The sequence below is a fragment of the Vigna unguiculata genome, chromosome 5 (assembly GCF_037176805.1).
Source record: "Vigna unguiculata cultivar grain cowpea cultivar isolate G323 ecotype 2 chromosome 5, ASM3717680v1, whole genome shotgun sequence".
Classification (NCBI taxonomy): Eukaryota; Viridiplantae; Streptophyta; class Magnoliopsida; order Fabales; family Fabaceae; genus Vigna; species Vigna unguiculata.
This window is the reverse complement of record NC_140796.1, coordinates 14,233,541-14,305,629: the sequence shown is the minus strand read 5'-3', so window position 1 is coordinate 14,305,629 and position 72,089 is coordinate 14,233,541. Positions and strand designations below refer to the sequence as shown.

Genomic DNA, 72,089 nt, shown 5'->3' with positions numbered 1-72,089 from the left:
CAAAATAATCCATCATCAACATGACACATTTTAGAGCATTAACTTCTGATGTAGATTGCCACCAAACACTTCACCACACATGCAATATCCCCTTCACCATATTCTTTTCACAGTTCCAGCACCACAACTGCAAAAGATGGTGAACAAAATATTAGTCATATTAGTCAAAGTGGTGAAGCTAAAGATGAAGCTTGTGATCTTAGAATGAAAATGAACAAATATGTGTGGAGATGTTGCATACATTCAGAATCTGTTGTGATCCAGTTTCCTTTTCTGGCAGATTTATGGTGGCAAGTGTGTTCATGAGGGATGGATAAAGTGGAAGTTGAAATTTGGTTAAGTCCATTTTTTGATGAGGAAGCTATTGAAATAGCTGAGTAAACAGAGGAAGTGGTGGAGCAACTTTCCACATCCCATCTGAAACTGATCTTGGGTGACTCAGTGCACCCTTGATCATCATCTGGAACTGCTTTCAGGTTTCCACGCCTTCTGAACATTAAAACCTGAAAATATTTTGAAGTTGAGAACATCCAATTTCGTCCGAGTAAATAAATTAAATGGAAAGTCATTTTAGAGATTGAAAAATAGTTCACCTTTCTTCCATTGAATTTCCCTCCTTTCTCTGACTTGGCAGAAGCAGAAGCCCATCTAAGAAGCTCTTTCATTCTTGACATTGGTTTTTTCTTGTTTTGATCTTTAGTTTCTGTGGCATCACCACCACATTGGTCTTTTCTTTCAGACAGTGGTGTCTCACTTATGGGCAAAACCTTGTTTCCAACATGGCTACCTGAATCTGCTTTGTTACCACTTCCAACATCTTTGGAGGCCTCTTCTTTCTTCATCTTCATGAAGTACAGAAACTGTTTACTGTTAAAACTTCCTAACCTCTTCAAGTTGAGGGTGCTGTAAAAGAAAGCTTTCGGAATGTCTTTTCTGTATACAAAAGTGAATATCTTAAAGTTCTTGCAACCAAACGTGCCCCATTTGTCTCTTCTTCCTCCTCTTTTCTGCGATCTCTCACGCTTTAGCAGATTCACCTCTTTCCCTTTACCATTTTTCCCTGAAAATGAAACCATTAGCATCAAGATTCCTCATTCATCACACCAAAAATCAGAAAAACAAGTTCATTTTCATTTGACAAATATTAAGCACTACTAATGATTGTAACTTGTAAGAACAAGAAAGAGTTGATCTTACCACTGGAATCTTCCCTTTTGGGAGGGATACTGAAGTTGTTGCTGCTGCTCCTCTTTCTTTCTGGTTCATGTGCACCTTTAAAGAGCCATTGAAGAATCTGATATATATAATATATCACACACCAAAAAAAAGAAGAGGTGTTAGCTTTGATGTGAATAATGCATGGTGTAGATTCCACTATATATATTATGATCACATAACAATCATACCTGCATGCCTAGAGTGGATAGTTTTTGATAAAAAATAAAAAAAATTTGTCTGTGTTTGTGGGTCTGTGTGTGACTGTACCAGTCAAATGAACAGGTTTGCAGATCTATCTGTGCTGTCTGGATGCCAAAGATTCCTGTCTACTCTATGAGTCCTTTGGTGAGATAAGACAAACAAGATTGCAGTGAATCTAAGGATGATGGTGAGACAACCAGGCTGTGAATGGGGAATAGTTGGCTTGTGATTCTTTCTAACATGGGGTTTAATGCTTTATTATATATATATATACAACATCATCAAGTGGCACATTCCTAAGTAAAACCACTTCAAATTTTGATATTAATTAAGAAACAACATGTTTCAGTGCAGCCTCTGCGGCAATGTTCTTGGCCATACGTTTTTGTGTGTCTGTGAGATGTTTGGACCCCATCTTGGAAGTGCCACCAATTGGAGATTTGTTTAATAGGGTAGTTTCTAATGAAGGTGGTGCAGAGTTAGCATGGATTTCTACCAAAATGCAGAACAATTGTTAATGTTGCTTCAAACAAAAAGCTACTTGCAATAGGGTGAGAATAAAAGAATGAAACAAGCAACAACGTTCAATGTCATCATTTGTTTCAACCAAGATTACTTGATGGTCTCAATTATAATTTGTGTACTTGTCCTTTCAGCTATGCACAGGTATCAATATGCCTTTTAAGACCTTCGAATATATATATAAGTAATATTTTTTTTAATGTTATTCTTAGAATATTTTTGTTCTGAGATGATGATATATAGACACTTTAATATATCATCAAGCTTCTGTTCTTTTTTTTGTTCTGTTATTCAATATTAGATTTCTGCGAACCCATCCTCTTCTTTCTGTTTTGTTGAATGATATTTTTGTAGGTTTACCACTTTGGGAATTGAATCAGTAAATAGAAAATGAGACTGACACATCATCTCTTGGGATCTACATTAATATCAAGTATAAAATATGAAAGTGTGTTAAAAGAGAGAAATTATCTGATAATCAATACTCACATGAAACATAATCACATTACTCTTTTAAGTTAGAAAACTAATAACATGCACTGATAAAAGAAATTAACCGCATATCATATGAAAATAGACCCAAACTGCATTAGCTTAAAAGAATGTCTTGTTTTTCTTGTTCCTTGAATCGATGCTCCAATGCAAAGGCAAAAGCAACATTTTTGTGCAAAGTAAATATGATACGACTTTACTTAAAAGTATTTTTTTAAGTTGAAATTGTATTAATGTATAATGGTTTTTTGAAAAATGTTTTTTGACTACTAAAATGTATTTTCAAATAATTTTTTTACTATTAAATTTTGAAAATTTTCTCTTACACGTTTATGTGACATTTTCTAAATAATTTTTCATTTTTTAATGTTGTCAATCATGGTATTCCAAAACCACTTAAAAAATATCATTTTATGTGGTAAGAGAAAGTTGTCAAAATTTAATAATAAAAAAATTATTGCATTTATTTTTTAGGATATTTTAAATTGAAGTTATGTGACCATCAACTTCTATTATGATTAAACTATCATTATATTATTATATCATTCAAACATAATTTCAATTTAAAATATACCGAACTAAGTTGGAATTTGAAATTTTTTACACTAAAGTTATGTAACTTTAACTTATATCCATAATTATTTTTCAAAACTGCTTGTTAATTTTTCAAAAAAATTGATTGGATGCTGAATCATGGAAAGCAATTATATGGTTGAAGGAAATTATGTAACCAATAGAGAAATATGTGTGCAATGAGAGAAAAAAAAAAGGATAAGATGTATGAGTTTTTAAAGGCAAAGGTCCTTGCAAAAGAGGGAGATAAGATGCATAGAAAGAGTAGTTTATATCGAAAGTGGCCAATATTTGGGGGGGCACATGGAAATAGAAGACAGATTTGGATTAAGAAACAAAATTTGGATGCACATGGTGCATGGTGATCCCTTTGAAAATAAAAATGTTGTAAAATGATGTGTATTTGAGAAAAGTTACATAGGTATATTTTTTGTTGTTGATGTTGCAGTTAAGCATGTGGGGGCTTGCAGAAGATATTTAGCCAGCGGTGAATTCCTGTGGGTACAAATTGGGGAACCATCAGTATCACATGGCTGAGCTATGCAACGCACCACACTCTCTCACAAACACCTAGGAACGCCTTTTCATTAGGAAAATCATCATTTTTACAACTAAATTTTTACATTTTTTTAAATAGTATTTTTTTATATTTTAAAAATATTTAAAAAATATCATCTTAAATTATAAAAAAAAAACTGTTAAAATTTACTTATCAAAATATCCTTTGATTAATATGTTTTAAAAGAATTTAGACGTAATAAAGTTTAAAATATCTTGTAGATTTCATTTTTTTTAATATATTTTCTTTATTCCTTATTCCTTATAATTTTAATATAAAAAAATGACAAAAACTTCAACTATTATTGAGGTATTAAAAAGTAGGTTAGCAACGAAAAAATCAGACTAATTTACGGTTGATTCTTACCCATTTTTCTTTTGCCAGATGAATCTTTCAAGTTTTAAGCTTTTTTTTTTTTAATTTGTAATAATGAATCAAATGATTTATGGATTAAATTAGAAATAAGTCCACTTAAAACGAGATTAATTAAGTCAAATATAAGTAATATAAGCTTTCACTTCTTATTGATGTTTTTTTTATCAGCTCTCACTTCTTATTGATGTTTTTTTTTTTTTTTTTTTATCATTTCACTTCTTATTAATGTGTTTGAAAATTGAAGAATAATTTCTTTCATTGTTATTATATGAACTAGAATATACCTAATAAAAAAAGGTTAAATATTTTTTCATTCCTAAATTGTTAGTAAAAATTATATTTCTTCCGTAAATTAGATTAAGTATTTTGCTCCTGGATTCTAAAGATACTTAAAACATCATTCTCAATAAATTGCATATAAAGGTTATATATATTATAGTTCACGTATAACTCCTTAAATACTTTACTCTTTGTTGAAGAAATATTTTACATGAGTTTCATAAAGCATAATACTAAATACTTTATAATTAAATTTGAGATAAAAGCACAAATTTTTACAATAGTTTAGAGATGAAAAAAATATTTAATCTTAAAAAATAATAATTTTAACATCATTATGAAAAATATGAATAACATAAAATGTTTTCTCATTTCCTTTTCGTTATCAAATTTGTGAAGATATTTATTGTCATTATTATTAAAAAAAAGTAGTTTAATTTTAGTCTTTTAAATTTGTGTTATTTTTTCTCCTCTAAATTCAAAATAGATTTTTAAGGTTTTGAATTTCATAAAATGTTAGTTTTAGACCTTGTCCTTAATGGCATAAATGAATTCATTTATGACATCGAGATGAATGAACCATATCAATGTATGTCACATATAATCATTCAATGAATGAAATGAGATTTCTTTTTTAATTTTAAATATCTTTTAGTTTCTTTAATTAATATATATATATATATATATATATATATATATATATATATATATATATTGTTCTGAAAATTAAAAAAATATTTTTGTCCATTAATTCAAAAGTGATTATTTTAGTTTTCATATCAAACCTTCTCTTACACATTTTTCCTCTAACTCATTCTTTTCAAATTCTTGTTCGTCCTTGCGATCTCTCCCTTTTTGCTAGTCATATTATCATTTATGGCATTTTTCCTTGATTTTGTTAGGAATTAAGATATGATGACTAGTGATTAGATTATGAAAAATGTAATGTTTGCATTTATTAGAAAAGAGAATGATTTTAGATGGTAAGTTGAACTATAGATTCTGATGAAAAAAAGAGATTTATTTAAATGGAGATTCAGTGTCAATTACTTTTCGACCCTTAAGTTAATAATACATTAAACAAATTAATAGTAAATAGAAAAAGAATATGAATTGGATTGGAACTCTCTATGGTGTATGTATTATTATATAGATTTTTAGAAGTTTTTATAAGGACAAAATATATATGAATTATGATATCAAATTTATTCTTAGGAAGATTTGTTCCAATTGACATTATTCCGTAGATAAATTAAAAAATGATTAGTTATTATCTAATAATAAAACTTTTTTTATAAGATATTGAACTTATATTAAGAGTATCTTTTATACGAGTAAGAACAAGTTCCTTGAATAAAAATTTGAGAAATCTTCTGTACTGTACATTTCTTTATTGAATTCAATCGTTATTCTTTATTAAAACTATTCAAATATATTTTCACATACCTATAGATATAAAAGACTCCACCCATTAGAAATTGAAATATGACTTGGATTATAATAAATGAGCTTGGATAAGCGATATTGTTTTATTGGATAAATAGTTCTATTTGAGTATTGGTTTATAATAAAAATATTTGTTTTCTAATATGAAGATAGAGACGACTCAGTCAGTCAATGGTCAATACGTGTTGACTTATGACAATGGTCAAGTCGAGTCGGTTTAGGACGAATATTAAGTTGAGTTGATTCGAATTAAAAGTCGAACTAAGTCAGTTTGAGATAAAAGTCGAATTGAGTCGGCTCGTATTGAAGGTTGAGTTGATTTAGCTCAAGCTAAAGGTCGTACCAAGACAGTCTGAACCGAAGGTTAAGCTAGATCAGTTTGGTCTGAAGGTTAAGCAGGTACAAGTTTAAGAGACGTGTCTAACAAGGTTGAAGGTTTAGTTGAGTTGACCTGAGCTAAAGGACTAACTGAATCAGTCTATTTCAAATGTTAATATAGGTCGAACGAGCCCATGTCGAGTTGAGTTGGCTCATCCCAAATTGAGCCTAGTCAACCTAGGTCTAGGACGAGTTGAGTTAGTTTGGACCCAAATAAACTCAGTCAACTCTAGTTGAAGGTGAGGTGAGGTGGCCTGATTTAGGTCGACACAAGTTAGCCCATGTCCAAATCGATTCAGATCCAAACCCATACCCAAAACCGATCCCAAGTCAAGTCGAGTCGAGTTAAGTCCAATTGGAAATAAATAATGTCCGGACCCAAAGCAAGTTAAATTGACTTGGACTCATGTATAAGAGACCTAATAACTAGTTTTATTAGATCAATCTCACTATATGTAATCTAATTGACAAAAGTGAATTCAATATATATTTAGTATAATTTAAATTGAATTGAAAAAAAATCAAATCTATTTTATCTAATTAAAAATTGAAGTGTAGATCCATTCTATTTTATTGGAACTAGATTAAATTTTAATTCAGAAGTATTGCTAAGGACATTCAGAAATTCAAAATTATCATTTTGTAATGGAGACTAAAAGTTGAATTTTAGTTTGAGAAGAAAATGTTTTAAGTATAAAATAAATATTTCGATGCTTCGATTTTTTTTTTTAATTTTCATTATTGTTAATTAATATAATTTTACTTGAATTGTTAAATAATACTTCTAACATATATTAAGAGCAAAATAATTTGAAGTTAGCTAAATGAATATATTTTATTGATGGATTTAATATAGTTAACTTCTATAATTGATCAAAATATGAAATAAAAAATTATTTATATACCATGGAGAAATGAAATAGTTTTAATCATATGAGTGGGAGAGAAATGTAAAATAATTAAGTGGAGAATAAATAGAAATATAAACCTCCAAATGAGAGTAAAGACCTAGAAAATGATATTTCAGAATTCAAAGTGGTTTAAAAATAGTGAGACTTAACTATTTTAATATTAAAAGATTTTAGTATAAATAGAAATGTTATAAATGAGTTTCATTATTTTAAAATCCATAATCTCTAGAAACCACATTTCTGAGTTTTTTGATTTCTCTATAAGAGTTCTTCATTGTTGCTCATCTGATTGAAGAATCAAGATCGTAGGATTGATCCTTACGACAAGCTCTTCAATTTGGACCGACTAGTTTCACCGTTTGGGCAAGTTCAGTTTCATCCCTTTTTTTCTTGGTTTTTATTCTGTCTTCTATTGTACGCAAGTCTTCTTTCACTTACATGCACCTTTTTAGTCATTAACATAAGTCATTATTGATCAATGATCATAACAGTAGGTCCTGATCGTTTTTGTGATGTTTCTATGTGTAGATAGAACATCCTGTGTGATTGGAGGTAGTTTGGAGTTCTTAGAGTTGTTTGGGTCTGTTAAGCTGTTTTGTCAGGTAAGGGAAGCTAGTTGCTTTTGGTGTGCATGAGTTTCATAAATTTGATGTTTTGCATTTTGATGATTAATTTTATTTTGAGAATGGAATTGGGCCATTATGATAATTTTGATTGGTGTGTATGATTGGTTTAAATTGAATGATTGATTCATGCTTGAGTGATTTTGTTTGATTTTGTATTAATTGGGAGAATTTATAATATGAATCATTGATCAAATTGATACAAGCTCAAATGTTTCTTAAAATTGTTTTTCAAACGTACTCTAAGAGAGGAGTACCAATTTGAGCAGTGGAATAGGTCCAAATTTCCCCAAAACCATAAAAGTTCATCTGTTTATGGTGCAGTGTTGAGCGGCAATAAGGTGCCGCTGAGCATTAGTTGTGTACTATAAGTCTGGGAGCATTTTAACTCCAGGGTGCTAAGCGGTGCCAAGGTGGTGTTGAGCACCACTTATTGCAAGAAGAATGGCGTTGAGCGCCAATTTCCTCTGCTGATCCTATTTTGCTTTTTCTTCTTTGTGATGGTTCTATTTGGATGAGTTGATTTTGTTTATTGTTTCAATAATTGATAATTGATATGAGAATAATGTTATGAGCATGTGAAATAATGGTATTAAGGAGTTTCAAGGAAAATTCTTTGTGATGGTAATTAGTGTATGCCTTAACATAGGAGATGTCAATAAAGAGGTATCCTAAACTCTAATCACACTTAAATAGAGTAGAATGAGTTATGTGTTGAGAGTTGTAGGAGGTCCTAGTCATTGAGTCGATTTGGTTCTAGACGCAAAGAGAATTTACCTTGTTTGTGGTTAGGTGATATCCCATTAAGGCTAGGCTTTGCAAAGTTTAAGTACCAACATATGTGTAAACCTCCAGGAATTCTATGTCAAGTACATATATACGAATAATTGAGTTTAGTATCAATCGCTTTAGGTTTAATTATGCCTTTGGTCTGTATTTTCTTAGCGAAATCTCAATTTCGTCCCTCTATTTTTTTCATCTCAATTTGGTTCCTGTTTTGGAAAATTGGATCTCAATGTAGTCCTTTCCGTTAGTGGTACAATAACAACGTCAAATGGGGTGCCACGTGTCGTTCTTCAATTTTTTTGAATTATTTATTTATTTTTTAATTTTTTTTTTAATTGCCACGTGTCAAGATGTCATCGTGCCACGTGGCAATGACAGAGTGATGTGGTAGTGACAATGACACGTGCCACTTATGTCATTTCCACTTTCTCAATTTGGTCCCTTTATTTTAATTATTGTTTCAATTCAGTCCCAATTTTTGTAAAAATTGAGCAATTTTGTAAATGTACACCAATATTTGTATTAAAATTGATATTTCAAGTAAATATTTTTAACAAAATTAAGTTCATTTAATTAATATTTTACATTGAACTTTATTTAAAATTTTTTTAAAGTTGTTAATAAAAAGTAATGTTAATAGAAAAAAAAATCATAAATTAACCAATTCATGTAAAAAAACATATAAATTTAAAATTTATAAACAATTTTAAGTAAAGTTGAATGTGACACACAAATTTAAATAAACTTAGCTATGTTAAAAATATATAATAAAAATATCAATTTGAATAAAAATATCAAATTTAAGAAAAATATTTGTATAACATTTATATAAAAATTAATTTTTGTTTCAATTTGGAGAGGGACGAAATTGCACTATTTTTACAAAAATGAGAACTAAATTGAGATAAAAATTAGAATATAGGGACCAAATTGAGATAGAGAAAATGACACTTGACATAATATTGACACTTGGCATTATCACTGTCACATCACTCTGTCATTGCTACATGGCACGACGACAGCTCGACATATGGCAAATTTTTTATTTTTTAAAAAAAATTAAAAAAATAAATAAATAAATAAAAAATTCAAAAAATTCAAAAAATTGAGGAACTAACATGTGGCACCCCAGCCCCATTAATGTTGTTACTGTACCACTAACGGAAAGGACTACATTGAGATCAAATTTTCCAAAACAAAGACCAAATTGAGATGAAAAAAAAAATAGAGAGACTAAATTGAGATTTCGCTACGAAAATAAGGACCAAAGACATAATTAAACCATTGCTTTATGCGCATATCTATTTTATCTATGTTGGTGTGCAATTCACAAAATTTACTTATTTTTATACATTAGCTTACCTTTTTCTGCGCTTTTTGTTATCTTGTGTTTGTTCATCTCTTTCTTTTGCGATGATCACCTATTCAGTAGGAGCCGATGAAATTGCAAGTTTAAAGACACATTTGAAAAATGAAGAACCATCAGTTAGAGTAGTGGAAGATCTTGAGAAATTTTCGCTTTAGTTTGTTTTTTAATAAAACTTGATAGTTTAATTTGAGTGTATAAATATTATTTTTAGTCTTATTTTTTTGTAAAACTATATTAATATACTTTATACACAGTATTGAATATTATGATAAAGTGTTCTATTTATTAATTTTAAACTACTAAAATGATCTAGTAACTAGAAAGAGGAGAGAAAGTGAGCAATTTAAGTAATGGAGAGACAATAAGAGATTGGCTAAAACTTAATAAATTGACAATGTAATCGTAGACACTGACCAAATATTTTATATTTATAAATTCTCTTAATACTTTCCAAAATCTTTAATAAAACTAGAATTGATATTTTAGAAATAAGAAACACATTAAAAGGAATCTAAAACATAAACAATATCAATTGAAATTTAGACTTATTCTATCTTTAGTCACGAATTTGAATTCATTATATACTAATCTTGATTAAATAAATCATTCCCACACAGCCTTATATTTTATTTATTTATTATTCCGTAACGTGGCAAGGCAGCGTTTCAAGGAGGAGAGAAGAGGGGTTGGCCGTACAAAGGAGGTTGAGCCATGTTGAACAGTCAACACATAAATCATTTGATTCCATCACCATTCTGAAACCTTTTGAACACACCCTCCGATGTCTTCCAAATCACACACACTTTCTTTTGTCCCTTTCATGCTTTTTCTTCAATGACCTCCCAAAAATAATAACCAGTTTGAACCATTGCTTCAAACGTGTGACAATGTTTCAGGTGAAGTCACTTGTCTTGATTTTTTTCATCATGTCCCAACAAACAAAGAATCAACGAGTCTTAAAAGAATCACACAATATTCCCCAGCTCAAAGCAAACGATTTAGTTCAGATAAGGATTGAACAGCAGCATAGGTTCAAAGTACAAATTATGCATGATAACTATATTAACAGTGGAACAACCTTCCAAAACACCAAATGTTTAGTGTTTCCAAGGCTATATGCATTTTACAATAAACGTGTTTTTGAAAACATCCTTCTGAGATTCTCCTTGTTTCAATGAAACTAATGTTCAAGCAAACGAATATGCTTTATTCTGAACTTGCTGCTTCAGCATATTCTTCTGGGTCCCAAGCTGGAACATAGGTCTGAATGCATGCATTTCCCACATAACTTTGAACAAGTTCAAACAATTCTAATGAATAAACCAAGTGTGTTAAGTGATGAATTATTCAAAACAATTCAAGTAATACAAGTCTCTGCCATAAAACTGAACTATAAACATTACCAAGTAAGTGATGGCAATCATCGTGGTTGATCTTCATTGGATCTTGTCCGGGTCAAACGCCTTCGCCTCCTTGGGACAGGGGATGGATCTTCACCTGCATCACTGAATATCCTAAGATCATCTTCAATGTCGTTTTCATGAAGACCCAATAAATTTTCACCCCAAAGATAGCGCCGGCGTTCAGACGAACGCCGGTGCCTTGTCCATGTACTTGAATGAGCTCTTGGTTCCCTAACTATTTCAATGGTACTATCCATCACTTGAAACAATATAGTGGTGGTTAACCAAGGTCCATTTGCATTGCTGATGTTGCCTTCACGTTCATCTGATAACCTACCAATACCATCTCCATTCTCAAGAACATAGTCTCCAACCAGCACAGCTCCTGGCATGGCAGACTGAATAGCACTCATAATATCGCCATATTCTCTCTGGCGCTCAAAATTTCGCCACGCTCTTTCTCTTGTAGGATCAATGTCAGAGGGTCGAGAAGTAGGATGAACTCTCCTTGCATGCCTTCGCAGTTCCAGATAATCACCAACAAATGAGCATGAGTCCCTTGAGCAACTTCTCTTCTTCACGTTCAGATAGTTTCTAGCCTCTTCATCCACCTCCCAGCTCAATACTGCACCTCGGCACAAAGGGCATTTTAGTTTCAATTTTGAATCAGATGAATTATCTGCATCTAAATCCTCAAGCACAGCCCTGTCCTGCAAGGTCTCAGAATCAGCAGTTTCTAAAATTCCTTCATCATGTTGGTTTAAATGCCTACTTGGATCTTGGGCATCACCCTGTCTTGATCCTTGTGCAAGTCCAACAGACAATAGAGTATTAATTTCATTTGCATGGAGTTCATTAACATCATGCATGTCAGATTGCATAGTAATGTTAATATCAAAACTATTACCAGAATTGTTTGTGTTAACTAAAGAACTGGGTAAATTTTGGTTCTCCTTAGAATTGTCCCTCATTTTTTTAAATCTGTCCAGGCAATTTGAATGTCTATAACTTGTATCACAAATGTATGATCTGCAGCCCTTCTCATGAGAGCTGCAAAGTAGGAGAACAGCATTATGTGGATGGTCCATGCAGATAGGACATGAAACTTCATCCAGTTCTTTGTGAAGAGCATGGATATCTGAATCACTACATAATCTTCTCTTAACACCAGCCATCTTCTTCGCAAGGTGTTAACTACTCAACATATTGAACCAATTAGAAAAGGATGCAAGTAACCGGACCAAATTTTTTTCACTTTTACAAACTTGGATATCATACACACGATTCTTTGGCATTAAATTAAAAATAAAATACATGATCAGCAGTAGAAGAGAAATTCTATTAGTCTAGGAACAAGCAAAGAGTTACAAAAAAAATGTAAGGAACAAAAACTAGATATAATAAGAACTCCACACAAACCACTTAAGCTTAGTCTATTGTGAAATGCTCAAGAAAAGCAATAACTGACAAGCTTTATGTATAATATTGCTCGGACTTGTAGTCACTGGCTTCCCTCTAATTTCTATGTATTCATCTAGTTTTAGTTCTATTTGCCCTTACCCATTAAAACATGAAAAAGGATTAAATAATACAAAATGCATAACGTTTTCCTATTACATCCTTCCTACACAACATGATAAGAGGATAATGTTTAGATTCTATGTGTGATTTTGAGATTTAAATAAACAAGGTATAATTTACATCTGGAGGGCATCGATTTATAATTCAAAATGATATATATCACACCTTTTACACTGCTCAAAAGATCAAACTTTACTGACACAAAACCTGTTATTTTGTTTGACTCTATATAATTATATAAGAAAAGTAAAAAAGGAAAAGAAAAAAAAAACTGATAAGAAGCACAGGCTGTTTTAACACAAAATGAAGCATAACTAAATGATTAGGTAGCCCCATATTTACAACACGTGCAGTAACTTCTTCATACATCTCCAAAGACAACAATATAACAATCTTGGATCCAAAACCAAGCATTTGGCTAGTATTATTAATCATCATTCAAGATTAATGGCACCTTCGTCATCGGATTCTTTAAGCTAAAAGACCTATAGTAGAATGGTGTCCTTGCTTCAGACTAAACTAAAACTAATTTGACAAAGACTGACAATTACTCTTATCTGTTGTAACAGCACCCTGTATCCTTACCCAAATGTTATAACTTCCAATATAACGGCACCTTGCTCTAGTGACTATTAACGAAGACTTTCTTGTCAATAGAAAAATCTAGATTCCTCATAGAAGAAAATTAGGTATACTCATTGTAAAGTCCAGCTTTTTTCATAGAAGAAAACTATGTATAAGAAAAAGAGAGTTTTAACAGATAAAAATGACTAGAAAAGTATTTGTCAATGAAAAATATGAAAAAGGAGATCCATACAAAAAATGAAATGAAATAGTTCAACAAATATGTAGTGAGCACAATGCAAAAGGAATTTTTCAGACATTAATAAAGGACATGAGATTAACAATATGATGTATTGTTAGCTTATAAACTTACCAAGGCGATAAGCTCTAGCTATATTCACTACCAGCTTCTGGCTCAGTTTGTAATTATAAGAACTTTAGATGACTTCACAAAAGAATCAGAGGGCAATCCCTCATGCAATGCTCCAAAGTACGATACTAAAAATGAATCAATGTATACAATAATCTTGGACACATGTATAACTAACGAACACTTCTGTACAACAGAATCACCAACAAGCCCCAAAATCTGCGGGTACACCATAAAAAAAAGAAGAAAAAGACCATGTTCAGCAACACAAGATCTCAATCCAATAAATTTCAATAACAATTAAGTTTAAAATCTACAAATCGTCAATTAGAAACAGAACCATATATACAGAGAAATAAGGACAGTTCAATCAAACTGATTCATTAACCCAACACTATACTTAGAATGAGATGATACTAAGAGTGTTTACTATTCTCACAAGTTTATACCTAGTATGCCAGATCACATTACCAGAAGTCAACATGGATTATGTGATGCAGACTCCCGTTTATTTTTGTTTTGCATCTAAGATCAAACAAGTCAACATGGATTCAACCCAGCAGAGGATATGAATGGAACTGACATAATGAAATGTCATATATGTGGGAATGAGTTTTTCTAGTTATTTGAGTAAAACTCAAATGAGCATGCAGGAAAATAAATGAGAAACAAAAGCACTTCAGTGCATTATTGTTACAGAAGCAACACTCCGGATATATCATGATGGTGAGGACAGAAAAGTTCAGGAAATTACAAAGACATTATCAGGGTGAGTTGTAAAAATGTAAGTAAGGATTACTGCATTGGTAATAGCCAAAAAAAGGTAAGGTTAGCAGTGTAGGCAAGAATTCTTCTTATCCAATAAAACCCAACATTTCAAGTACTCTGGAAAATCAAATCAAATTTTACACATTCAGGATGTCTATCCCACATACTCTTCAAAAGTCCTAAAGCATGGCAGCCATTAGCACTATTAAGTCATATAATCAATCAAATGGACATGGATCATAACATAGAGTATCAAATTCGATTCTTCGCCCGTATATCAAATATTATAAGTAGAAACCAATAATAGAATAAAAATAGACATCAAGAAAAATAACAAAATCCCATACAGAAATATCAAGCCACAAAGTGTTGCAAGTTCACAAGATTCATGAACAACAACAACCCCTTATTTGCCAAATAAGACATCTACCACACAAATTTATATAGATAATCAAGCAAAAAAGTAATGATTTTCACGCACAAACCTCTGTTTCACTAAAAAGAACAGGGCAATTGCAGAACATTCCAATTGCACGCATCCAAACCAAATCAATCACAAAAAAAATTTAAACTAAGTGGAATGAAGAAACAGAAAGGAGTCCCACAGTAGATTGGAGATAACCAAGCACCAAATTCCAAAACCTAATTAAATCCCAAGGAAGGTCATACATGGCCGGCACTAACCCCAGATGAACCTTCAACCACCACACCCATGAGAAACAAACCCTAAACCTAACCCCCAAACCCTGAACAAAATTCAATCACCATTAAATTTCAAGATTTTTTTTGGGAAAATTAAAATCCAAAAGCAACACAACACAATTATCAAATTGAGAGAGAAAGATCAAACCGAATTACGATCGACAAAGATGATACAGAAACTAAGAAAGAAAAAAGAAATCGTTAGCAGAAAAAAAGGTGGGGATTTACAAAAGGTTAATTTTTTTTTTTATTTATTTCCTTCTTCTTCTTCTTCTTCTTCTGGGGTTGGTCTATGCACGAGATCCCATAGATGCAGAGAACAAACTAGACAAGGAAGAGAATGGATTTCCAAAATCGAAGGCTTTATTATTTAATTATATATATACATATATATATATATATATATATATTATTATTTTATATAATAGAATTGTGACGAACAAAGAAGAAAATGCAGTGTGCACCTATCAACAAGGATATTGATTCACGGGTCCAAACACATTTTGGGCTAAATTGTGGGTTTAAATACTCAGCGTACATGAAACTGCTAGGATACGTATACGATACAATTACGGCTAAGGTACATCTGTACATACCTCTTTTGTAAAAATATACGATTTATTTTATTTATACTGATGGAAATATATATATATATATATAGAATAGTAAAGATATATGAATTTATTTTTTTATGATATTAAAAATATTAATTTTTATTTTTCTGTAAATATTTTTTTATAATAAATACAATTTATTTTAATTTTAAAAGTAATCATTATATAATAGTATAGATGAAACGAGTATGATAGTAACATTTCAAAAGATAATATTAATAAAAAAGTTGTGTATAATAAAAATAATAAAATATTCTTTATATCGGTTATTATGGAGTTTAGTGAGATACATATTTTTCGTTAACGGAAAAAAGTTTCATGAGATTCCTTTCCTTAGTGCTGTCACGCATATTTTTTTAAAATTTTACAACAAGGTTAAATTTTTTTTTTTTCATTTATTTGTTATAAAATTTTAGTTTGATTTTCATTATCTCAATTTGGTCATCATATTTTTAAAAGTGACTTAATTTGGTTTTCATCGTGAATTTTGATCAAACAGTGTTAAAATCAATGTCATTTGTCAATTTCTGTTTTTTTTTTTGAATTTTTTTAAATTTTTTTTTAAATTTTTTATTTTTGACACGTGTCACTTCATAGTTGTGCCACGTGTCAAAGTGATTCAATTTGGTCCCTATATTTGTTTTTAGTTTCAATTTAATCTTAATTTTGTAAAAATAAAACAATATTATCCTTTCTTAAATTGACACTAAATTTATTTTTTTATAAATTTTATGGTGATATTCTTACTAAAATTAACGTTTTTATTAAATATTTTTATAAATATTTTAAATTAACTTTAAATTCTACAAAAACATTAGACTTTGGTTTTGTTTTGAACTTGAAATTTAGTTCCTAAACTTATGTGTGACAAGTTATTTGATTTTTAATCTTTACTAAGTTTGTATAATATGATACACTTGATGCCTTTATATATGATGACAAAATTGTTAATTTTTGAAATTAAGTTTGGGGTTTAACTTTGTTTAATAATAAAACTAAAAAAAAACTTATTTAAAAATATTTCTACAAATATTTAATAAAAACGTTAATTTTATTAAGAATATCATCATAAATTTTATATAAAGATTAAAGAGTGTCAATTTAAGGAGGAATAATATTGCTTCATTTTTACAAATATTGAGACTAAATTGAAACTAAAAACAAATATAGAGACCAAATTGAGTCACTTTGACACGTGGCACAACACGTGGCACATGTCAAAAATAAAAAAAAATTAACAAAAAATCAACAAAAATCCAAAAAACCAGAAATTGACACGTGGCGTTGACTTTAACACCATCTGGTCAAAATTAACGGTAAGGACCAAATTGAGTCATTTTTAAGAAAATGAGGACCAAATTGAGACAACGAAGAACTTGAGGACCAAAAGAATAATTTAACCTTTGATTTATAATAAAATATTTGAAAATGATAATAGTTGTAATAATTATATTTAAAGATAATTCATTTAAAAAAATTACATTAAACAAAAAATATTTTTTGTATGTTGATATTATTTTTATTTGAATTAGTTATAAATATTATAAAATTATCTTAACTATTTTTATTTTACAATAGAATAAATACACATAAAATGTTTTTTTTTATCAAAATGGAGAAATTTTAAAAAAATTATAGATATGGATAAATTGTGTTAAGGTGACGTAATTTTGAAGTATGTTAAAACCTCTAAAATAAAACAATAGAATTAAAGATAAAAAGTAAAGCAACATAATCAACGATGAAAAGTACACCATCATGAGCAATTGATTATATTATTTAATAGATATGCAATTTCTTTAGTTAGTTATGATATTTTATCTTAGATTATGTTATGTACATATTTTATCTTTATATTATCTTAGAATCATTTATTTAAACACTTTATCTTTAGATTATCTTAGAGCCACAACAATAGAATTTTGTTAGCTTGTGTCTCTATAGATGAACTTATCATGTAACTTTCAAAAGATTAGAAATTGATTTAAGAGGTTATCTTTTGTGAAGTTTGTGGACTTAACTCGAAAAAAAGCTCAACATTGGTGCTTTAATTGATTCATTCCATGATGGATGCAACAAGACTTAATAAAATTAAGGGTGAGTCGTCTCGTATTAAGGCACAAAACTCCAAATTCCAAAAACGCATGGAAACCCAAATAAATCAACTTATGTCTCTCTTACAAAAGAATAAATCAAATACGGACAACCATGACGTCAAATCTACACATTCCATTCCATACACCTTATCATGCTTTGTCACACGCATCTCCACTAAAGATTTCAAATTTTTTTATATTACAAAATCCCCTTTGGAGTAACATATCAAAGTTGCAAGTTTTCATATGATCATGGTCATTCATATTTGATTTATTCCATAGTAAGAGAGACATGAGTTGGTCCATTTGGATTTCCATGCGTTCTTGAAAACTGGAGTTTTATGCCTCAATACGAGACAACCCACCCTCAACTTTGCTAAGCCTTGCTCCGTTCGCCATGGAATGAATCAAAGAAAGCACCAATATTGAGTCAAGCCCACAAACTTCCCAAGGTAGCACAACTTTAATTCAAAACATTTTAAGCTGAAGTCTTGCCACCTTTTACAACTTGAACTAGAGTCGTATTGCCTTGGCACAACTTCCATTTAAAATACACAGATGTCATGTCATCTTGGCACAATTCCAACTTAAAAATGTTTTGCATTAAAGTTATCATCCTAACACAACTTTTCTACAACATATATGTAATTTCTTTTAAATGATCATTTTGATAATTTTTTTAAAAAAATACACTAGTTAGGTAAAAAAAAAACAATCAAATTTACCCATAATAAATATATTTATATAGTTTAAACAAAATAAAAATGTGAAAATCCATATATATATATATATATATATAAAAGAAAAAAATAATAACAACAAATTATTATTTGAAATATTCTTTTACATATCCATATTTTCTCATATTTCTATTTATTATACTTTTTGTTGGATAATATTAAATATTGATATTTTTCTATTAAAGTTTCTCTTAAATGCAACCTTCCACGTTGGTCATTATTTCATTTAACTCTCATTTATCAATTAAATTAATGACAAATAGTTTTGTAATTCTATATTATTACTATAAAAACAAATTAAAAAATAACAATAACTATTGTAGAAATAAAATATTCCTTTATATTCAAAATCAACTTCTATGACATCAAAACTTATATAACAACTATTTTAATGTTACACAAGTGTTGGTTAAACAAATTAAAAACAAAAAAGAAAATTACACTAGTTTGGTAAAATGTCCACACAAATTTAGCCATAATAAATACATTTATATAATTTAAACAAAATAGAAGTGTGAAAAATCTCACACACACACACATATATATATATATATATATATATATATATATATATATAAACTAAATTAAAATCAAAATAACGACATTTGAGACCGAAAATGACATTTGATACTGACACTAATATTGACATATCACATTGTCTTATGTGACATTGACAATGTTATGTGTCATACCAAAGACCTAACACGTGGACCACAAAAAATTTCCATAAAAAAATTTAAAGAATAAAAAAAATCACATATTGATCCGTGATATATTGTTAACGTTGTTTGTAATTTTTTTTAAATGACTTAATTAAGACATTTTTTTAAAAAGTTGGAAAACAATTGAAACATAAGTTTAGCAGGAACCAATTTGAAACTTTCCAACTAAAGTGAGACCAAATGAGGAATTAAGTCTAAATAATAAATTTTGTATATTTTTTAATTTTCATCATATTAAAATGTATGGATAGTAGGTTTTTCTTTCTTATACCTAGGGATGTCAAAAATATCCATACCTGTGGGTATCCGTGAATAAAACTCGCAACAGGTAGGAAACAAATATTAAAAATGGATACCCGCTACCCATAGGTACGTATATTTTTGATACCCGCATGTTAAGGTGGCGGGTACAGTATTATAGTATCAGTACCTGTGGATATCCGTACCCGCTAAACTTTAATTCACAAAAAATACCCTTATATATATAAGTAAAAAACATTCTGACCTAATTTTTTCTAAGCTACACATCTTTTCTTGTCTTCTATCTTCATTCGTTCAGGTTCAAGTATTGGTACGCTGTCTTCTTCCAAGTACACCCCTTGACATTCTTCTCTTTTCTTTCTTTGAAATTGGGCATATACATCAAACCCTATATAGACAGTGACGTTTATGGTATGCTTGTTGTCAACTGATGAATCAAAATAAGAATACTTGTGGCAGTTGAGGTTTATTATTTGTTTATTTTGTTTATTTTTCAGGAATCAATCAGAGAAAGTGAACTTGTTGATCAAAGCACTAATTAAAGAATTTCCATTGTGTTGAACATAATTTTATATTTATTTTTATAATTATTTGGACTTGTATGAACTTGAGTTTATTTGAACTTTTTTAAAATTTATGACATTGATGTATTTTATTTTATTTTATTTGAATTTATGATTAAATATGTTTTTTAAATAATTTTGTAAATACCCGCAGGTACTCGTGGATATCCACGGATATGAAAAAAATAGGCGGGTACCCACATAACGGATACCCGATGGACATGGGTGTGGGTACGGGACAAATATTTATCCAGCGGGTAGGGTACGAGGGAGGTATTACCCGTACTCTACCCGCCCCGTTGACATCCCTACTTATACCCCTTAATTACTATTTGCATATCTGTAACTTTTTATATGATCATCCTACCCTTAGCGTTTTATTTGAATGTAAGACCTCCTATATGGAGGCTCCAAACAACTTTGGTGGTGGCTTGAAGTTGGACGGTGAATTTTTGTTTACTTTATAAAACTATTTTAAAAATTTGAAATTAGCATTATTGGAATCACTAATATAAATGCTAAATTTACCATTTACCAACCGAAATTTATCAACAGATGAAAATTCATCGATAACATGCACTTACTGTGGGAAATTAGTGATGAATTTTGATATTTCACCAAAAATTTCCATATGTAAGTGAATGGGTAATTGTGGACCAACTCTTCGTAGTAATATCCGTCAATAAGGTTGGTGTGGTTGTTTATCGATGAATGCAGGTCATCGGTAATTGAGTGGGAAAATTAAAATGAAATTTTGAGATTTAGAGGAGGTGTTTCCTCCATTCCCCATTTTGTGAAGAAGCCTTATCTTCCCTTATATCTTCCATTTCCTAAATTTCACCTCAAATTCGTCTTCCCAAAGTCCCAATTTCCCGGACCTTCGTTGCCATATCATATGGCCTTAAAAAACCCATCTCCGAGCGCGGTTTCTATAATGTAAGAAGTGATTAAAGGTGACGCCACTTGATATGATCCTAAGAAGTATTTTGAATTCTTTTTGTAATTTAATGAAATGATCTTGATGAGTTTTTTGAATTCTCTTTGTAATTTTTATCTTTTAATTTAATATAGGAAATACTGATTCATATAATACTGTTAACTACAACATTAGTGGGTTTTAAATATTAGTTATTGAAAATTAATGTGGAATGTAGAGGGTTTTGTCTAATTTATCTTATAAAAGGATACACTTGTAATACAAATATAACATATATGAATGTGATAGAAAGAGTTTTCTCGTTGTGAGAATTTGTGGAGTTTTGAGTTGTGAGAATTTGTGGAGTTTTGAGTTATAAAAACCCTAATTTCGATCTTATTAGGGTACCCTGGTCATCATCCCCATGACTTATCACTCACCTTCTCATCTTTTTTTTAGTGTGACATCAATATGCTTTCCCAAACTGAATATGAAAACGAACTCCCTTGGTTTGTCATCACTTGGTATCAAGAGGTTCTTACTAGTGTTTATTTATTTTAGGATTTATTTATTTATTTAAGAGATTATATCTTGCTAAAAAAAGCAAAAAAGAAAACTCAATTTTCTATCAAATATCACTAGTGCAGAAATAACATATTACAACAAGATATTATAACAATTACAAAAAACTGATGTAGCATAGTGCGATGTGGCATTTTTGAAATTTCTGCGAACTTTATTACCTTGGTTGCCCCATATAACCGATGTAATACCCATTTTTTAAAAAAAAAAATTGAAAAAACCTAGGTATTTTGCACAAAACACATATACTACATCGATTCCCCCATATAACCGATGTAGTACAACCTTTTTTTCCCAGCAGGGGTTTCCCCCTCATTTCTCCTTTTCGTCTTTGTAACGTCCTAGCCGGAAATTACTTAATAAAATAAAAAAAAATTAATAAAACAACCTCATTTATTATTCAACAATTTCCCAAAACGCGGGAAATATTTAAAACCTTAAGCTCAACGCGCCAAAACAGATAAAATAATTCGCGTTAATACTGTAATACAATTAAAATGGTCTATAAAATTATTACAATAACACCATAGTCCAATAAAATAAACTAGTGAGAAAATCCCCAAGAGTTCCCCACTCCGTCTCTATGCATCCGTCCGTTCACCCGCATCAACAGTTGCTCCCATGTAACAAGTTACATGATCATCGCCACACACACAGATAGGGTGAGCTCATTTAAATAAACCAACCAATAAAATATTAAATACAACAACAAAACAATTAAACCTGGGTTAGTATTCTTCTCCATTTTTCCTTACTTCTCTACTTCCAATACTTTCATTAGACGTCTAACATTTCTATACCCTTTAGGTGAGAACAATGATCGATCTTCGCTGCACGAGTGTCTACTCGCCCCTCCGACTACAGGCCACCACCTGATAGTCCACATGTGGGAATAACCTTGCCAAAACATCTCACCGTGACACCAAGTAGAGCTCCCCGAAACAAACATAAAGTTTGTAGCTGTTCCAGACTACCAAAACTCTATCAGAATACTCTGAAGAGGGCAATCACCCAAACCTCGACGTACGAGCCACAACTCGCACACTCCACTGGACTTCCTAAACCACCAGGCTACAACCTAAAGTGGTCACGTGTTATTCCAATACAGGTTACACTCGTAACTGGACCCCCAGCCAAAGCCTCACATCATGAACATCACCTAAAGCTGTGTAGAAACCCTTTCCTCGCGCTCCATCACTGAACCAAAACCGCCTAGCGCGCATCCCACGTCGCTTGGTGGACACTGGGTCCAAACCGCCTGGCGGGCATCACACATCGCCAGGCGCCGCGCGCCTACAGCATCATCACTGCACCGTCATTGCCGGGCGGACTCCACCATGCCGTCGGACGCCACTTGCCGCCACCGCCTCGCGCATCCGCCTCGCGCCGCCAAGCGCCACTGCCCCTTCAGGGTCTCTGCTGCACCACTTCACCTGGTGGAACCCTCCCTACCGCCAGCCGCCCTGCTCGCATTGTGACCCTTGTCACAGATTTGTGTCCTGTCCGCCTGGCGGCTCACTCGCGCCGTCAGGCGCCATACCAGCAGCGCAATGCTACTGGTTTTTGGCACTTAAACAGATCCTATTGGACCTCAAATCACACATTAACCAAACTCCAATCACATTCACAATTATTCATTTATACTACATAGCTCAATTACAATACACACATTTAAGTCACATCAACAAGACAATTCTTTTCATTTATACGCACCATGTTGTTTTTCAGGTACTGAATTGAAACCTATCTCATCCCACTCAATATGGTCCAAATCTTATACTCATACTAATCAATATTCATACACATCATGCTATCAAGATTTTCAATAATATACATTTAATTTTGAACTATACAAACATGGATGCGTACAAACTCAATCATTCTTGGCATTACACACCTTCATTCATTTATGAATATAATTACAGTAAGCACTCCTACTCACCCTGTACCTACCATCTTACTAAGTTATTAGCATATATTTTAATTAACTATAATGCACATTCTTGTACACAATTCACTTCACAACTTCTAGCACCCAAAGTTCATCATCTCACATGTAAGGTTTTATTCTCACACTTCGGTCCCTTACATAAATTTTACATGCCAAGGTTTCATTCCCTTCCACTCCCGAACCCATCACGAGACAAATCAATGTCTTTTCTTGTGTCTACGTTGTCGCCTGGCGGTAACCGAGGTGCCGCCAAGCGGTGTATAAAAATTTTGGATCTTGCCCAGATTGCTCTCGCCCAGCCATGACTCAAACATCCCACTTACAGCACACCATCATATTGACATAAATTCTAGTGCACACATCATACCATATTAGACATCATCCATATTATTCTCAAATCTGTAAAATCTGTGTACTAATTATTGAGATAGTTTATGTTCATTGTCCCCAATCCTAGCATAAACCCTAACCCCCAATTTCCTTCACGAGTTCATGCAACTTCCATCAATTTAGGAACTGTAGACCACAATTCGTCATACAATTCATATATGTGCAATAAGAATACCACCTACTACCACAACATCATTGACAACACATCAAAAAGAGAGAGAGAAATAACAATAGCGAGAACAGCGCCTGGCGGGTCACTGCCGGCCGTCAGGCGGATCATACGAAAACCCAGAAACTGGGTGCAACCACATGTGCCACCTGGCGGCAGTTCATGCGTCGCCAGGTGGTTTCTGGAAAATTCCAGAAAAATGCAAACAGAACCAGGATTCAAAGTTTTCACAATTCAAACATGATCCAAAACACATCATTATAAGATAGCAAAAAATAAACACAGAATAGGAACTCCCCTAACCTGTATTCCTTGCTTAATTTGATAAGTTCTCTATTTCCTCCTTGATCGCCAATAGCCTTCTTGCTCTTCTTCCAACTCAGCCCCCAACCTCACTCAACACTCATCAAAACTCACAATTTCGTGCTCTCTTCTGCAACCACAATTACAGCCCAACCAAAACCTTCTCTCCTACCTCAAAATACCCTTTTAAAAAGGTCTTAAAGTGGGTTTAATGTGAGAAAACGAAAATGGCATTAATCCTAAGTTAATTACCATTCAATATCCTAATTAACTTCTATTTTTCAGCCACTCTTGGCTGCCATGTCCATTAGAGTTTTCCTTTAACCCTTCAAATTCGAATCCAAAGCCAAAATAGCCAAAAATGAAGTTCAATTTAGGTTCCCCAAGGTTTGAACCCACAACCCTGAAATGCCAAGTCAATACCAAACCATCATGTCAATTCATGTTTCATGCTAACGAATATAATTTAATTACTATATCATTCCCCAACATAATTATATATATATATATATAAATATAAAATCACATAAATAACACATAATTGGCATACAAAGGACTCAAACCCAAATCCTCTCACCCAATCAAAGTACTCTCAACCACATGAGCTAGTACTTTTTAACGTCATGAGGGTTAACATTTAATGCCATAAAGGCTTCTCCTACCAGCATTTATTAAATAATTATTTAAATTTAGTGGGTCTTAAAGTCTTCGTGCTTCTTCTCTGCATTCTCGTTTTTTCTCCGCGTTCTCGTTCTTGTTTCAGCACTTCCACTCCACACCACCATCATCTTTCCCGTTTACTACTACTGTCGTTGTTGTCGGTACTTCCCGCTGCTGTCATCGCTTCCTGCTGTTGTCGCCGCTTGTCCCCTTATCCCATTTGTTGATGCCGCCCTCTATGGGGTTGTTCAAGGCTCCTCTAAGTGTTGCATTGGTGGTTTGAAGGTTCAAACATAATAGGAAAAAAATTTGACCTTCTAACGGTTAGTTTTTTCAAATTTTATATAATTTCAATTTCTTATTATTTATTAGAATTAGAATTAAATTTAAATTTGAATTGAATACCTAATTAAGATTGTATTTGTTGTTGTATGTTTACGGTTATTAATGAACGTGTTGGTTGAGTTCGAAGGTGTCTGACCCTCAACAATTTTTTTAGAAATGAGTTTTAGTGGTTTCAATCAATGATTTAAATATGTTTTTCAATCATCAATAAAATCATTCTTACATACTTCAATTGTCGTATGGTCGTATGGTTTTGTTCATTACACAAGAAGCCAAGCAAAGAAATGAAAACTTTAATTCAAAGGTATGTGTTCATTATAAATGTAATGTGTTTTATCATGATTATATTGTAAATTACTAATGACTTTTATTTTAGTGATATTAATGTAAGTGGTGTCTTGGATGGTAAATCCACTACATCTTCATCTCATCTTGATTGGATTATCTTAAGGTATGTACTTTGCATTGAATCTACATATTATCAACTAAAATGTCTTAGTTCTTCATATATTAATTACATAAATTTCATATATTAGTGCAATAGGCAACGTGGAAGCTTTGAGTGTGGATACTACGTTATGCATTGGATGTGGACCATAGCTCGTGCTACCATTGTTGATTCATGGGCCGATGTAAGAGTTAATTCAATTATTGATGTTTAACTTTGCTTCCTATGATACACCATAATTAATATATTCCATATTTCAGGTTTTTGATGGAGTGGAGCCATTGGGTAAAGATAAAGTTAAGGAAATTCGCAAAGAATGGGCAAGATATTTTTTGAGGCTAAAACATTAGTTTTGATAGCCATTAGAAATGCCATTAGAAATGTTTTATTTTGGATATTTAAGGTATTTTGTAGCCTTAACATTTAGCCTAATAGTTTTGATAGACTTTAGTAAATGATTGTATCTTAGCAAATGAAAATTTGAATTGTCTGGAATCTGGATTGTTGTGACTTTTGCAGGTTATTGGATAGTTCCAAAAACCAATCTACTATTGAAAAAAAAACACGTCTCTATTACATCGATTGTGACACTAACCGATGTAATAGTACCCATGTATTACATCGGTTCAGACTTTAACCGATGTAATAACACGCAAGTAGTTTAGGCTCCGCTTTCTTGATTTTAAAGCACTTACAACGGTTACAATTCCACCGAGGTAATATGTTACAACTATTACAGCAGTTAGGGGGATCAATGTAATATATAAAACACTTTCTACAGTGGAGGATACCACATCGATGCGAAGACCGATGTAATAAGCCCAAAATAACCGATATAATATGCATTTTTTGCACTAGTGTATATATATGAGTGTGTGTGTGTGTGTGTGTCATATTTGTATTACAATATTCTTTTGTAGAATAAATTGAACTAGACTCTCTATATTCTACATTAATTTTCAATAACTAATATTTAATACTCATTAATACTATAATGCTACACTTAAGCCCGTTACATGGATTATTTATGAAGAGAATTCAAAAGACTTATTAGGATCATATCACCACCGCTTGACCTTTATCGCAAGTGTCAGTTGTCATAGTAAGGCATTTTGTTCCTACTCTTGAGGTTCCTGTTATTGCAATAAGGTTACGTTGATGGGTGAAAGCGTAACCCTGTACTATTTTTCCAATTCAATCCTTGTTTATGATATTCTATATTGATGCATCTCGGTTGTACTATAGTGATTGGTCTTTTTAAGACAAGTACTCCATTTTAAAAGTTTATGATATCAATTTCTCCATTTTGCATAAGCTAGTTTCAATTGTTCAACGTTCAACAATATGATGATGTTTCCTTTAATCTATGTCCGTGTGAACCTGTGATTTTAAATTAATCAAAAAGTAAGGGAGCACAACTTCTGAAAGAAGAAAATATTAGTTTGAAGAATTATTTGCTGCAAATGGTAGTATCCGGATGTTGGCATGTTGTTGTATCAAAAGTATGTGTAACATTCATAGTTTTTCCTAGTGATATTGGCAAACTATATTCTGCAATATATTTTCGTAATTTTAATCAATAATCATGTGAATTATTTAGTTTCATGTTTCATTTATAAGTGAACTATTATTGCAATTTTAATGAGGTGGGGTTACACAACTAACTACACATTAAAATTGCAATAGTGATCCATTTTCTTGTATCACCATTTGAAAGACTATTTATAGAAAGCTTGAGTATGCAATAAAAGTAAATTACTCAAATCATCTTTGGCTAATGCTGATAGTAAGAGAGTTGGTAGGATTGGGCATAATTTACTAAATTATACTGGTATGTGATTAACTACATTGTTTTATACTGAAAAAAATGAACTATTTATATTTAAAACTGCACTGCATTGTTTTTTAGTTTAGCTTCAGAGTTAACTGTTCCGTATATGAACTGAACTGTCGCATTTTAGTTTCCCCTTCCTCTTCACTATCTGAACACTCTCCATTTCTTTTGTTTCAATCAACATTGTCACAGTAAAAAAAAGCTGAGATTTTTATATTTCAAAGTTAATAAACAAGGCTAAAAAATCTTGGACAACGATAAACTTTAATGAGGAGAAGAATCAATTTAGATGCATGTTCTTTTTGGAAGAAATGATTAAAGTTGTTGACGAATTTGTAAAGCATTGGCTTCCTCTATAGAATAAAAGAGTATTTTTTAAGCATTGGTATGGGTAGGATATTAATATGTTTTTCTATTTCTATTTTAAAAAATATCTTTCTTTAAATTCAATCTTTGTGAATAATAATTTCAGCAATTCTTATCTATTATATGTGACATTCCATTTAAATAGAATAAATCTACTAAATAAAACATCACATAAATATCATATAAAAGAGAACACGTCATGAAGTATATAGGTACTAACTATTACAATTATCCATAATATACTAGAAAGAAAGTTAAGGCACAAAACAATGCCAACAACACAACACAACACAAAAGTTAATAGTTTCCTAGAAACTTTGCTTATAGAGCACAAAATTGCAAAGTAGTAGTTGTTCTTCAAAAGTAGCTCAATAATGGGCTAACCCCAACTATTAACCATCTAAATCGCAACATTTCCATCATTCTGATGATCACTAGGGGTTTTCACATCTGCTCACACCAAATAAACTTTGGTGATCATTGTAAAAAGGAAAAGTCAAACAGAGAAACAAACACCAACAAAAGGGTAAGTTAGAGTAAAAATATTTTTGATCATGTGATTGAGCAAGTAAATAATATATCAGATTATGAACATACAAAACACCAGGCACCCAAACCATGTGACAACAAACAAATGCAAAACCTCTTTGACTCAATTATCCGGATTATACTCTTGATATAGAATTCTAAAGGAAGTATGCACCTACGCTGGTTTCTAAAATCTGCAGAGTCTGGACACAAGGGGTTATCACCCAACCACACACAAGGTTAATCCTCTAATGTCTTAGGCCCAGTACGTCCCAAGACTAGGACCTCCTGCCACTCTCACCACATAAATCATTCTACTCTACGTGACTGTGAACGATTATTAGAGTTCAGGATACCTTCCTTTATCTAGACATCTCCTATATCAAGGTATTTACTAACCACACCATCACCAAGAGTTTCCCATGAAACTCTTTTATCAACAACATTCCACATGCCATCTTAAGCATTATCATCTCATATCAAAGCACCACCAACCAACCAATTCATGTTTCATTTCACGCTCAATATAGCAAAATGTCATTCTCATTCAATCTCATACAATATACATAGCATCATACTTCATGCTTTTACAGTAAAACACTCTATCATACAGCCAAACAACCACATCAGAGAAGAAAACAAAACTAAGCGAGAGAGGTTCTCTCACTCAAGAGAGTCCTTTTTGCCTAGGCGAGAGCTTGAGCAATGGAACAGTGGGCTTCAGCGATTTTTTGCTTAGGCGAGACCTCCTCGTTTGAGCGAGATTACTCATCGCTCAAAACGAAGGCTTGTCGCCTGAGCGACAATTCGAGCAGAATCCAGGGTGAGCTTATGCTATTCTCGCCTAGGCGAGACATGCTCGCTTAGGCGAGAATATCAGTTCTCACCATTGTTCATGCATGCAACAAACGGACATTCGAAGCCAAACAATGTTTTAACATATTTTAGGCAACCACAACAACCAACAAGCTACATAAACATGATACAAAACCAAAACAAGCAAAATATTGGAAAAAAAAACATGCAAACCCTAGCTTCCCTTACTTGGACAATGTTAATCAACCAACATGGACACCAAAGAAGAGCACCACAACTCCAAGGACAAACTAAGCAATTGTACAGTACGAACGTAAGGGTTAGAATAAGTCTCTAAGGGCAACCCTAGATTGAACCAAGGCAATTGTGCGAAAAATGAGAAAAGGGAAGGTTGAGCTTAACTTACTTGGAGGAAAAAGGGGTTCAACTAGCTCAACGTGGGAAGGAGCCTATGCCCTAGCAAAGCTCTAGGTTTTAGCAGTGAGAGGAAGGAGAGGAATAGTTTTTGGAAAAGAATTGAATGAGAGTGAGTGGGGTTAAGTAGGGAGGATTCTGAAGGTTCCTAATGGGCTGGCCTTAGGCCATAAAAAAAGAGGCCAGGCCAAACCTTTTTAAAGTAGAAAATGGGGCTTACATTATATATATATATATATATATATATATATATATATATTAAAATTCATCACTTATATTTTACTTAAACATCACATTTTATTATGTGTTTGACAACTAATAAGATGAGTATTAAAACATGTTTAGAAAAAGAAAAATTAATAAAATTGATAAATACATTGAGATTAGTTAGGAAAAATGATTAGTATTGTGTTGACTTATATTAATTTTTTTTTTAAAAATTATAAAAAAAATAAGAAATAAAAATAAAAAACTACGTGCTGACACGTAGCACATAATTAACATCGTTACTGTACAAACTAACGGAAAGGAACTGATTGCAATGAATTTTCAAAATAGGGACTCGATTGAGTCAAATAAAAATAGGGGGATCTACTTGAGATTTCACTACAAAAATGGCGACCTCTTGAATGATTTAACCTTTTTTTTTCCTAAACTTAAAAATCAGTTCTGTACATTTTGTGAGCCAAGTGTAGATCGGGCTTAAGCGGTCGGACCGGCCCGCATTGTCATTTATACCTTTTTGTGTACCAAGATACTAATTATCTATACTTGTATATAAAGAAGATTTTTTGTGTTCATATTTATTTTTTAATTTTATGTTTGAAATAATTATTTTAAAAATTAAAATAATTTTAAAAGTTAAAATAATATTTTTATTTTTATTATCATAAATAAGTGATACATATGTATTTTTACTAGTATAAAATAATAATTCTAAAATAATATTAAAGAAAAAGTAAGATAAAATTTAAATAAAATAATAAAATCATGTACGTATATTACAATTAAAAGTATTATTTGTTAGATTAGTTAATATAGAAATTTCTATGATGATTATTAGATTATATAAATATATCAAAATAGTTTTTTAATTGTTACTGGGCATTATATTTTTAAATAAAATATGAGAAAAATGGTCATTTCTTATTTAGAAGTTATCCAAAGGTATTACCTTTTAAAGGATAAGCTTAGAGAAAATATCAAGATATTAATAAATTTTTTAACTTCTCAAACAATTGGTATTGTAATTATATAATTTTACTATGAATCAATCAGTCAAGTAATTATAATATGTTATAATATTTCAGAAAATGTCTCTTTCTCAATAACAGGACAAATATCAAATATAAATAAACTCTAATTCGACATTCAATAACTAACCAATTAAAAATAATCTCAAAATGTAATTCTAAACTCTAACCTAAAAAAAAATTCAACAATTTTAAAATTAAAATATATAGAATACAAACACCATACTCAGAGAAAGATCAAATCTAATTAGACACGCAAAGATAAATTAGATTTGAAATCAAATAAATCTTTAAAAGAACAAAAATTGAGGATCTAAAAAAAATAAATACGAATAACATGAAATAAAATTTATAAAATTGGTATATTTTTCTTTATTATCCTTGAGATATAAAGTAGCTAAATAACGTGAAAAAAATTTCATCACACAAAATAAATGAGAAGAAATTTTGGTCAAAAGAAAATGAGAAAAATTAAAACAATTAAAATTTTATTCAAAACAAATAAAATATTTTTCAGAACATGTGAATAAAAAAGTTACAACATAATGCACAATTTTTTTTTTCGAAACATGTGAAATTAAATATAATTTAATTAAATTCATAATATAACCATTGTTAAATGTAATTATCACTATATCTGATTAAATTAGATTTCACTAGATGAAATAATATTTCAAATATGACTTAATGATCATTAATAAAATTAATTTTGATTGGAAAGATAATTACTTAATCTATTTTTTAAATTAGATTTGATTAGATAATATAACTAATTACATATGTTACTACATTTACATTACCCAAATAAGATATAGTTAATTATTATTATTATTATTATTATTATTATTATTATTATTATTATTATTATTATTATTATTATTATTATATCCCATTAAACTATATTTTTACACTTAAGTATTAATTGAATACCATTTAATTAAGTTTTACTTTCATATGATTAGATAAGATATTTGCTTGAATATTATTTAACTAAATATTACAATATAAATTAGATTAGATCATATATGATGAATGATCTACCCGATTTAAATTACTATCATCATTAATTAAAGTAAATTAAAATAAATAAGACAAGTAACTAAATATTTTCTATTCTTATCTCTAATTCTTTATATAATTACACAAAATATAGTCATATTTGTTATCATAATACTTTTCAACATTTTGAGTTGTCTTCATACTTCCTGTAAGGCCTAATTATTTTTTTCCCAATATTTAAGGGCTTGTCTTAAATCAGTTAGGTTTAGGGTTGACCCATAGGTAACCAAAGACCTTAAACTGTCCTAACACCCTTATTCACTTCACTTTCAGAAAAACAACCTTCCCTCTCTTAGAAACTTCAATCGTGTTCTGTTAGGGTTTGGTCCCAACTCTTGGTCAAGCAAGCTCAAGTTTTTTCCGCTCCACGTAAGTTGCTTCTTAGCTCATACTAGTTCTTCTCTAACCTTATTTTCTTGTATCCTTTGAGGCTCATTTAATGACCTTGTTTCCATATTGTTCCGCTATTGTTTCCAGCTCACTGAGCTATTCACGGAGCTGTGGTGCTCACTGTTTGGGTATACAAGTTGTTTGGCTAGCTCCTTCCAAGTAAGGGAAGTTAGGGTTCATATGTTTTGCTATGTCTTGCCTGTTTTGACTTTATTTTCGTGTCTGTATGATTTGTATGCTGTGTTGGTTGTATGAAATGCTTGGAAAGTGTTATTTGGTATGAGTGGTCTGTTGATGCGTGCTATAACAGTGGCGAGATATGCTATTTTCGCCCAAGCGAACTTGTCTCGCCTAGGCAAAAATAGTAGAAGTTGACCCAGGTTCCTGCTCGATCTTTCGCTCAGGTAGAGAGCTCTTGTTTTTAGCGAGGTGTTATCTCGCTCAGGCGAGAGGGGCTCGCCTAAACGAGAACGCGTGAGAGCTTGTTTGTGTTTCGCTTGGTTGTGGCTCTGGTGAGAGGCCTTACCCTTGAGCAAAGAGTAGTCTCGCTCAGGCGAGGAGGTCTCGCCTAAGCGAGAACTCACAAACACTGTCGTGCTCTCTATTGGCAGACTCACCTAAGCGAGGACCTGCAGCTTGAGCGAAAGACCTCTTTCGCCTTAGCGAGGGTCCATGACTTGAGCGAGACTAGTACATGGATTTGCTCTATGGTTGTTCTTCTCTCTGTTTTTGGTTGATGAGCATTGATATGATTTGATTACTCTGTTAAGGCATGATTTGGGTGGATATGCATGAGTAAAATGGTTTATGGGTTGTAATTGATGAGTTTGGCATGATCTTGGCATGAAACATGAATGAAGTGATTGGTTATAATGTGGTATGAATTGGTATGTATGAAGACTTTATGTTGGTTGGAGGAACATGATTTTGGTGTGATTAGGACGTAATTCCACCAGGGTTTCGTGGTGGTGCCTCATTTTATCAGGACGTAATTCCATGAAATCTCTAGGTGAGATCTCATGGTGGTGCCTCATTTGGTCAGGACATAATTCCACGATGCTTGTATGGTGGTGCCTCATTGGTCAGGATGTAATTCCATGACCCCTGTTATTGGAAGCTCATGGTAGTGCCTCATACTTAGGACGTAATTCCACGAAGTTTGTGGTGGTGCCTCATTATATAATTTAGTAAGGATTTAAGTAAGGATTGCATCCTGACACTCTAGAGAGTCAGTTAGTCTCACGTAGAACGTACTGACTCAAATGGTGAGAGTAGCAGGAGGCCTTAGATATTTGAAGGCTAACCTTGTGAGTGGTAGGATGAAACCCATTGGCAATTGGCTTTGTAGAGCAATAGAAACCACCACAAGTGCAAGCATCCGGTGAATCCGACTAATTATATGTATCCGGATAAGTCGTGTCTTGAGTCTTAGTGTATGGTTTGCGAGTCATCACATGATTGGTTGATGTATGTATCTTTGACTATGAAAATGTATGCAATTGTATGATAAAACGTTTTTCTACTCTAGCTTACCCTTTCGGCTTGTTTGTATGTTCTATATGTGGTTTTCTCTTACGATGATCATTAATTTATTGGTGTGAGCAGATATGAGAACTCCTCGTGGTCATCAGGGTCATGGAGACTCCGCTACTTAGCTTTAGGTTGGATTCTGCTGTCAAGTTTCTTTTAGGGCTATAGCCCATGTATTTGTCTGTCTCTTGGGCAATTATTTTGAATATTGTCGATCCTTGTACTCTGTTTTGTATTGGCATCGTGGTGTGCCTCAGTATTTCATTTTTAGTACCTTGGATATTTGCAAGGAGTGACGTTATACTTCATGACTTTGTTTCTTATATTATTCTGTGTGACATTTCATTTAATTAAGGTTATTATTTAAGTGGAATGTTACACTTCCTATATTCATTCTTTTTATGGAAGAAGCACAACAATCTCAGAAAAAACTAATCATAAAAATTTATTCTTCACGTCCTGAGAATCATGAAGGAGTAAGCGAATTGAAGAATAAAAAGAGATATTATGCAAAAGCAATATGGATTGATGTGAAAAATACATCAAAATCTTGTGAGAGTAATCAAAAAATTAGGCATGAAGAGTGTGATAAGAGGAAAGATAAGGAGATGTTACAGAAAGAGTGGAATAAAAGAGAGAAGAAACGAAAGGTAGAAGATGTAATGAGAATGAACCGTTGCAAAAGGATGCAGTGTTGGATGACAATGAAGCGTTTGATGGTGGGAAAATATGCATGGATTTTTAAGAAGAATGACCAAAATAAAAAGATCACTAGTTTGCAGGATATTGAATTAAAGATGAAAAGATTGGAGTATTCAAAAGTTGATGACTTTGCAGATGATATGAAGAACGTGTTCTCTTATCCATTGGGATATCCTCCCAAAAATGAAGTTCACAAAATTCAAGAGATTAGTCAAGCTTTTGAGCTTAACTGAAAAATATGAAGAAAAAGTGGATATTTCAAGAAAAATAGAAAAACAAAATTTGTAATAAATTTTCTGTTTATACCTTATTCAATAAAATAACAGTTTTAAAGTTTTAATATTATTTTATATTTTAATAAGATTAGATGGAAATAGTGTAAATTATATATTAAGAATGTAAAATATTACATTAATTTTATTTAGAAGTATATTTAATTTATATAAAATTTATAATATCTTAATGATTTTTAAATAATTAGATACTAAAGATGACATATAATTATGAATTTAAATATTTTTTTAGTAATTTTTAAATAGTAAAAAACAAAATAACGTTTAAGTAACTAACTATTAAAGTTTATTTAGTCAAATAAGATACCAAAAATAAAATGGTTTGACTGATCATACATATTTATAAATAATTATTTTTAACATCGATTATGTTTAAATTATTTTTAATAATTAAATATTAAGGCCTAAGAAAGTAAATCCCTTATTTCAGGCATCTGAAAAAAAAAATTCAACAGAAAAATTAATATTAATAGCTTTAGATTTTCAAGAAAGATCTCCAAAAAAAATATTAGTACAAATTATTTTAGGTTTTCAAAAAATAAAAAATAAAACTTCAAAGAACTTAAAAAATAAATTTTAAATAAAATTATAATACATTTTTGCATAAATTATTTTATTAATAAACAAAAATGTCTCATTAAATTTGATTTAACCATCTTAAACCTTTGAGTCATGCATTATAAGGCCTAGATTTTTTTATGCTGCCTTAATTTTAAAGGGGCTACCCAAAGTGAGTTGGGCCTAGGGCTGGCCCAAAAGGAAATCAGACCATAAGTCTGCCCTAACCCTAACTCTCTTACTCACTTTCAGAAATATGCCCCATTTGTTCTAAGAGTTGCAGCTGTTACTCGGCTAGGGTTTGCTTTCTCGCCTCGGACAAGTTCGCTCGAAGCTCGTTTCTACTCAACGTAAGTTACCCATCCACTCATATTCTCCCCTCCTTAGTGTAATCTCGTGTTTTTCTCAGTTGGGGTTTCGTAGTGAGCCCAATCTTAAAATCTATTCAACTGTTTTCCAGTTCTAAGCCTTTTCTTAGAGTTGTTGTGCTCCGTGGTTGGTGTCGACGCACTGTACTAGCTTATTCCAGGTAAGGGAAGCTAGAGACCCTTGTTTAAATCTGATTCTTGCACATTTGCTGCCGTTTTCATGATTATATGGTTGTAGTGCTACTGTAAAATATTGGATGAATGTGTGTTGTTGTTGGGATGTGATTGTATGGCTGTTGCAGGGTGAATAGTGGCGAGACCTGACGTTCTTGCCCAAGCGACCCAGTCTCGCCTAGGCGAGACTTGCAGAAACAAATTCGAGCTCGCGCTCGAGCTCTCCCTCAGGCGGAGAGTTTTTGTTTGAGCACACAATCTCACTCAAGCGAGAGAGGCCCGTCTAAGCGAGGACGAGTGAGGGGTTTGAGGCACGTTGCTGCATGTGTAGCTCAGGCGAGGAGACTCGCTTTTGAGCGAGGGGTACTCTCGCCCAGGCGAGTAGCGGCTCGCTTAAGCGAGAACCCGTGAGTCTCGCTGGGTCCTCTATTGACAGCCTAAGCGAGAACCTGTGGCTTGGGCGAGACTAGCACGAGACTTCACTATGTAACAATTCCTTCCATGTTTTTGGGATGTTAATTGTATGCTTGGCTTGGTATAATTTATCTTGAACATGAACTGTATGAATATGCTTATGAGACTTGTTTGTATGGGCTGAAATGTTTAGTCAACATGAGTTTGGCATGAACCGAGTATGAGGTGGTTGGTAATTAAAGTGGCATGGCATTGGCATGAATGGAAATTCTATATTCGTGGTTTGGGAAGAATGAGTTGGCATGAATTTCACGTGTGATATGAATGAGGATTGGTTATTGGGATTGGCAGGAAATTCTATGCATGATGAGTATTCTTTCATTATTTGATTATGATTGGTCTGTGGTTAGTGCGTAATTCCTTAGAATCTTTAGGTGAGATTTCAGGGTCGTGCTTCAGTGGTCGGTACGTAATTTCATGACCCCTGTTAGTGGGGATTCATGGTGGTGCCCTGTCTATATAATTGGGTAAGGATTCAAGGTAAGGTTGCATCCTGACACTCTAAGGAATCCGTTAGTCTGACTTAGAGCGGACTGACTCTTGTGGTAAGAGTAGCAGGAGGCCTGAAACTCATTAAGGGCTAACCTTGTGTGTGGAGGATTGGATATATTGTAACACTTGTAACACTTAGCTTAGGGGTGAGCAGAGATATCCACCACAAGTGCAAGCATCTGTTGAATCCGACCTAATTCTACATATCCGGATGAGTCGAGTCGAGTCTTAGTGTATTGATTTGAAAGTCATAACATGCTTGGATGACATGTGTATATTTGACTGTGTAATTATATCTGATTGCATGATAAACCTACTTTTGGCTCTAGCTTACCCTTCTGTTGTTTGTTGTATGTTTTGTGGTGTGATATTTTCTTTTGCAATGATCATCAACTTGTTGATGTGAGCAGATGGGAGAACTCCCCGTAATCATCAGGGTGATGGAGGTTCCGCTGCTTAGTCACTTGTACTAGATCTAAGTTTATTTAGACTTTCCTTTAGGGCTATGACCCGTGTACTACTTACCTTTATGCTAAAATACTAAATATTGTTGTTTTATATTTTATACTTTGTTATGACATCGTGGTATGCCCTTTTATTCAGATTTCTTTTGGATAATTGTGAAGAGTAATGTTTACACTCCAAGACTTTGTTTCTAATACTATTCCGTGTGACATTCCTTTAATTAGCATTATTAATTAAATGGGGTGTTACATACATCTACAAAGTCAAAATATTACCTTCTATCTCGTTTTGTCTCTAAATGACAAAATTGTACAACTAATTTCTCCATTGTTGAACATCCATTATGCAATAGTTTGTATATTTTACTGGATTTTTCAATACTAAGAAAGATTACTTATTATGATTTATAATATGTAACGAAATATTACATCTATAATTGTCACTTTTGAGATGGAATTCATTGTTTATTCCTTTTATCTTCAACTACCAAAAATAATGTGTTCACTTTTTCTTTATAATAAAAATAATAAAATTATTATTATTATTATCATATTATTATTATTATTATTATTTTGATCTCTGAGTCCATCTCCATAACATCATGTATGCAACATACATCTCACATCAGCAATCAAAACAAATATTACAAGCACTGTTGGTTGTATACACCTTTTCTTTCCTATTTTGATATATCTTATGCAAAATATTCAGTGATGCACTAAGTACAAAATTCCATAGATCTAAGTGACTACTATACCATGATCTTAACCTCAAATTTCTACAAAAAAGAATAAACAAATGAAGAAATAAATTGTAGCTAATAAAAATCACATGAAACAATGTTGTGATAACCCTGGAAGCATGTGCTTCTATAAACAAACACATTACTGTACAATGAAAATGCTGCAATCATGAAACATAACTGCAGAAAATGTGGCATCTTTCAGAAGGGTCTTAACTGATAATTCCCTTTTGTTTGAAGGAGTAGAGACATGGATCTTAACCTGCTGGTTATCTCTGTGAATGATGGCCGGCTTTCGGGATCCGGTGACCAACACTCTTCCATAAGCTTCCTCCATCCAGAATCACACCGTTCAGGCACAGGAGGTCTAAGAGTGTTCTTTACAATACCCCCTAAAACAACATATAACCAAATAATCAAAGTTAGAAAGATGTTGATATTCTCAAAAGAATTTGGATTTTATGTTGAATTTTTCTGTGCTGATCTTATGCTGTACCTTTAAAATACATCGGTGCATATTGTTTTTAATGTTTTAAAATATATCAAAAAAGATTTTTAAAATAGGAATATCAGTATATTGTTAATGTTCAGCAGATAGCACTATCAAAAAACTAGTACGAAATCTGGACACTAAGACATACAACAAAGAACCATATGGAGATACGTCAACAGTACATATCCCTCATTGCATCCTTAAGATTTGGTAGACTAGATGGGATAGGATAACTACCATATCCTGATGTAATGCATTGTTTATTGCAAAATATGATATACTAGTATTATCTTCTCCATCAAGTTTAAAATCTTATATAAAAATTTTATAATATAAAAAGAAGTTATATAAATAAAATATAACTTTGTATAATTTAGTTAAAATTATATTTTTTATAGTTTTCAATTCATCAAAAATATACATTAAAATTCAGCTTATAGAAAATTATATGTAATTTTAATGAAAACTCATTTCAACATAATTTACATTATATTCCATCTGTTGAAATGTATGTGTTTCTATTATTATTTTTTTCATGTATGCTAACCCAAGGATTGGGTTTTTTTGCAAGTTCATTGCCTCTTTGTAGTTTTTTTTATTTATCTGGGTTAATTTGATTTTGAGATTATAGATCTGGGTCGCATTTTAAAAAAATTACATTGAGGAAATAAGTCATGCCTACATGGTACAATCTTGTTGTGAAGAAGTCGTTAGGTTTTTAACCCTATCGGCTTTTGTATTTATACAGAAGTTGTCATGTGCTCGCACGAATTCAACTCCACTGGTATAAATTCATCCATGATGGTCACGATTTCTTCACAATGAAGTCGTGCCATGTAGACACCAATTGTCCCTGGACGTAATTTTTTTAAAATACAACTCAAATCTGTAATTTCAAAATCCAATTGATCCAAATAGGTGAAAAAACCCTTCTTTGTATCCTATAAATATAATAAATATAAACATGTCCTCCTATAAATACATCCTCCTATAAATACATCAGTAAAAGTGTAATAGTGTAAGGAAAACATACATTGTTTTTCTTATCTCATTTATTTTTGGTATCAGAGTCTAGGTCATCTCTATTGGTGTCATCGCTGTCGATTGGTATCGCCCTTTGTCGTCATCGTTGTATATCTTCCAACGAAGTCAGGGATTTGCCACGTGTCGCCTCCTATTGGCCAACTTCAGGCGCATGTCACCCACATGTCACCTTCATGTTGCTAGAATCACACCGGACCAACGTCATTCGTCTTGTTGGAGCCTTTTGGGTTTGTTTCTGCCCTTGACCTTCTATTCTAGTGGTAGTATCTCTCACCTAGGGTTTTTCCTCTCAAGGCTAGGGTATTTCCTTCCCTCTTCAAGTCTTTGGAATGACTTTTCCTTTCTACTACACCTATTACCATGACAAAACTCAACTAGAAAAATTATTTATCTTGGTCCGCTCTTGTGGAGTTATGGTTCCTAGGTCAAGGATAAAGAAGAATCTCTGTGTTGTTTCGGATGAAGAGAAACCTCACTGGTAGGAATTGGATTTCCACTTATATGTTGTTTTATGGTAATAAGTTGAACAAGATGTCTTAGAAATTGTGAGACCATATAAGGCAAGCTCATCCTTTTAGCTCAAGACATTTTTACTTATGGCATTAATGTCTCTTTGATGCAACTCAAAGAGTAGCCTCTCACACATAGACCAATCATGATATGGTCACTCATGTGGCAAAGGCTCGAGTTGTAGTGGAAGAAGTGAAGATATTTTTTGTGACTAATTCATTGGAAGATAGCAACAAAAAGTTTGATAAGTTATACATGGTCCTAATTCGGAGAAGCCTACACTCGAAATTTGGTCAAGTATATGACCAAGTTTTAGTTGGTGATAAAATTCCATCAATGAACAACTTCATCAATAGACTTCTTCAGGTGCCTACATTGTTAAAAGATGAAAATTCAATTGATGTAATTGAAATAACATTGGATTCAATTTATATGTTCCAAGCTTGGTGTGCATATAATCTATATGCTCTAGCTTGAGTATGAGTATTGAAATCTAATGTTTTTATTATTTATTTTTTCATGTATACCTAACTTTAGGGTTAGGGTTTTCTAGCAAGTTCCTTACTTCTTCTTTATATCTTATAGATACAACAGTTAAAATGTAACAGTATAAGGAAAATATACACTGTTTTTTTCTTTCATCTCATTCATTTAAATCCATCATTATTTAGTTATGCACCAGACACAAAAATAAGATTATAACTTAACCTACTCTTGGTATATTATTTGTTTACCCTATAATATAAAATTTTATTCTCTTATCATATCATACTAAGTCCATCAAATTAGTTATAAAAAATCCTTCAACGGCTTAGACAAAATACGATAATATCTTGTCCTAATATTGTTTCAGGTATGGGGGCTTAAGATCTACTTCAACAATTTTGTCCAATCTTCTAGTCCTCACTCCATTGACCCGTTCGGCTCTACTGTTGTTCGTCTGATTGTTCATGTCGATAGGTGTACCTGATAAAGAGGCTTCGATGCTCAAGTCGACAATGGTTCGACCGGCAGTAACAGTTAATGTTATAATAAATGTGAGAAAAAAGTCTCAACAACCATACATTTGACTTGTATTTATAGTTTTCTTCATGGGACCTTGATTAGGGTTGAACTAATTAGGGCCCACTTGCTTTTAAAACCTGATTATTGACCTGCTTGACATAATTACAGGAGTCCTTGTTGACACACAAATATTCCTGATCTCTGAAGTGATCGCCACATCGTAGTGGTATATATCGAGCATCACACCTTGGACAGATGGTTAATCGTTGACGAACAAATATTCCTGATCTCCGAAGTGATCGCCACATCTTAGTGATATATATCGAGCATCGCACCTTGGATGACTAGTCAATCGTTGATGCACAAATCTTTATGATTTTCGTAGTTATCACCACATCTTAGTGATATATAGCGAGCATCGCACCTTGGACGATTGGCTGATTGTTGACACACAAATCTTCATGATTTTTGCAATGATTGCCATATCCAGGGCTAGTCGATCGTCACATCAAGAACAAGATCTATTTGTAGGCATACCTCTCCGGTGTTGCTCGATCAGTTGCTCAATAGTTGGTGGATAACTTTGGGTGTAGTGTTTTATAACTTTTACGGTATTATACTGCTCAAAATTGTTCTAGGGCATCTATCCTAAATGGGGCCTTCGGCTGGCCGATCGGTCCATACAGTACAAATATAATTTATTCTTTTGATATATTAATAGGAAATTAGTTCTTTATGGTATTATTCTATATAAGATCCTATAAAAAGTGTTTTGCTTAGATAGAATATTCGCTTCCTCCCTCTCCCTCTTGCCATCACCACCATTACTATAGTGACCTCACTGCCATTACCATTGTTGGAAAGCCACCTTCACCTCATCACCACTACCACCATCACTACCACTACCACCACCCATTGTTGTCATGACCATTGTTCACAACCACAACCACCACCAATAATTATCACTATCTGCCGTGAGTCAAATATGACAACATGATACATTATTTTCTAGTGTGTATTAAATGTTGAATAAGATTAAAGTTTATTCTATTCTTATTCCATCATACTGTTTTCTTGTTCCTATATTCTGTTATAACCTATCCACCAAATGATCCTAATAGTAGTAACAATAGTTTGTTTAGAATAAATACTCAATGGCCGCCTTGTCTGGTGAGTTTCAAACAACTATGAACAACATTGAATTCAGAAGAGTTTATCACAGGGATTTCCTGCACACAGTTTCAGCAATCATTTGAGTTTAAAGTTCTGAAAATACCAATATTGGTTGAATATTAAAAGAAAAATATTTTATGCCTTATATACCCACCAATACACATGACTAATGTTGTAAGGTTTTGATAACCGTATGAACCAATCTCTGCATTCTAACAGTACAAGTCTACTAAACCAATGTACGAAAAACTAATGAAATGCGAAACAGACTACAAAAGGTGGAGGCACTTCATTTAAGGCATAAACTATTGTTGACAGATTCTTACCAATAATGGCGCCACAATGCATATCTGCATAAGGTTCCTCTCCTGTTAATAACTCCCACATTGAGATGCCAAATGAGAAAACGTCAACCTGTCAAAAGTCATTCCACAAGCTGAATGATTGCCAAAAAGTCATTGATTCTTCTATATTACTAAACTTTATATTAATGGTCTCAAGTTACCTTTTCAGAAACACGACTGCTATTCCCATTCAACAGCTCTGGTGCCATCCATGGAAGGGTTCCTCGCACACCTCCAGATACAAGGGTATTGCGTTTAATTCTTGATAATCCAAAATCTCCAACCTAGGCAAAAAATAATCAACAACGTTGCAAAAGAAAATGTATGTCATATTATGTAATAAGACAACTTCATAAAATTTCATTAAATTAGGTCAGACTAATATTTGTCTTTGATGTACATGTTGTAGTCGCCTTCTACACTGTGCTTTTGCCTAACCCAATGTACTTGTTAAAACATAGGAAATGAACCATGTGGATGAGCTGCCAAAACAGAGAAGTTCATTCCATGCTGCTTCTCAGTTCACACGTTTTCTTCAAGCATATGCTACAAATCTTATTCAATTCGTCGCTATAACTTTACAGTGCTCAAATAGGAATTGACAGGGATTTCTTCATTTCTCAGTTTTTAGCCTGACAAAGTAGGATCTTTGTCACTTACAATGGACATTGTCAGCCCATTAACTACCCTTGTAATACCACCTGCTCTGCTCTAGACTATAGCACAAATGTCAATTCGGATAATTTTGTCCAAAACTGAATTTATTTTAACCTATTCAATAATCTATGCAATGTCCAACCAAATGGGTCTTGATATGACTTGCACTTCTTTAACCCCATCCCTCCTAGGCATTCGCAACTTGGAAGCACCCAAGTTGTACACTATCTCAAATTCATACCTTACTAGCTTTGCCAGCCAATTTTGCTTGTTTGGAATAGTTATTCTCTGATCCAATAGATTTCTAAAACTTTTCTGGTCTGTAAATACAGTAAATTTCTAACATAACATATAAGGCCTCCAATGTTGGATAGTTTGTACCAAAAGCATCCATTTTTTTCTTGTAAACTGATTTAGCAAGTGTAATATGAAAAGTCCTTGCTAAAATATGCAATAGGTCTTTCATTTTGTGTCCGTAAAACCCCTGTTCCCTCTTTTGATGTAATATAAACTAAAAAAGCTATCCTTATTTTTCTAAAAACGCACCTTTTCTAATTAACAAAGACAGACTGTTTTGTTAACTTAGCCAGCACATGCCTCAAATGATCCATATGATCTCCCCATGTCCTGTTCTATACCAATATATCATAAAAGAAAACAAGGACAAACCTTCCAAGGAAAGACCTTAAGATAGAATTCATGGTGCATTGGTTAATCCAAAGGCATTACAAAGATTCATACTAATGTTAAGGTATTATAGAAATGGTTTTTAGTACACTTGATTCGTGTATCCTAATTTTATGATACTCTACCCTAAAATCTATCTTGCAAAAGTACATAGCCCCATTTAATTAATCCATCAACTCCTTAATTGCTAGGAACAGGGAATTTGGTACAATGGCTTAGTTTAGAGCACTGTAATCCACATAAAACCTTCACTTGCCACCCTCTTCCTCTGCCAAAGTGACTCGGGCCTAAATATGGGGCTACTGTTGGGCCTTATGACCGGGCTCTCTATTTCCTTTTTCTGCAAATGGGGGTATCCTTACAGTCTTACTTTGACTGAATCTATCTCTGATTTGATAAGAATTTGGTTATCTACATCCCTTGGTGGGGACAATCCTTTAGGTTCTTGAAATATTGCTGCAAATTCATCTAATACCCATTGCAACATTCTGATTTGGGCAATTATCAACGCTTGTTCTTCTAAATTGTTCCTCTCTACAAACCATAGCACGGCCATTTAGTCAACTTCCTCTTTGGCCAATTTCTTTAGAGCTTTGGGGGATATCATGGATTTGGATGGGCTTGGATTTCTTTGTACTTTTATATTCTGCCTTTCATGTTTTAAAGTGATGCTGCTAAGTTTTTGAATTTGCTTTAACCTCCCCTAAAGTGACCAACCTTATAAATTTTATTGTGTAGAATGACCCAATCATGTCTTTATGATAGTTTGGATATTTGTTACTTTATATTTAACATAATTTTTTCCGTATAATCCAATGTTTGCAATGTAGTTTAACATATGGATTTCATTAAATCTCTTACTCTTGCTCCTTATCATTAAACAAATTGAAACTTGACATCTATAATTCTTACCTTGCATATTGGTCGTTGTGGATCCCTTAGATTCACAAGCAAATTGTCACATTTCAAATCAAAATGGACAATATTTTTTGAGTGCAAATATTCCATACCAAAAGCTGCATCCATGGCAATTATTAGCTTTTTACGGCGATCAAGTAATCTGCACAAAAGAGTTGAAATTTGGAACATGCATAAATAACATTCAAAATTATATTGAAAGAAAACTTCTACGTTAGAATACCTATTGTTCTTTACAAGGACATGCCTAAGGGAACCATTAACCATGTATTCTGTTACAGTTGCTAAGGTTCCTTCAGCCCCATCCGGTACTATTCCATAAAATGCAACCACATTGGGATGGTGAAGATTTGAAAGGATTTGTGCTTCTCTCCAAAAATCTTTTGCCTACCAAAGCCATGAAATATTGTAAGATTCAGCGCTCAAGTAACTTATCTTCCAACACAAACGAACAGAACTACTTTTGAAACTAGCATACAATTCTTAAATGAATGTAAACTTTGTAAAAAATGGCAAAATAGTATGTAAGGCATGTCTTCACCTTATTGTTCATGTAAAATAAGATGAAATAGGGTTTTGGGATTAATCTCCCTTGTGTTAACCCTACACAAAGGACAGTTTATTTATATTGATAATGGGCCAAATCCCAGAAATACATAATGGGCTGAGCCCAACTATTAAACACAATATTATATCATCTAACACTCCCCCTCAAGCTGGTGCATACAAATCGTATGTACCAAGCTTGTTACAAAGATAATCAATTCTAGGTCCTCGAAGAGACTTAGTGAAAATATCTGCTAATTGATCACTTGAGTTGACAAACTCGGTCTTGATGTCCCCGGATAGGATTTTTTCTCGAATGAAGTGACAGTCAATTTCAATGTGTTTGGTCCTCTCATGAAAGACAGGATTAGAGCTAATATGAAGAGCAGCCTGATTGTTACATATGAGTGTCATTTGAGTGACATCTCCAAATTGCAATTCTTGAAGCAATTGCTTAAGCCAAACAAGTTCACATGTGGCTAAAGCCATAGCTCTATATTCTGCTTCTGCACTAGATCTTGCCACAACACTTTGTTTCTTGCTCTTCCAAGAGATCAAATTACCACCAATTGAGACACAATATCTGGAAGTAGATCTTCTGTCGGAAGGAGATCTTGCCCAGTCAGCATCTGAATAACATACAACTTTTGTATCAGAGTTGGAATCATATAGTAAACCTTTTCCAGGAGAGCTTTTGATATACTTTAATATGCGAATAACTGCATTCCAATGTTCTTCACATGGGGAATTAAGGAATTGACTCACCACGCTAACAGCAAAGGAAATATCAGGACGAGTAACAGTAAGATAATTCAACTTTCCAACTAACCGTCTGTACCGTTCAGGATCTGAGAAAGGCTCCCCCTGTTTAGGTAGAAGTTTAATATTAGGATCCATGGGTGTTTCTACTGCTTTAGAATTCATTAATCCAGTTTCTTCCAGAATATCCAATGCATATTTCCTCTGAGATATGACAATACCACTATTGGATTGTGCTACTTCAATACCCAAGAAATACCTGAGTTTTCCAAGATCTTTGGTCTGAAAATGACGACAAAGATGTTGCTTTAAGAGGGAGATGCCAAGGTTGTCGCTTCCTGTGAGAACAATGTCATCAACATACACTATTAAGTAGATACATCCAGCACTGGAGTGACGATAAAAAACTGAATGATCCACTTCACTGCGAGACATGCCAAATTGTTGAACAACACTACTGAATTTTCCAAACCAGGCCCGAGGAGACTGCTTTAGGCCATATAAAGATTTGTGAAGACGACAAACCAATCCAGAAGACTCCCCCTGAGCAACAAAACCCGGAGGTTGCTCCATATAAATTTCTTCATTCAAATCGCCATTAAGGAATGCATTTTTGACATCAAGTTGGTGAAGAGGCCATTGGCGAAGAGCAGCCATGGCAATGAATAAGCGAACAGATGCCATCTTGGCCACTGGAGAAAAAGTATCACCATAATCCAAACCAAAGATCTGTGTGTAACCTTTGGCAACAAGGCGAGCTTTGAGACGGTCAACAGTGCCATCAGGGCCAACTTTGATAGCATAGACCCACCTGCAACCAACAGCAGATTTCCCGGATGGTAATTGAACAAGATCCCATGTTCCACTATGCCTGAGAGCACTCAATTCATCAAGCATGGCCTGACGCCAACCAGGGTGGGGTAATGCATCACCTAAAGATTTTGGAATTGACAAAGAGGAAATAGACGAAAGGCATGTATAGAAAGATGGAGAGATTCTATGATAACTCAAAGCAGCATAATGAGGGGAATGATTACGGGTAGAACGCATACCTTTACGAAGGACAATGGGAAGATCAGACTCAGTTGTTGGAACCGGAGGAGACAAATAACTCGGCACTTGATGTGAGTCATGAGTTGGTGGTTGGCAACGATGTCTTCTGCTATAAACCTGAAGAGGTGGTCTATCCGCAATAGGTACACTCGGAGGTGGCTGAGGAGAATCCGAGGTGGCACTGGAAGTGGGCACACTAGGAGGATCACACACAACAGGGATATCTATAGTAGTAGATGGTGGCTCACAACGAGAAGAGGGGTGTGTGAAGTAAAAAGAAGACTCGTCAAAGGTGACATCAGCGGAGATAAAATGACGGTTGAGGGAAGGAGAGAAACACTTATACCCTTTTTGTGAGCGGGGGAATCCTAAGAAGACACATTTGTGGGCTCTCGGAGACAACTTATCCAAGCCAGGACTAAAATCATGAACAAAACATGTGGACCCAAAGACTTTAAGAGGTAAAGGGTGAAGAGGGTCGTGAGGAAATAAAATAGAATGAGGAACTTGGTTATGCAAGACTGAAGAAGGCATGCGATTAATAAGATAACAAGCAGTAAGAACCGCATCACCCCAAAAATGTGAAGGAACTGCACCATGAATTAAAAGAGTGCGAGTTGTTTCAATAAGGTGCCTATTCTTGCGCTCAGCCACTCCATTTTGTTGGGGTGTATAAGCGCATGATGTTTGATGAAGAATGCCCTGAGAAGCCATAAAATGTTTGAAGGATTGAGAGAGATATTCACGACCATTATCACTCCGCAAATTTCGGATAGAAACCCCAAACTGTGTTTTAATTTCATGAAAGAATGATTGAAAAATAGAGAACAACTCAGAACGATTTTTCATTAAATATAACCAAGTACATCTTGAATAATCATCAATAAAAGTAACAAAATACTGAAAACCTAAAGTAGACTTAACACGACTAGGTCCCCAAATGTCCGAATGAACTAATGCAAAAGGGGACAAAGCTCGTTGTGAGACACTACAAGGAAACGAACTACGACTATGCTTTCCTAATTGACAAGACTCACACGACAAACTAGATAATTTGGACAAGCTGGGGACAAGTTGTTGTAGTTTGGCAAGGCTGGGATGACCAAATTGTGCATGAAGAAGGGATGGTGATTCCATAGCCGCGCCAACATGTGAAGGAGGACGAAGATGATACAGACCATGAGACTCACATCCGGTGCCAATCATGTGTCTCGAACTCCGGTCCTGTAAACAAACAGAATCTTTGGTAAAGGAAATAATACAATCAAGAGAACGAGTTAGTCGACTGACAGATAATAAATTGAATGGAGACCCAGGAACATAAAGAACATGATCAATGGATATGGATGGAAAAATATTAACAGTACCAACACCATGAGATGAGACTCTAGACCCATCAGCCATTGTAACTGAGGGTAAATGATCCGGACAAGACAAAGAAGAAAACAAAGATTTGTTACCAGTAATATGGTCTGTGGCGCCTAAGTCAAGAACCCAAGGACCAAGAGAATCAGAGTGAGTCAGGCCAACAAATGATGTACCTGTGCGTGCAACAGAGGCAGATGTAGTGGAACTAGAACTTTGACGTTCCTCATACCATTTGAGAAAGTCGTTGAAAATGGCAGGGTGCCCTGCGGTATCAGATGAAGCAGGATCCACAGTCGCTGATCGGGGAGGAGGATCAGAGTGAACTACTGCAGTAGACCGAGGAGGACGTCCATGTAGAGCATAACATTTGTCAATCTTGTGGCCTAATTTGCCACAATGGTCACACTTGGGTCGTCCCTTTCCCGGCTTGCGAGAACGATTGCGATCATCCCGCTGAGAGACCAAGACTGAGGAATCATCAGCACAAGTAGATGTATCAATGATTTGTTTTCTTGGCACACGTAAAAGGGCAGAACTAGTAGCAGTGAAGTTGGGCACAACAGGAGACCCCAAAATCTGGTCGCGAACATGGGAATATTCATCAGAAAGACCATGTAATGCCAATAACATAAAGAACTTTGACCGTTGCTCAAGTTCTTCAGCTGGAGTGGAGGCCGGAGGCAATAACTCATTAAACTCATGCAGAAGGGCATGAATTTTGCCCAAATATTCAGCCATGGGTCCAGGACTCTGCGGAGCAACAACTTTGAAAAGATCCTGACAAACACCATAAAGACGCTGAGTGTCATTGGTGTATAACAATTTGGCCTGTGCCCAAACGTCTGAACATGTTTCATATGAACGAAACATTTGTTTCAGCGAAGAGTTAATGGTGGACTTAATGACGATGCATAATTGGGCATCAATTTTCGTCCAGCGGGAAACTTCATCTGCAGCAACTGTAGTTACACTCTGGATGAGATGATCTTCATATCCTTGACTCTTGAGCCAAAGTTTGATATCGGATGCCCATGTCGCGTAATTTGTGCCATCCAACTTGTCAATGGATAAATGCACATTGACGTAGTTGGTATAAACAGAGGGTTCAGACAGCGGAGTGCTTGAAGATGACACACTCGAATTGGCAGCGGAAGAAGCCATAGAGGGAGAAACCCTAAAAATTCAAGGTGCTCCGATTGAAACAACAACCACAGATTCAGAAAGAGCTCAAGAAGGCGATTCAGGCGAAGTTGATCGGCGCAGAAAACGACCGGCGGAGAGGTGGCGGCTGCCGGAGCTTGCGGCGGCGCGTGGAGGCGCGTGAGAGCTCCGATGGCGGCGATCTCTGCGGCGTTGGAGTCGCCTGGCCGAGACGAACAAAACCGTCTGGTCGTCGGTCGAAACTGCAGCTCCGACGACGGCGGCGGCGGCGGAGGCGACGGTGACGACGGCAGAAGCGGCGGCAATGAGCGGCGGCGGGACGGTGGCTGTAGTAAACTAACCTAAGCTCTAGATACCATGTAAAATAAGATGAAATAGGGTTTTGGGATTAATCTCCCTTGTGTTAACCCTACACAAAGGACAGTTTATTTATATTGATAATGGGCCAAATCCCAGAAATACATAATGGGCTGAGCCCAACTATTAAACACAATATTATATCATCTAACAGTTCAAATTTAAAAACTTACGTTTTTGATTCATTTGAATTTGAGATATAATAAAATTTAACTTCCAACATGATCTATATGGGAGAGAAGACTCAAAAAGAGAGAAAAAGGAGAGGGTGAGGGACAAAGACAAGGAGGGTGGAAGAGAGAATGCAAATGCATTTGGACTCCTTTCACTTTATTATGAGTAGTAACATTAAACATACGAGTAGATTGAGATGTAAATATTTATGTCATTCAACATAACAAAGTTGTTAAGAAAAGAAATGCATTGAATACTTACCAACCGTTCTTGCTCAGAAGACCTTCCGGCAAAGCAACTCTTTTTAATTCTCTTTATAGCAATATCTGTTCCCCGCCATTTTCCATGATAAACAGTGCCATAAGTACCAGAACCCAACTCTGTAAGTTCTTCAAGATCAGCATTCCTTATTATCTGAAAGTATACGAAGTTAGTTATAGAATAACAAAAGATGTAAATGTAAACGAGCACTAGAAAACTAGAAATTATTTAGTAACAAACACAAACAAGTCAATGAAACTCTAATGTGAGAAACATCTCATAAACAAATAAATAAAACCCTTCTTTCAGGCTTATTTGGAGCTAGAACTCAATTTTATCAAATTACAAACAAGAGAGTTTGGTCTCCCTGTTTATCTATAATAGAAATAGTTGTATTTATTGTTCATAAATTTTCTTCTAACTATTATGGCATCAGACCAATTGATTTTTTTAGGTAATGGAAAATAATGCTAGCAAACTAGGAGAATTTCTTACTGTATTAGCTACGGAGTTTTTGTAGATTCAACTTGTAAACTCATAAGAAGTTTACCCAACATAAAAATAATATTAAAAAATTTATTAATGACATAACATAATGCTCTTAACACAACAATAATTCAACAATTCAACTTCATAATAAAAAAAAGTAACATGATCCTAGAGCCTTAAAATATGTCTATGTAGGACACTTTGCTGACACGTTTGTCATACGAGTTTGTATGTGTGTCGGTGTTCAATACGTGTCGGTGTTCAATACGTGTCGGGCAAAGGACACACCATATCATATGGCATGTCCAGGCTTCACAGATATTCACCCACACAAAATGGATATAAATGTTATCACCCACCATCCAAAAAATTGTGTCTATAGATGTCACTTTATTTTAGCAATAGAGTGACTTTCACCTTAATCATCTTCAAGGGGAGACTATAAGAAAGGAATATGATTCTCCTCTGTTGCCTATTCATTTTAGACTTAGACCAAAAACATCAAAAAAAGGGACTAAAAAAAAAAGAGATTATGAGAAAGAAACAAATTTTGAGGAAGAAGTTCAACCCATTGAACCTACTAAATCCACTCATGATGGTAGTGATGTAAGATTTTGGAAAAACTTGTTTATACAAGGAAGACAAAGGCCAGTCCAAAATATGTCCATGTCCATGAATCCAATCCAACATTACATGAGGTAACTATTTTTCTTAGTGAATCAATCTCTGATTTTTCAATTTCATAGGAACTTGAATCCAGTTTGACCCCAACTTACAAGGACCTAAACATTCCAATTGACTTTGGGAAAGGGACTAGAAAGTTTACTACCAAGCCACAATACCCTTTAACCAATTATCTATCCTTTAAATAAACACTTCTCACCTACTCATAAAGCCTTCTTTACAAGCTTAAACACTACCACAACACCTAAATCTCTACTAAGGTATTCATTGACAGAAAATGGGAACATGTCATGAACCTCGAAATGGAGGCACTAGAAAAGAATAGTACTTGGAAACTGGTTACTCTTAAAAAAAAAAACAGTAGGATGCAAATAGGTATATAATATAAATTACAAGGCTGATGGATCCATTGAAAGGTACAAAGCAAAGCTAGTAGCCAAGAGATTCACTCAAACTTATGGAGTTGATTACTAGGAAACATTTGCTTCAGTTGCAAAAATGAATACAGTCAGGGTGATATTTCTCTAGTAGCTAATTATGGTTGGAACTTGCAACAATTTGATGTAAAAAATGTCTTCCTTCATAGAGAACTTGAAGAGGAGATTTCCATGGAATTGCCCAATAGATATAGTGATAAAATTGTTACCAATATTGGTTGCACACTGAAAAGGACATTGTATGGACTAAAACAATCACCATGAGTATGGTTTGAAAGGTTTACTAAAATCATGATAGTTTTGGGCTTCAAATAAAGTCAAAGAGACCACACATTGTTTATTAAACAAACTGAGTCAGGGCAGTAACAGAGTTACTAGTGTGTGTGGATGATATTATAGTGACAGGTGGTGATGAAGAGGAGCAACAATTATTAAGTCAACATCTAGCTAAGGGGTTTGAAATGAAGACCTTAACAGAAAAAAAAAGAATTACTGATTTGTTAATGGAAACAGGTAAGCTAGAATGTAAGCCTACACGTAAATATATCAAAGATTAGTTGGCAGAATCATATATTGGTCACACACTAGACCTGATGTTGCATTTGCAGCGAGTCTAGTAAGCCAGTTCATACACTAGCCAAAAGAGATTTACTTACGGGTTGCACTAAGAATTGTGCCATAATTGAAAGGGACTCCGGGCAAGGGAATTTTGTTCAAATGAAATGAAAAGTAAATCTCAAAGTGTATAGAGATGCAGACTATGTTGGATAAATTATGGATGGAAGATCAACTACTAGATGTTTTACTTTACTTGGTGGGAATCTAGTAACTTGGAAGAATGAAAAACAAAATGTGGTAGCAAGATCAAGTACCAAAGCATAGTTCAGACAATGGCACTAGGGATATGTGAGAACAACTATGGCTGAAAATCATCTTGTAAGACTTAATAATAAAGTGGGATGAACCAATGAAACTAGACTGTGACAATAAATCTACTGTTAGCGTAGCCCATAATCTAGTGCAACATGGTAAAACTAAAAACATTGAAATTGATTGACATTTCATCAAAGAAAGACAGTGGTCAAATCTGCATTCCATGTTTCCTCTCAAAACAACCTTGTAGACCTTCTAACAAAGGGGCTGAATAGCAACAACTTTGAGAGGATTGTTTTCAAGATGGAAATGGAAAATGTACATTTACTAGCTTGAAAAGGAGTGTGAGCAATCATATTTTATTATTCCATATTTAGCATATTATAGTTAAACTCTATAATGTAAATATCCCTAAATCATAAGGATCTAATTATATCCAGAATAATAGGAATCTGATTATATTCCTAAATAATAGAGATCTTATTATATCACAAAATCATAGGTTGTTTACATTAAGTGTTGTTATTATATTTCCAAAATTAGTTCTCCATATATATATTTGATGTACTTTAAGCAATAAAATTATTCTATTCTATCCTATTATTTGAGAAATTGTTCACCCATTGATAAATAAGTAAAAGGCTTAGTTAGTACTTTGGTCCCTTATATTGGAGCCAAATAGTCAATTGTTTCCCAATATCTTTTTTCTACTTAATTGAGTCCTGATTTTGTTTAAAATCATGCAAGTTGGCCCTTCCATTAAATTGGAGTTAACGTTTTTTGGTGATGCCACCTGTCAGTATCTTGAATTTTTATTTTTTTGATTTTTGATTTTATTTTTTTTGTTTTCTTTTTCTGAGTTTTTTTTTTCATCCTTCATCTCCTTCCTCTTTCTCCCAAACTACCCCTTCCATCTCCTTCTTCCTCCTCCCCCTCATACTACCTCTCCATCTTCTTTCTCCTCCTCCCGCACACACCACCAACCGCAACCTCCACAACCACCTCCCTCACACACCTATCCTCCGCCAATTTAATGGATGAAAGTGTGTGGTCTATGATGTGCTTGAAGATGAAGGTGATGATGGATGGGGAGAGTGATGAAGGAATGTGGAAGATGAAGATGAAGATGATAATGATTGCTATGTGAATGTGTTTTATGGCAGAGGAAGGTGAAGTTGTGATGGTGGGTTGTATGTGAGCTGCAAAAATGTGTCTCTTTGTTTCTATACCAGTATGGGTGCAGTGAAGATGATGGAGCTGATAATGATGGATTAGATGAACAATGGAATGGTGGTGGTGTGTGGAGGAGGAGGAGGAATGAGATGGTGGGGGGTGTAGGAGGGGGGAAGAGATGGAGATGGAGGGATAGTGTGTGAAGGATGAAAAAAACTCAGAAAACAAAAAAAAAAAAAAACTAAAAACTAAAAAAAAACTAAAAAATAAAAAAAATAAAAAACTAAAAAAAAAATTCAAGATACTGACATGTGACACCACCAAACGGATTTTAACGTCAATCTACCGGAAGGTTCAACATTGTGTGATTTTAAACAAAATTGGGACTCAATTGAGTCAAAAATAAATATTGGGAAACAACTGAATACTTGTCTTCAATATAGGAACCAAAATACTAATTCAACCCAAGTAAAACTATGTCATTAATGGCAAATATCTAATAGCTAAGGCTTAGGAATCAACAATCATTAATAGCCACGTTTATGTTATCTTTAGAAGTTAGAGTAAGAAACCAGAACTGAAGCATTTCAGTGATGGTCAACCTGTAAACCATAATTGCTAGCCTCCATTTCTGCTATCATTGCATCAGAAAACAATTCATTTTTGTCTTCATTAAAATCCTGTAAATAAAAGAAACAAGATTAGGAAGACATAAAGAAAATATCATTAACATCTTATTTCAATTTTTCATACCTCAGGCTCAGACTCAGGGATGATGCTCCCAGCTTCTGTATGAGATGGGGATATAACAACACTTCCAATATTACTAAAAATATAAGGATGAACAACACGAGTCATGTCTGCTACATTGAACGACTCCACTTGATTCACATTAGTGTAGCCTTCTAAAATATTTTGTTGTTCTGAAACTTTATCTTCAACATTTGACATTCCAGAGGCAGAGTGTTTGGGGATGAACTGATCCACCATTTGACCAGTGCTGGTAATGAAGTCATCATGCAAAGGTGGTGCCTTTTTAAGTGGCATAATATTGCTTGAGTTATCAGGGTCATTCATAGGCATGTTTACACTTGGATCAAGCTCATCACAAAATGCAGCAGGATACAAACTTCCATAGCATATTGTAGGATTTTCTTGAAAAGCTATAGCCATATGATTCTTTGAAGGATGAATTTGTGCAGCTTTATGAGAAGCTGGATGAATGGTCAACTTATAAGTATGATCTCCTCGGGAACTTTTATCACTAGAGCCTACTTCAGAATTTAAAATTGGAGCATTTAAGTCAAAATTTCTGGTCCATGAAAAATCAAACCCTTGTTCACCATTCAGACCTTTAGCCAAAGCGTTGATTTTGTGCTCACTAGTCCTTTCGCTCATGTTAGAATCACATGTGGTCTTTTCAGCATAATTATTTAAGGAGAGATCCATCGTATCTGATGGAATAGGGACAATACCCTCAAAAGGTAGATCCCTATTCTTTTGCGTATTAATATCAGCATTTAAGTTATTAGCAGGGAAGGAGTCCAAGAGATGCAACTCAGCCACAAATCGCTTGTCAATAGCAAATGATTTCCCCTGCTGACCATTGCTATCCTTGGGAATACAATTCTTTTGTTCAATTATCTTCATCCTTTCTAATTTCACAGAATTTTCCTTAACATCCTTTGCATCGTAGCTGGGTATCCCCAAGTCTGTTTGAGCAATTGAGTTCTTTCTTTCAGCTAATGTGTTATCCATGTGAACAAGATTATTCATTCCCATGGATTCATAGTATGGAGATGTCAAATCTTGTCTTTTGGGTGCATGAGCTGACTCCTCTTTTGGTGTTGTACTTTGTATATGAGGATGATGGACAAAAGAATCATGCTGATGCTCCATGACATTCACCCGTGAGACACTAGGGATTAACAATGAAGATATTTGACCCTTTTCAAGGTTCAGGGAGAAAGATTGACCATATCCATTTTGGGAGCAACAATCAGACCTTGCTCCAGTCTCTAGCAATTGTGGATCAGAAAAAGCATGGGGTATCCCATGAGGGGAGTCTGTAGTTCCATAAGATTCACCCTGTTGACAAATTACATCATCCAAGAATGAAAGAGGAGTTTTAGAGTAGACCCTTTCCCTTTGCAAGGACCTTCCACCAAAAAATTCATCTCTGGGATTAACATATACAGGAGTGACTAATTCCTTGCTAGGATTGTAGTCTAAATGACCTCCATTGAGCTTCTTGGGCTGACCAACATCACCACCCTGATAAGAACAAGTGTCACTCACGTGCTGAGGATATATGCAACCAATAGTTCTTATATTAGAGTACTCAGGATGTAGCTTTGTAGTAGCATAAGATGCATTGCTCTCAATGCTACCCTGACATGAGTGGTCACCCAGTAATTGTATATAACCTGTGTTAGAACCTGCTACCGGAATTGGAGCAGGAGGAATTGACAAAGGCCTTTGCAAACTCAGGGAATCATTAAAAAGCCCATCTGGATTTAAAGCATTAATACCATCCCTGATCTCCAAAGGAGAAGCATTTGGTGTTTTTTGGAGAACTGGAGTAAAGTTCAAATCTGTCCCCAACTGACTGGATTCATTTGTCAAATTTTGCCCACCAATGTTTGTTCGAGTAGAGTCTCCCATTCCATTTACAGCAACAACATATTGGTAATCAGGATCACTCTGCTGAACAGCACTCACCTCTGTTGATGATGTCTCTTCAGATTCACACAAAGGAACTAAAAAAATTCTGAGTTTTTGAGAACGTTCATGCCTTTCAAGTCCATGGTACTCCTCTTTCATATTTTGAAGATCTTCATCAGAGGAAACAGATATTAGAGCATCAAGATCCTCTCCTGGAAGCTGGTACTTTATTGTGTGAGGTTGATTGCAAATACCCAAGGTCTTCTTCATAAGCTCTTGCCACGAAATATCCTTTGGGATAGATATGATGTGGGTATCTCCCCCTACATACCTGAGTTTCCCATCACTGGGTCTTGGTAATATTTTTCCACCAAAACTGCACAGAAACTTCACTTTCCCAGACAAAAAATCGTCTACAACTCCTGAACCAGAAAATACATTGGACTGAGAAGCTTCATATCTACAAAGTGGTGATACAACTGCGAGACCAGACTGGTCACCCACTGGTTCTTGAACAGCCTTCCTCAACATACCATCACCCTTTTGAATTTTGTTTGAAATGTTTACAGAAGCTCCATTTTCCATCTCATGTACTGACTGTTTCAAAGATACAAAGTCAGATATATCAGAAGAATTCTGAGAGTCCATTCTCCTCAGCCCCAAAATATTAGTAAGATCTTCATATCTCACATTGCGATTCTCTCTATTCAAACCAAACACATTCTCATGATTTCGAGGTATATCTGGTGAAACAAGAACCTTTCCAGCAGCAATTCCATCACGACCAACATTCGCGTAAAATTCTTCCCCTGCCAGCATAGTGATATTATTTTGCACATGACGCCCTGTATTTGAAACACTACTAGATAGGTCTTGTTGGGCATGTTGAGGAAACATGCTAGGATCCTTACCAGTGTTGGTACCTAACATTCTTCCTGTCTTATATAGTGCCCTTTTCTCATCTTCTCTCGTAACTAATTCTTTTCATAGTGCCAGTATAATAACAAGCCAGAAGTGTAAACATCTGACTAACCAACAAATTCGTGTCTAATTCCTTCTTTCTACTAACACCGTAGTTCTCAATTCTCAGCGGCCAAATACCATATCAAAGATAATCAAAACAAAGCAGATATATTTAAGGATAGTGAACGGCAGCAAGAAATCATGTACAGCCTCTTACAACCGAAGAGAGGAGGATCACATCTTCTAGCAATTAAACGCATAATCAATGCATACATCGACAGAAAACATAAAATACCCCCTTTTTCTAAGTTTGTCTAGCTGTGCATATACAAACCAATCAATCTTTAACTCTTTAGAAGGGCCAATAGTCCATGACAAACTGATGAGTATCTCAGACCAAGTTGTGAGCCACAAAACCAACTATCCTTCAAAAGGCAACATAAGCAAATCAGAAGCAACAAACACAACACTATCAACCCGTGCTTGTATGAATTGTAGGCGGGAACCAAACTATCAATCAGAACACAAAATTGTCCTAATTTAAGAAGTTGACATCCAAGCGACAAAAACAAACAAAACTTGTACAAGCCGTCAAGGGCTCAACACGGGTTATCAATCAAAATCCAATCGTTTCCATATTTCAAAACTGGACTCAACATAAAAAAAGTCCTGATTAAATAAAGGTGACACCAAAGGCAACAAAAAGTGAACCCTTTCAAGATGTTCATACGAGAATTCAACATGGGCATCAACCATGATTTTCCAGATTAAACAAATGGGCACCCAACCAAAAAGAACTATTTTTAATAAAAAAGAAAAGAAGCCAGAAATCAAGGGAAAATAAAACTATCCTGTGATCAACAAACTTTGTTTCCTATCTTCCAAGAGTGACACTATAGAAGCAAACATATCAGAGTGAAAAAAAAAAAAGAAAAAAAAAACAAGAAACAAAATTGGATCGCGGATTTGAATACAATTGAATTGAATTGAGAAAAGATTGAAAGTATGGGAAAGGGTGAAAGTAACTTACACATGAAGGTTCAATTTCTGCTTCGGAAAAGCAACATTGGCGAAATGGCGAGAATTAAGCAGCGACAACACACTGTGGTCATAACCACGAAAGCAAGTTTGGATCTCACACCACACACAGTCTCTTTTTCTCTCTCTTCTCCCTATGTTTGTTGCATATTCTTGTTCCGATGTTCCTACGTGGACACATTCTTTTTATGTTTGAAAATTTCTGGAATGACAAACAATCATCGGAAAATAATAAAATATTACAAAAAGATACCAAAGAAGAACAAAATAAACGCAAAAAAGACTCTTTCGTGCCCCCCTCCACTTTTTCTAGGAAATAAATTATTCTGGAATTTTCCTTTTGGTTTTATTGTTTTGCAGTATGTCATATGTCGCTAGTGTTATTCTTTTTCTGACTTTTATAAGAAAAACTTATGCATAAACTTTTATGAGTAATTAATAGGTACAATAATTATGTAAAAGGGGTTTATATTATTAAAAACTTAAGTACAAAAATTTTATTAATTTTGTCATAGTTTAAATTTTGTTTTTAACATAATTTAGCTTAGTTGTGTAAAAATAGTGAAACAACTTATACTATCTACACTTAGATTTTTTTTCTCGTAGTTTCATAAATGTGTAATTTTAATTATTAGAAAATTTTGATTATACATTAATTTTAAATATACGAATTTTAGTCAACTTGTTAAGCATATTTATTAAAAGCTTATACGGATAAGTTATTTGCATAGTATTAACTATGGGTCAATGTTACGATTCTAAAACTGAAGTACTTAATGTACAGTTAATTTGTTATAAACAGACTTTTTCTGATTTTTATCTATAATAATACATAATAATAGAGATTTTCTTTTTTTTCCCATTTCAAAATACTAACTTTATCTTTTTAAAATATAATTATTTATTAATTTTTGGGTTAAGTATTTTTTTTAGTCTCTGAATTTTGATCCAAAATTAGAATTTGTCTCTGTCCGAAACTTCAATATATTTTGGTCCCTAAACTTTAAAAATAAATAGATATAGTCCTTTTATTTTGATTACGTTAACTTTTTTTATGTGTCAAACTTATTTCTCATCAGATATTGAACCAAGAATGTGTCAAATAGTGTTAAAAACTCTAATACTAATATGAAAAGCGTTAGACACGTCAAAAAACATACTTAACTCTTAATTTTTTATAAATTGTCCATTATGTTTTTTCATTCACTCTATTTATCAATCGTTCTTCTCTCATCTTTTCTGATATATTTTACTTTATTTTTAATAAATATAATTTTATTTTATAAATTAACATAATAACATTATATTATCATTATTTATTAATATAATGTTATATATATTTAAAAAATTATACACATATTATTATCATCTATTAATATAATAAGAATGTTGATTTATATAGAGTAAAACTATAATACTTTTTGAAATTACGAGGTTAAAATTATTTATTTAATTGCATTAAATAAAATATATTATAGAAGAATGTGTGGCTATTTTTTATTTGGCCCTCGTTAGCTACAAAAGTGAAATGGCCGTCAGAGACGGTTTCTCGTGTGGTGCAGTGATGATGTGTCAATCTCAAAATTAAAAAATTAAAAAATTATTTGAATGAGAAGTACGTGCTTCCCTCCAATCCAATCCTTCTTATGCTGTGAGACACTTGTTTCATGTGACGTTGTTACGCTTCTCTGTCTCCTTTCTTAGGTCAGTTTCATAATAAATTTTTAAATAATTATGAAATTTTATACAGAGCAGAAAGAGTTTTTGCAGAGAAATTAAAAAATATCAGTTTAAGAAACTTTTTCTTTCATTGATTTATTGATCAACATAACTCGAATAAAAATCACAGCCAAGTACGTTACAGTTAAATATTTTTCTCTCAGATAACTGTTCAACTGAAAATACTTTTGCAAGAGGAACACAAATAGATAATCTTAACAACCTAGGTCGTGGATATTACTCTTTTCTTTTTTGAAAAAGAATTGGGTTACTTGTGTGAAAATAACATGAAATTAAAAATCTACTGCAGAGAACAAAATATTTAATAACAAATCCTTTTTACATGGAATTGTGATATTACATTATCTATAACATTATATTTCTGTAATCAGGGGCATGGGTCCGGCCGGTGGCATATAAATAAGTTAAATCAATCATATATACCAATATCTATATCTATAACAATCTATAACAATAAAGGGATTCTTCTTTTTGTGTTCATATTTTATAATATCCGTTTTATTTTTAGTTATTTTAAAAATTAATTATTTTATAAATAATTTATTTTTAATCATTTTTCTACAAATCTCTTTTGTCTTAAATCATTATTTAATTTTTTTTTTACATATCTTATTTTTTTAAAATTTATATTTAACAACTATTTTAAAAATTATATATTTATTATTGATCTTAAATTTTTTGAAAATTAAAAAATACGAATACACAGGCACGACAACGTCTGCTGTGTGTTCGCTAGTATATAATAAAGAAGATTCTATTTTTTATTCACATTTTATAATATCAATTACACTATTTATAATATAATTATTTATTAAATTTTTTAAAATTAACAGTTACTTTTACCTATTTTTTATAAAATATTTTTTTTATTCATTAATAACTATTCTCTTTATTCATTCCATTTTATTTTTAATAAATATATATTTATTTTATATATTAACTTAATAATATTATACTATTATCATCTACTAGTATAATATTATTCATATTTAAAAAATGTGTACACATAGACGTTTTAACTATTATATTAAAAATGGTTTAAATTATATGGAACATACATGAAAGTTAAATTACATTTATTTAATTTTTTTATAAAGTATAATATTTAATGTTAATAAAAGATAAAAATATAAAATTAAATATAGTAGAATAAAAGTATTTAGTGAGATTTTTTTTTTCATTCACGTTCTCTTTGATTTTTTCAAATATATCGAAGAAAAAAGAAAATTAAATACAAATTTATTATTTTTACTCTCAGCAAAATATGTTTTCTTCTATTCTTGAAAAAAAAAAGAAAATTTTTTGTCTCAATTGATAATGAAATATTTTGTTAATAGTTAATATTTTTTTTTATCTCACGAGTCTTTGTATGTTCATTTATTATGAATATAGAAGAAAAATGAATGTACTATATGTTTTTTCATAACCAATTTTTAATATGGTTTGATTGTCATAGTTTTATTTTAGTAATTATGTCTTTGAATTTTTGATTAAAATATGATAAATTATTTTTGAATTTTAAACTTTTTTAAAAGAAAAAAGGTAGATTGATGTGAAGAATAAAAGATTAGATTTATTTTTTAAAATAAATAAAAGGGAAGCTTTAGTGAAGATGAAAACAAATAAAACTCAACTTCTTTACATAAACATCATATTAATAATCTAATTGTTTAATTAGACAAGTCATTTCTTAATATTTAAAGAATTACAAGTGATGAATTTGATATTAATTCTTCGGAACGCGACAGAGACAAACGTACTTAAACATGAGAATATCCAATGAGAAAAAAAAAGATCAAATTATGAGAGCTTATTTCAAATGGTGTTCATATCAAATACAAGTTTATAAATTTTAAGTGTATTACTTTGGCTACCTAAAATTATTAGTCAAGATCTGCTACTGTTTGTAATAAAAGAATATGTTTAGAGTGTTAGAATCAATTGACGAATTAATTCTATTAGTGACTCATTTGAAATATTATGATGAGCTCAATTGTGATTTAATAAAATCTAAAGACTTATTGGTTATTATTATCAGAAGTGATAATAAAATAAAATAAAGATAAAATAAAAACCAACTTGGATGGACATTGCTTTATAAAAGGGACTGGGATTCTGTCTCTGGCCATAAGGTTCTTTTAACATTAACCTATCAAGAACGTGTGAGAAGAGAAAAAAAGGCGCAAAGAGATAGATTGGGTAACAGTGCTTTTTCTTATGCCATGCCTTGAATTAAATTGGATTCTTATTTTTCCGTTGTTACGTTGCATCGTTTTGCATTAATAGTATGAAAGTTGTTTATTTTATTTTAATTTGGAATAAAGTAATGCAGTAATGTGTGAATGGCTTAAAAACCGTTACTGTGTGAATGGCAAAGTGAATGGCATTGAAAGTTTAAAAAACCTACCTGTGAACGTGAATTTGAAATGAGGTAGTGAATGGAATAAAAACTGCCCATGTCTAAACGTGCTTAGGGAAAATAGGTAATGTTTTGATTAGTTTACGTCACCAATAAATTAATATTAATTATTTTATTTATATAAATAATTAATAACTTTATTTTAATTTGCAATAATATTTATGTTTTTTATTATTAAATTAAAATTAATAAAGATGTTATATAAAGTGTATAGCAATTAAATGTGTATTTATTTATTTGAAATCAAGTATGATAAATTTTTTTAGTCACCAAAGTGGCCAAAATTTTAAAGTTTTTCTTGTGATTTCAAATTATTAATGTTTTATTTCAATTACTCATAGTATTGATGCTAAATTATGAATAATTAAATTTATGGGTTAATTGAAATTCATTAATTATAAGGCATTTAAGAATCGCCCAAAGGTTGATTAATTGTTCTCATAATTAATGAACATGATTGTAGATAATTTTGTATGCGTCACTAGTTTTATTTATATACCCAAAGGTAGTAGGTAATTCTAGTTGATGCATATTTTAATTATCAATAATGTTATAATATGATTAACATCATTATGTTTATGTTTGTGTATTATTGGATCTCCCAAAGGAGAACATTAGTATGCATAGAATGATTGTTTATATTTGAATCTGTTTTTACGTTTAGTTTTATGACTAAAAGCATTAAGGTTAGGCGTGTGTTAATTGCAGTCTTTATTCCGGTATCTTTACACTTGCATGCTTCGTCTGTTCCAATCTTTAATGGGTTGAATTTCCCTGACTAGAGTGAGCAAGTCCAATTTCACTTAGGTGTATTGGATCTTGATCTAGCTTTTCAAGTTGAAAAGTCGGCTGCTATCACGGATGCTAGTAGCAATGAAGAGAAAGCCCATTACAAAGCTTGGGCAAGATCAAACAGACTTAGCTTAATGTTTATGAGAATGAGCATAGCAACCAATATAAAGTCAGCTCTTCCCAAAACCGATGACGCAAAAGAATTTATGAAATTTGTGGAAGAGCGCTCCCAAACTGCTGATAAATCTCTCGTTGGGACACTGATGCGTACGTTAACCACCATGAAGTTTGACAGTTCACGTACCATGCATGAGCATGTGATCGAAATGACAAATATCACAGCAAGACTTAAGTCTCTAGGAATGGCAGTGAATGAAGGTTTTCTCGTGCAGTTCATTCTGAACTCATTACCGTCTGAGTATGGTCCGTTTCAGATGAACTATAACACCATGAAAGACAAGTGGAATATGCATGAATTGCACAGTATGCTAGTTCAGGAGGAGACCCGACTTAAGAACTTAGGAAGCCACTCTATTCAGTATGTGAAGAATCAATGAGCTGTTGGAAAGAAATTTGTTAAGAAACATGGAAAGGGTAAAGGACTGCATAAAGCGTAGAGCTTAGTTCGAAAAGAAAGGTTACATAATGCTTACATATGTTTTGAATCAAACTTAACTAAAGTTCCCCATAATACGTGGTGGATTGATTATGGATGTACGACTCATGTTTCTAATGTGATGCAGGGATTTCTTACAACCCAAACCATAAACCCAAATGAGAAGTTTGTCTTTATGGGCAATAAAGAGAAAGTTCCAGTGGAAGCGGTCGAGACTTATCGTCAAATCCTCGACACTGGATATCACTTAGACCTTATGGATACTTTTTATGTACCTAGTATCACTAGGAATTTAATTTCTTTGCCTAAGCTTCATATTGCTGGATATTCTTTTAAGTTTGGGAATGGTTGTTTCAGTTTGTTTAAGCGTACTTTTATGATTGGATCTGGTACACTTTATGATGGTTTATATAAATTGAATTTGGATAATTTATATGCTGAAACTTTTATGACTTTACATCACAATGTTGGCACTAAACATAATTTAGTGGATGAACGATCTGCTTACTTGTGGCATAAATGTTTGGGACATATTTCAAAAGAAAGAATGCAAAGATTAGTAAAGAATGAAATCCTTCCGGATTTAGATTTTACTGATCTGAATGTGTGTGTGGATTGTATTAAAGGCAAACAAACTAAACACACAAAGAAAGGAGCCACCAGAAGCACTCAGCTTCTTGAAATCATACACACTGATATATGTGGTCCGTTTGATGTAAATTCTTTCAATAAAGAGAAGTACTTCATCACCTTTATTGATGATTTTTCGTGTTATGGACATGTCTATCTACTGCATGAGAAATCTCAATCAGTGAATGCCTTGGAAGTTTATATAAATGAAGTGGAAAGGCAATTAGACAGAAAGGTAAAAATTGTAAGGTCTGATAGAGGTGGTGAGTATTATGGAAGATATGATGAAAGTGGACAACACCATGGTCCATTCGCTAAGTTCCTTGAGAAACATGGTATTTGTGCTCAATACACAATGTCAGGCACACCACAACAAAATGGTGTATCAGAAAGGCGTAATCGAACCTTATTGGATATGGTTAGGAGTATGTTAAGTAATTCATGTTTACCTGTATCATTATGGATGTATGCTTTAAAGACTGCCATGTATTTGTTGAACATGGTTCCTAGTAAAGTTTTTCAAAAGACTCCTTTTGAGTTGTGGACGAGTAGGAAACCCAGTTTGAGACACCTGCATGTTTGGGGTTGTCAAGCAGAAGTAAGAATATACAATCCGAAAGAAAAGAAACTGGATGAAAGAACAATCAGTGGATTTTTCATTGGTTATCCAAAAAAATCAATAGGGTGTATATGTTTTACTATCCTACCCATAGTACAAGAATCATTGAAACTGGAAATGCTCAATTCATTGAGAATGGTGAAACCAGTGGGAGTGAAACTTCACGAAATGTGGAGATTAAGGAAGTTAGAGTACAAGTTCCTATACCTAGTACTTCTTTATCAAGAGTTGTTGTTCCACATGTTGTAGAAACTCACAACAATCAAGAAGAACAACAAATTAATGATCCCGAGGTTAATACTAAACCAATAGTAGAACAACCACAAGAAATAGTATTAAGAAGATCTCACAGAGATAGAAAGTCTGCTATTTCGAATGACTATGTGATTTATCTACAAGAGTCAGAAAATGACTTAAGTATTGATAATGATCCAATTTCTTTTTCAGAAGCCATTAATGGTGATAATTCTAATAAGTGGTTAGATGCCATAAAAGATGAGCTTAAATCAATGGCACATAATGACGTATGGAACCTTGTGGAATTGTCAGAAGGATGCAAGAGAGTTAGGTGTAAATGGGTCTTTAAGACTAAGCGTGACTCTCAAGGCAATATTGAACGTTACAAGGCCCGACTTGTTGCCAAAGGTTTTACTTAGAAAGATGGCATTGACTATAAGGAAACTTTTTTGCATGTTTCTAAGAAAGATTCTTTTAGAATTATCATGGCATTAGTAGCTCATTATGATCTTGAGTTGCATCAAATGGATGTTAAAACTGCTTTTCTGAATGGGGATTTAGAAGAGGATGTTTATATGGACCAACCGGTGGGGTTCACTGAAGAAGGAAAGGAGCACATGGTGTGTAAACTTAAGAGATCAATATATGGACTTAAGCAAGCTTCTCGGCAATGGTATCTAAAGTTCAATGATACTATTGTGTCCTTTGGATTTAAGAAAAACATCATTGATCGGTGTATATATCTGAAGGTCAATGGGAGTAAGTTTATATTTCTGATTCTGTATGTTGATGATATCTTGTTTGCGACTAATGATCTTGGTCTATTAAGTGAGACTAAGATGTTTCTCTCTAATAACTTTGAAATGAAAGATATGGGTGAGGTGCTAAACATATGGAGTTGAAATATTTTGCCGTTAAAGAAGAAGTTCAAAAACGTAGATTGTCAATAGGACATATTAACACAGATCTTATGATTGTTGACCATTTAACAAAAGGGTTACCGCCCAAATTGTATGTTGGCCATGTAAAGAATATGGGCATTATGTCTACTAGTGAATGTTAAATGTTGAATGTTAATGTTTTAATGTTTATGTGACACTCTGAGCTCCCTAATGTATAAATTTCTGAAATCTGTGTTTTCTTCTTTATGATTATGCATGCAAATTATGATAAAGAAAATAAATTATGTTATGTTATTGCTTTGTAAAATGACATTATGTTTGGACCCATTATGAACTTCTCGTTTTTAAGGTCATATTGAGGAGAAAGGGATGATATAGTAGTACATGGAAGGGATCATGTCGATCGAATGATGTGTGACCGCCATGACTCTTATTATTTCTGTATCTTTAATTATGAATAATGATGGAACCAATTTATGCAAGGTCTTTTAATGCGTATTATGTTTATGTATTAAATCACATAAAGTTATAGCATCATATGAGTCAAGTGGGAGAATGTTAGAATTAATTGACGAATTAATTCTATTAGTGACTCATTTGAAATATTATGATGAGTTCAATTGTGATTTAATAAAATCTAAAGACTTATTGGTTATTATTATGAGAAGTGATAATAAAACAAAATAAAGATAACGATAAAATAAAAACCAACTTGATGGACGTTGGCATTGGCGGAAGTATGAAGGACAGGGGGGAGTCGTGGCTCCCCCAACCATTTTTTTTTTAATTTTATTTTCTATGTATTTAAAAAATAATTTTTATAAATTATTATTTTATTTATATTAATTGATTTTTATTTTATTTTATTTTCTATATATTTAAAAAAATATTTATATATTATTACTTCATTTATATATTATTACTTATTTATATATTATTACCTTATTTATATTAATTTAGTTTGAAAAATCTTTTTTAAAATTTAAAAATTCTGTTTTTTTTCTAATATAATTTCTTAAACTTTTTTATTTTGTTTCTCTCTTCTGTGCCTTCATCTCTTTCTCCCGTTTTATTTTCATCTCAATTTTCACCATCAATTCCTTATTATTTTCAAAATCAAATTGCACTACGACAAAATTGAAGAGTTAAGGAACATTTTGGACCGAACAATTTCTTCTTTTGAGTAAGTTCATCTTTTCCTTTTTATTTTTGAAGCAATATGTTTCTCTATTGTATGTGGCTTTTCTACGCTCTAGACATATCTCTATCTGTTAGAGATTATAAAATCATGCTTTAATTGTTGATCAAACTCTTCTTTATGTAGATAGAGCTATTTTAGGCTTTGAAGTTGTGTAAGGAAGGAACAATATTAGGAATCTACTCTAAGGTAAGGGAAGCCAATCATTTAGAAGTTATTAGTTTTCTTAAAATATTGAGTCTTGCTTTTAAGATTTAATTTGGGGTATTCATAATTTTATCTTTTTGTAAATAGGTGAGAGGTGAAAAATTTATATTAAAAAAATTATGATAAAGAGTAAAAGAATTGATTCTTTTTTCAAGAGGAATGTTTGTGATGAAGATGAAAAAAATGCATCTACGTCATCTAAAATTGAGAAACTTCATGAGAATCCAAATATTGAAGAAAACGAAAAACAACTCTCTAAGATTCCTAAAGTTACATATAATGAATTTGAAAATACTTTAGAACGTGATCCGGGAAAGCGTCTTCAAATTTGGCAATACCCACCAAATTAAATTGATGAGGTACGAATGGCTTATGTAAAATGGGGTTCATATTAAATGCGTCTAGAAAATTATCCATTGTTATATTGTTTAGATTCTATTGTTTAGATTCTATTGTGATGATTGCTTATTTTGAATAAAAAAAATGATGTAAAGAAATTGATTTTTTTAATTAAAAGAAATTATTATTTTTTAATTAAAAAAAATAATTTATATATAACAAATATAATTTGGCCCCCTAGAATTTTTGGTCAAGTTCTGCCACTGGACGTTGGTTTATAAAAGGGACTGGGGTTCTGTATCTAGCATAAGGTTCTTTTCACAGTAACCCATCAAGAACGTGTGAGAAGAGAAAGAAAGGTAAAGAGATAGATTAGATAACGGTGGTTGAAGAACACACAAGATTATAAATTGAAGAATGCATATTCACAAGGTGGTTGAAGAACACACAAGATTATAAATTGAAGAATGCATATTCACAAGATCTCTCATGGATCAAGGTTAGTGCTCTATTATGTTTATCATGTGAGAATCCTAAATTCTAAAGATCCTTAATCAGTTTTATATAGAGCACTCTCCTTCCTAACTTTTCCTTTTTTTTGTTCTCTCTCTCAAATTCTCTCTCTTCTTCTCTTTAAGATTTCTCTTTCATGCCTTATCTATTGCGGGATTTGACTACATCTCACTATAATTGATAATTTAAACATTTATGCTAACATATTAGATTTTCAAACTTTAAGTTTCTATTTACTTTATAGATTCTTTATTCTTTTAATTTCCTTACCGTTTTATCATTAGTCTTTGTTTGGTTAGATGAGAAAAGTGATTCTCTCAACTTATTTTATTATATACTGAAATTTGGTTACATTTACGTATCTTACTCTAGGTCTTATATTTTGAGTAAATTCGTACTTAAATTAGAAATTTAATTAAATAAAAAATTCCAATTAATGAAAGATATTTATATTTTCTTATAGAACTTTAGAGAAAAAGGATCTCAATGTGAAGGTGATGTGGTCATAAAATTTTTATAGGGGTTTTGGTCGGTTAAGAATTTGTTTGAATTCTTAAGCTTAAATATTAGTTTTGTTTGATAAATGATTTTTAACATGTTTTTGGATTGCATACTCTTATGGATATACATTGATCTAAGGACTAGATTATGCTAGAGTTGTCAAAACGGGTAACCCGACTCGACCCACCACGGGTTAATGATTTAGTGCACCAACTCAACCTGCCTCACTTTTTAGCGAGCCAAAAAAATTTGAACCCGACCCGGCCCACTACGGATTGGTGGGTTAAACGGGTTGGCTCACGGGTTCACTTAATTAAAAAAAATGTTATTTTTTTATTTTTTTTTCAGTCAAAATTAAATTGTAATTTTAATTAAAATCTAAATAAACTTTAATATATTCCAAATACAAACCAAAATAAAAAAAAATACAAATTATTTATGTGTTGGATAAAAAAATAACTTAACATGACCCAAATGTAAAGCCCAACTTAATAAAAATAAATAAAAACATTTATGTGACCATTTTATCTGCGGGTTGGTGAGCCAATCCGGCTCACCACGGGTTCAACCTGGATGAGCCAGGTTCTAAATAAGTCGGGTCAAAAATCAACCCGTATTGAAATTTGTAAAAAAAATTTAACCCAACCCGACCCGAACCCGTGGTGAGCCGGGTTGGCTCGCGGGTTCCAACCCATTTTGACAGCTCTAGATTGTGCATTGTAGTTAGAGATTCCTTGAATGGAGTGTTGAATATAATTTAGATAAGTAGAGAAATTTTATATAATATTTATTACGATTGATTATGAATTTGATATGAGCATTAACTTGCATAGTTTGAGTTAAGAGACCAATGTTCATTTCAAATGAGTAAAAGATGATGTTTGAGTAAATTATGGTTTGGATTTTGAATTGTTTAGAAGTTGCATTACTAAAATGCTTTTGGAATTATTCCTGAAATCTTGTTGATTATGCTTTTGAGACTAATTTCTCTTATATTCTTGCTTAAGTGAAAATTGAAAAGAGACTCAAACCTTTCTTTTTGTCGTAATTTTGCTTAAGCGAAAGATTTTTCGCTCAACTGAAAATAGATTTTAAAATATACTTATTTTTTTCTCAATAGAAAATAATACTACAACTCAACCTAGTTTCTTCCATGCACAAATATCTTTGCTAAGCTATAAATAAAATTTATTCTAGTCTATTAAACTCATCAAAGTGTTAATGTTTTTATAAATTCAAATTGAATATTAATTCCTATATATGATTAATTGATGATTTTAGTTAAATGAGTTATATTGTGTAAAAATGTTTATGGAGATTGATAGAATTTGTATGTTATAAAAATGGTTGTAGAGATTGATGAGAATTACGTGATTGTAGTCATATATTTCGGATTATATAAGTATTTTTTTTATTTGAGTATTAACTATTGACACCTATGTTGTAACAAAGATATCCTTACTCATCTAAGTCATCTAAACTAAGATATCATGTGATGAGAAGCTAAGGAAAGTTCTTGCACATCGTGACATGTGTAGATGTACGACTTGGGTTGTGTTGAACTTACCTTATTATTTCTCCCAGATTCACATGTAAATTTAAGTCTTTTGGATATTAGATCAAACGTTAGATTATCTGGTAGGACATACTTAATATAAGTCTTTCAAAAGACATCATTTGATACTCCACTTTTGAATATCCTTGATGTACACATCCATGTATAATCTATGTGATTGTTGTATGTTCGGTGTTTGAATGAAAGTGAATTGTTGTATATAACTTTTTATTTAAAATGTGTTCTTGTGTATGTGTGTGTGTGTGTGTATATATATATACATATATACATATGTATATATATACATATATACATATATATATGTATACATATACATATACATATATATATATATATGTGTGTGTGTGTGTGTGTGTGTGTGTGTGTGTGTGATAAGAGTCACTCTTGTAGATCTTAGGAGGACAAGGTGTTTGTGTTAATGTTACTTAAGAAAACTTCAAGAAGACTCTCACTGGACATTAAGATAACTAAGAGATTATTTAGATGTGAATGTGCACTTCAAAGAAACTCAAAAAGAGAGAAAAGAAGGATTCAATTTAACCAAGAAAGAATACAAGACAACAAAGACAACATAAATTGTGAAAGCATTAAAGGAACAAAAGATATAAATGAACTTGAAATTGTAAGACCC

General features: G+C 32.8%; 3 protein-coding genes and 1 long non-coding RNA gene across 13 annotated transcripts in view; 1 reads left to right on the top strand and 3 right to left on the bottom strand.

Moving 5' to 3' along the window:
- Nucleotides 1–1,664, bottom strand: part of LOC114185637 (uncharacterized) — a 2,041-nt gene extending 377 nt beyond the window's left edge. Inside the window, exons 1-5 of the mRNA XM_028073490.2 lie at nucleotides 1,407–1,664; nucleotides 1,198–1,294; nucleotides 594–1,060; nucleotides 242–503; nucleotides 1–127 (exon numbers count right to left, since the gene is read on the bottom strand). The exon at nucleotides 1–127 is cut by the window's left edge and continues 377 nt beyond it. Coding sequence (XP_027929291.1) covers nucleotides 108–127; nucleotides 242–503; nucleotides 594–1,060; nucleotides 1,198–1,294; nucleotides 1,407–1,412 — 852 coding nt within the window. The 5' untranslated portion in view covers nucleotides 1,413–1,664 and the 3' untranslated portion in view covers nucleotides 1–107. The remainder of the gene's footprint in view (nucleotides 128–241; nucleotides 504–593; nucleotides 1,061–1,197; nucleotides 1,295–1,406) is intronic.
- A 9,043-nt stretch (nucleotides 1,665–10,707) lies between these two features.
- On the bottom strand, nucleotides 10,708–15,613 carry LOC114185113 (cellulose synthase, putative (DUF1644)). Of its 6 annotated transcripts, XM_028072639.2 has the most exons (5): nucleotides 15,349–15,509; nucleotides 13,654–13,869; nucleotides 12,043–12,329; nucleotides 11,136–11,937; nucleotides 10,708–11,042 (listed from the first exon to the last, which is right to left on the bottom strand). In XM_028072639.2, the coding sequence occupies exons 3-4, from the start codon at nucleotides 12,308–12,310 to the stop codon at nucleotides 11,153–11,155; spliced, it is 1,053 nt and encodes a 350-aa protein (XP_027928440.1). In that variant the 5' UTR covers nucleotides 12,311–12,329; nucleotides 13,654–13,869; nucleotides 15,349–15,509; the 3' UTR covers nucleotides 10,708–11,042; nucleotides 11,136–11,152. The 6 variants fall into 6 exon arrangements, with proteins under 6 accessions (XP_027928440.1, XP_027928437.1, XP_027928436.1 ...); XM_028072636.2 differs by lacking the exon at nucleotides 15,349–15,509 and adding an exon at nucleotides 15,585–15,613 and having other exon boundaries at nucleotides 11,136–12,329; XM_028072635.2 differs by having other exon boundaries at nucleotides 11,136–12,329.
- Nucleotides 15,614–38,215: 22,602 nt separating this feature from the next.
- On the bottom strand, nucleotides 38,216–59,492 carry LOC114185620 (RAF-like serine/threonine-protein kinase 20). Of its 5 annotated transcripts, XR_014995348.1 has the most exons (10): nucleotides 59,162–59,476; nucleotides 55,258–58,551; nucleotides 55,107–55,184; nucleotides 50,849–51,001; nucleotides 45,393–45,556; nucleotides 45,164–45,311; nucleotides 43,069–43,191; nucleotides 42,890–42,977; nucleotides 39,865–40,755; nucleotides 38,216–38,730 (listed from the first exon to the last, which is right to left on the bottom strand). XR_014995348.1 is itself a non-coding variant. In XM_028073460.2 (9 exons), exons 2-9 carry the CDS (start codon nucleotides 58,096–58,098, stop codon nucleotides 38,540–38,542), a joined length of 3,786 nt encoding a protein of 1,261 aa, XP_027929261.1. In that variant the 5' UTR covers nucleotides 58,099–58,551; nucleotides 59,162–59,472; the 3' UTR covers nucleotides 38,216–38,539. The 5 variants fall into 5 exon arrangements, 4 of the variants coding, with proteins under 4 accessions (XP_027929261.1, XP_085530023.1, XP_085530022.1 ...); XM_028073460.2 differs by lacking the exon at nucleotides 39,865–40,755 and having other exon boundaries at nucleotides 59,162–59,472; XM_085673897.1 differs by lacking the exons at nucleotides 38,216–38,730; nucleotides 39,865–40,755 and adding an exon at nucleotides 42,044–42,619.
- Nucleotides 40,611–42,131, top strand: LOC146886112 (uncharacterized). Its single transcript, XR_014995349.1, has 2 exons — nucleotides 40,611–40,751; nucleotides 41,239–42,131. It is a non-coding gene; the product is annotated as an uncharacterized LOC146886112 (long non-coding RNA).
- Nucleotides 59,493–72,089: the final 12,597 nt, after the last annotated feature.

Coding starts and splice junctions, on each gene's coding strand:
- LOC114185113 (XM_028072636.2), bottom strand. CDS start 12,310: ATGGCTGGTGTTAAGAGAAGATTATGTAGTGATTCAGATATCCATGCT.
- LOC114185620 (XM_085673896.1), bottom strand. CDS start 58,098: ATGTTAGGTACCAACACTGGTAAGGATCCTAGCATGTTTCCTCAACAT. Junction 55,185..55,257: donor TCCCTGAGTCTGAGCCTGAG/GTATGAAAAATT, acceptor TTTTATTTACAG/GATTTTAATGAAGACAAAAA. Junction 48,752..50,848: donor CTTCTGAGCAAGAACGGTTG/GTAAGTATTCAA, acceptor GTTTGTTTACAG/GACCGGAGTTCGAGACACAT.